At 45.4% G+C, this 72089-nt stretch overlaps 1 protein-coding gene and 1 pseudogene across 1 annotated transcript; both read right to left on the bottom strand.

Annotated features, from left to right (window-relative positions):
• Positions 1 to 18948: 18948 nt before the first annotated feature.
• Positions 18949 to 53845, bottom strand: LOC139259617 (5-hydroxytryptamine receptor 7). The gene is given in 2 exon segments (XM_070875102.1): positions 18949 to 19702; positions 53304 to 53845. Coding segments are annotated over 2 exon segments (1296 nt in total).
• LOC139260457 (U2 spliceosomal RNA) lies at positions 52634 to 52812 on the bottom strand (annotated as a pseudogene).
• Positions 53846 to 72089: the final 18244 nt, after the last annotated feature.

The following is a 72089-nucleotide window of genomic DNA, read 5'->3' as shown; positions in this document are numbered from 1 at the left end:
TTCAGGTGCATCTTCTGTCTCCTCCTGATGTGCAACATCTGCAAAACATAACAGGGGTGCTTGGTTAGCAGCAGGGCGGAAGGGGAAGCGTAGCCAGCACATACAGTACTTAACAGATAGCCAACCCAGACTGTGCAATTTTCAGGGCTTACCCTTGCTTGGTAAATTGAGCCCAGCTTCCACGTTGGTGGTTGATCTTCTCTTGCGAGATTTAATCATATCAGCGATACTCTGTTCCACGGCTGTTCGTTGCAGCCGACTTGCCGGACCTCCTCCAGTTTGTGACCGTTCTCGGTTGATCTGTGACACCATCTTCTGCAAAGATGAAAACAGATCTTTTTAAGAGAGGATCCTTCGACACACCCACACACACATGAATCACATGTACAGATGTTATTGCCGTGCATAAATATAAATATAAATGTAAATACATTTAAATAAAAATAATACTTACAGTCACGACTTGTCCGAGGTCCTGCCACTTTTTGAGCTGTGTGCCGCTTCTCAGGGTAATGGGCATTGCATTAAACTCTACTGCAACCTGGTCCCAAACTTTTGCGAGTACAGAGGTTGAAGTTTCTTTTTACTGAAGCTCCCTTTGTTTTCAAGAAATTCCCATCTACTCTCAATTATGTCAACCAGGGGCTTCATTTCTTCTGCTCGAAATCTTTTGGCCCTTACAGCTTCCTCTTCTCCATCTCCGTCTCTGACCCTTTCGCCTTCTCTGCCCCCTTCCCTTGCATCCATCTTTTGTTTGAAGCTGTATTTCCTATCTGCAAATCCACCTCTGCCACCAATGGGTTCTCACTGGTGATCCAGACCAGGCAGCCCCAACACGCGTTGAAATGTTTCTTTTTACAGTGCATGTACAGTTGTTTTTTTTAAAAGCGCGCACTATAAGCTCTGCCCCCCCCACCCCCCGCGCGCCCCCCGCGGCCCCAAAATGGACTCGGGTAGTGCAGCGCTAAAAATAGCTTTAAGTTCGGGAAAACTGCCGGGTTTTTTTGGGCGCTGACAGTGGGGAAAAATACATACATTAAGGTAAGTGGACACCAGAAATCTTTATTGAGGAAAATAGGGGCCTAGAAGTCTGGAGACATGCAGATGTAACCTAACTATAGTTGGAAAGTCCCATTAATCTTGGGGCTTTGGAGCCGATAGTTTGGGTTTTCCTACCTTTACTGCTTGACTTTTGGGTGGACATTTTGAAAGGCAGCGTCGGTAAATCTGTTTTGCTGGATCTCCACTCATTTTTCTGCCTGCGCAATGTTCTGACTTAATTGCCAGTCAATGGCAGAAGTGCCCACTCCATAATAGATGGGTGTATTTTAAATGAGGCAATAAAGACACGGTGATCTTATCCCTTCCATTTCCCATATCTAATACCGAGAATAGATCAGACCCATTGTAAAGCAAACACCCAGCAAAGCGGTAAGTAAAGTTCAAATGGATTTAAAGGGTCTAGCAGCAGTTGTGAAGGATTTTTTAAAAGCTTATTTCTTATCTGACTTTGATCATTTATTTTGTTTCTTTCATGGCTCACAACTGCTTCACCACCTACCTTTGTGGCTTCTGCTGCGGAGCTCTTTCTTCTCTCACCCCCATTCTAGTGAAGCTTTTCTGTTGGGGATGCACTTGTATTGTGCTTCTTTCAGTGTCAGCTGTGGCTCAGTGGGTAGCACGCGATATGTTACAGGAGACAAATTAAACTTCAGCTTTTCATGTTAATATGTGTTGGAGGAACAGCTGTGCAGAGTAGCGGAAAGGATCTGTACGATACAATGGAATGATCACGCTGTTTTTAACGTTGAATAAATAATTTTTTTTAAAAACGCGTAGCACACTCGTCTCTGAGTCAGAAGCTTATGGGCTCAAGTCCTACTCCAGGGACTTGAGCACATAAATCTAGGCTGACACTCCAGTGCAGTGCTGAGGGAGCGCTGCTGTGTTGGAGGTACCGTCTTTTGGGTGAGATGTTAAACTGAGGCCCCGTCTGCTCTCTCAGGTGGATGTAAAAGAGCCTATGACACTATTTCAAAGAAGAGCGGGGGAGTTCACCCTGGTGTCCTGGCCAATATGTATCCCTCAATCAACATCACCAAAACAGATTCTCTGATCATTATCACATTGCGGTTTGTGGGAGCTTGCTGTGCGCAAATTGCGTTTCCCACATTACAACAGTGACTACAATTCAAAAAATACTTCATTGGCTGTTTAGCACTTTGGGATGTCTGGTGGTCATGAAAGACACTATATAAATCTAAATGTTTTTTTCTTTCTTTGGAGGACGAGGAGGAGTAACAGAGAGGTGACAGGTTGGTCGGCCGGCAGACAGCACCAAACCCCTAGTGATGGGGTTCACAAGATGAGTCATCAGTGAGCTATGCCAAGTGTTGCAACTCAACCTACAGCCTAACTACACCATAGATGCTGCACAACCAGTGACTGTGAAAATCACAGCGACCTTGAAGCTTTATGGTATGGGGGGGTCACTCCAGGATATCAGCAACATTAACCAATTAACATGCTCACTGATGCATAAAGCAAGTGGTAGATCTATTGCTTTCTCTAGCAAGCAAGTTCGTTCACTTCCCGCGAGGACAACCAGTGGAGACTGGCATTTTACTGAGTGGCTGGAGTCATAGGTTTCACCATGTGACCATATTTGTTTAAGTGCTTCATCGATATCAACAGGAAAAGATTTCAAACTTTAATGTCCTGCTCCTTTATGACAGGAGCACCAAAATGCCTCAATGCCTTCATTTTAAGGCAATCAACTATGCAAGTACTCGTTGACTCAGAGAAGCAAATATCTGGAGCATCCTGGGAGATCGACTGCCCTTGTGGTATGTGGGCACGCACCATTGCTCACGGCTATCCTGAGAGACAGCAACATCATACAATTGCATTGCCACTAGCTCTGGCTCTGAAAGGTGATTGTTTGGCGGGCAAGCAGACTCAATAGTAATCTTAAGGGTGAGCTTGGAGCTTGCACTGTTGGAAGCTTGCTCTAAATAATTAAATGAGACTAACCTTGGAAACTTGAAGGGTGGGTGGGGGAGCTGGAGGCAGGGAGAGAGATCATCACTCGGGCAGTCGGAGAACAGGAAATCCCAACCTGTCACACATCCAGTGGAGATCACACTGAAGAGGGACATCTAGGCTGTACAAGTCTGTCTCCAGCTAGACCATGCGTTTATCAGCTGTTGTCCAAAAGTTTCCTCAGGTTCAGCATTTAGATGGTAAAGTGTTGCAAAACAGGGCCGATAAAGGCATTGGACTCTTTTTACAGTTCTGCCTTCGCAGACTTCAACCATCTGATTTTTCAGGTCTTCATTTCAAATACCAAAAATGTGCTGTCTTTTTAAGCATCTTAAATTTCAAACATGATGGAGTTTGAACCTTATCTTATGTTGTATTTGCTGCTAATAATGCATACAATGCTTATGGATTTAAGCATCTATCTCTATTTTCATTCCTCATTGTGCCTTTAGTAATTGATAAACCAGCAGGGGCATGACATATTTTGTGTAACTACCTCTCCCCAGCACTATTAACTGATATAAAACACTGCACACAAAGTTCCTTTATTAATGCAAATACAATATACGTGACCTTAAGAACAGGGTGATTCCACCAATGTTGCACTTGGTTGATGTGACCAGCTATTGCACACCTACTCTCATTCATCTTTATTCAAATTTTGAAAAAGAGAGGGAAACAAATACAATCCAAAAGGACACCAACCAATGAAACATTCAAACACATTCAGGCATGCAAATACCATTGAAAAAGCTTAAAAGTAAAAAAACTAAAGAATGAAAACAGTATATAACCACTTACTGACATACATAAATAAAAGGTGGGTCATCTGAAGTATCAAAGTAGTGTTGTTAAACTTCTAAACAAATTATTATGTTATCATATCAATAGAATATTGCACGAGCATGAAACCACATTTAAAATCAATGGTCCTGGCATTCTCATCTCATCTCCTGGCACTTATGTGTTATGTGGACAGGTTGGCTTATTGTTTACATTTGCTCTCATATGGGAACCCCTTAGTACCCTGTATCTATTCTACAATGTGCCTCTTGCTGTAACATGTTTTTGGATGACTACCCAATGACAATAACAAGGAACAGTTAAAATAAACCATATAAGTCAAGATTCAAAGTTTGCAGACCTGTCTAGATGCTCTAATCTGCACACTTTCTTCAATTTTACAATGGTCCATTGGCATCACTAACACTAGCCTCTTTCTGCAGCATACCTTTGGACAGCAATCAATATAACCAAACCATGTATAATTTGGATTAAACCAATTTCTTCTAATCCACTTTCAATCAAGGATTTTAAATGCTCTATGTATTTACAAAAAAATAAATATCACAAGACCAGCAACCAGAAATGGGAATTCAACCCACCCAGCTCATTCCCACCTGCAGACCCTGCTTCTGGACCCAGCATGGGAATCAGCTGGCATTGGCCAGAGTGGTTCCATAGATGCAGTGATTGTGTTGTGATTCGGGTCAGGACATCACATTCAACCACCTGGTTATCTAGAGCTGCAAGCATTTTTGTTCAATCCTAGAGGCAAATGAGTAGCTTAAGCTTCTGTGCAGAATGTTACCTGAATTCATCGTTGGCAATTTAAAAAGAAGCAGCTTTTGTTGCAATAGTTGGTTTAATGGATTATTACCAGGAACAGATACTTCACATAAACTGTAATTTCACACAACAACTACTCTTGTGTAAATACAATTAAGAGCAAATACAGCCATGAACAACAAGTAATTAGGTTTGCTGTAATTAAGCCTAATCTGAAGACACTCAAAAAATATGGAAAGATATTTGTTTGAAGTCTGCTGTAGCATGAAGTAATACTTTTTATGTACCTATCTATCACTTCCACAAACCATATCCAAAGTAAGGAGATTCTGGATGGGGATTGTGTGGAGGTCTTTTTGTGTTCATTCAGTCCCATTCAATACACTTTGCTATTGATGGCTATACAATCTGGCATCTAGAAGAATGCCTCCATCTATAAATTGCATTGCAGTATGTGATATATATTAAACATTGATCAGCGAAGATAAAATCCTACATATGCACATATTCTGTAATCATTGTAATGCTTACATTTCATACAACTTACATCACAGGAAGGACAGCAGAAAACAATTTAACTTAGTATATGGAAAGGTTGTCTGCTTTTACGAGATAGATTAGCTATCTTGCAGGGTTTCCATTCTTTGAGTGATAGGCATCCTTCACATATTGTAGAAGCTTGCACAAGCTTGATTGATTCTGAGGAATGGAGATACTTAAGAAAGCCCCTAAAATTTGTATCACAATGTCATTGGGACTATTATGCATGTGATCTCCTATTCCCTCATTGTGTAAAGCCCAAGCAACTGCACAATAGCACCAGTTTGTTTTGACATGGAATGAATATGCACTGACTATAATAATCATAAACAAGCCAAATCAACCCCATCAAGGGATGGAGGGGAGGGACCATAGTTTAGGAAGGATGGCTGTCATTTGATGAATGAAGGCGGCACTACAAGGAATGTAATCTATCTCCATTCCGGCACCGTCACACAGCAAAGGAGCCAAAGTAGTACCAGGGAACAGGAAGGCCTGAACTGGAAAACTCCAACCACCGCTGTCAAATCAAATTTGCCAAAATCATCATCTGTGCATTAGCCAGACTTTTAACAGTAGTATATGTGTGGACAGTATATTCCATGTAGCTTGCTTTACAGATACTGTCAATTGAATCCTGATTAAGCAATACCCAAGAATAGACCATAGAATGAGTGGAATCATTTTTAACTGGACTCCCAGGCTGCTTCTCAGTCAGACAGTAGCAGTGAATTATGTGCCTTACCAGTCACCTGCTGCCCATGTATCGAATTGTTTAGGGTTCCCTCACTATGGGGTATAACTAACTGTTTTCACAGTCACTGAACTCAGGTATTCAAGGCAGAAGCTATGTGAGCATCTGCACATCGGAACCTCAGTCCCCTATATAATTGAAGAATAAAATGAGGAGCAATTCTTTTGACTTAATTGAAATTGGGAACAGGCTTTGGGAGAAACCTAGGTGAGTCCTAAAAACTATGCTATCCTCATGTCAAATCAAGTGAGGATGATCCCTGACTCAGGTGGGCCTGTCATTAACTCTGCCAGCTGAAACTAATACAAATAACAGTTAGTAGCTCTTTCAGAGATGCAGCTAAGGTGATGAATGGTCCATTGTTGAATGGTCTTCTTCCATGCTAGAAAATTCTATGATACTAACAAGTAAGAAGCTTTAAATTGCATGTTCAAGTGGCTTGAATAGTACGCCCATTATCTTACAAGGAACTATGTAAAGATCCCAATTGAAAACAAGAGAAAGCCTGCTTAAATGTAAATTTCTGACAGCCCCAATGAAGTGTGACACCGAGGGATATCCTTTACCAGTCTCAAAGCTGAAGGCTATGATAGCAGTAACATGCAATTGAAAAGAATTTTATTTTATGCCCAGTTCAAATTAACATTGGATGTATTCTAATATAATGCAACTCACATGCGGTAAGGTTAGTTGACTGGGAAACATATCATTCTATGAATTATTGTCATTTAATATTCTAAGCTCTATTAGTAGAAGTGGTATGGGAATAAATCAATCTGTTAACTACAGCTGATTAAGAATTTGGTCCTAACAGTTATTAGCATTCAATTACCATACTATTAATTGAAAGTGTCCTTGTTTTGGGTATAGAATCTAACCCAGCAACTGGGAGAGCAGATCCTGCCTATAGGGCAAGATGATGTTGAGCTGCATTTTATCAAAATGTCCAAAATGTATAAGTGACAGTCAGTACAGTAGCTTTCACCTGTCCTGGATGTATTTTCTACCCTACCCTGCAAACCAGCTGAAATGAGGGAAATAGATACAGAAATGTCAGTGTTCATGCAAAACAGAGGCCATCCAACTTCCAAGCATATCCACTTTATCCTATTGCAGAAACAAGAGAGATGAGGGTTGTTTGTAGATGTAAATAATTGTATCTCTGGCTAATCCCATAGCGTGAAGATCCCCTGAATTACCTCAGGGCTGGCTGTAAAGTGACTGATGGTCTCTTAATCTGTTAAGCATTTTAGTTGCAAGATGAGCCAACCAAGATCATCTGTACTGAAGCAGAGGTGGTTGAAGGTGAACTCCTTGCAGGACATTATTTCCCTAAGCCCACCATAGGAGATCCTCGGTTGATGCTTTTTCTGTCTGAAGCAGATGGGCTTAGGGAAGCTCCCATGGTGAACACTCTTTGTTTAACTGAAAGGTTCTCATTAACAATTGCATACTTGGACTACGAAGATGGCTGCTATCTTCAGCCCTAGTACCTGCATATAAGTCTTCAATGGAAATCAAAATCAGGGGTGATGTAAAATGGGCTGCCGACTCGCTATCACCCATTTTACACTATCGCACAAAGTCAAGGTCTACCCCTAGGAGTCTATAAAACACAAAAATAGAGCAGTTGATAGCTCATGTCTTGGAAATAGAACCTGAGAATCTTGTGATGGCAATGTGAAATGGTTATATGAAATTATGTACTTTAGATCCATAGCTGATGGATGGTATGAGGAAAGGTGACTATCTTGAACTTTTAATGACTATTGGAGAAGGTTCAGCTTTCTCAAGTCTAATATGGAACAGAATCATCCCAATTTCCTGGGCACAAGAAAATAATGTGAATAAAAAACCCTATTTATTGCTTAGTGTGATGATGGTCAATAGATCCCAAATTCATATATTTGCTTATTTTAGATAATAACATTGGTTCCCAGTCCGCCAGCACGTCAGTTCTGAAGTTCTTGTCCGTATCTTTAATTCCATCCTTGGTATCACACTTGGGGTTTCTGACTATGTTTCCACAGAAGGACCTTGGTATAATTTACATAATAACATTACCATTCAATTAAATTGAACTTAATTCCTGAGGGATTAAACTCACTGAACAACCAAGGACTGGGGGATGTGGATTAAAGCTAGCTGTGTAATGATGCCTTTCACAACCACTTCAGTTTAAGAGAATGGAAGTCAGTTAGACTTTTCTGAGGACCATCCAGCCTCATTATGTCACCATGGTCCATTAATTTGAGGATTGCAGGAGGCTGTTTCTAGGAACCCCAACACAGAGGCCAGTATTCGGTTTAATGGGAAGCATTACTGGCCAATCCCCTGAAATGGAGAGCTGGGAGAGGGTCAGATGTCAAGCTTCTAGCTTCCTTTTCAGCTCAGCAATTAGGAACAGGGAATCTATTGGGATAGAAATTGGTCCTCATTTCTCCTGTTATCTGGGCAAAAATTGGGGCAAAAGTTACTAACTTTATAGAGCTGGCCTGTTCAGAGCATATTAGCCTCAGACTATTTTCATGCATCCAGCCAACTTAAACAGGCATTAGGCCTCTTGCATATGCTAACAAGGGGCCTAATACCTGTTTCAGGACCCCCTCAGCAACATTGGTCAACACTGGGTGTCGGGCCTGCTTCACTCCAGTTTTACCAGGACTGCTGCGGCCCAAAGCGACAGCACCAAAACGTATTTTCTTTGTTTACTGACCTTACTGCAGAGCTGGGAGGACCAGCTGTGCTTCTCTAAACTACACAGCACTCTTGAAGGCCATTGCTGGCCTGTGATTGACTCCCTCACATTCTTCCCGCTCCCCGCCCGCCACTCCCGCCCCCGCAGAACTGACCTGAGGACCATTGCCTCCGAGGCAGCAGGCTCCTATTTCATCTCTGACTTCGCGCAAGTGACTTCTGGAGATTCGACAGGCACCAGCAGCTCATCTATATTAAAACAAGGCACGAGAGCCAATTTTGGGTGAGCCTCGGGCCTCTGGTTTCTGTTGCAAGGTTGCATCATGCCGCGTAGCCTATTTTGAGCTCAACAACGGCTTGAAACCAATTTCCACCTGATGATCTAAGGAAGTTAGAAAAATCTGTTGAAGGGGTCAGATACGGTGGAAACCGATTCTCAAGATAGAATCGAACAAGGTCACAGGGAGCACTAGCCAGAAAAATTGTATTTAACTGAAGCATATTGATAATGTGGTGTGTTGTTATTTTTCTATATTTTGAGATATATTGACTAATTAAGTTAGAGTTACATATAAGTTATTGTATATGTTATCCTGTTTGTTCATTTATGGGGACCCAAAACTTGTGTCACATGGCATTGCATCTCATTTTCTCTGTAATCTCCTCCCGGCCCTCCTGAACTCTTTATTCCAACATTTTGCCCCACCATTGCCGCAGCAGCCTATTCTCTAGAATTTGCTCACTAAACCTCCATCTTACCACATTCCTCATCTTCTTTGAGACCCTTCTTATGACCCACCTCTATTGAACATACTTTTGTGAAGCACCTCATGATGTTTTTTTCTACGATAAAGGAGCTGTATAAAGTGGTTGTTGATGATAAAGTAACTTTCACGAGAGGATTCTGCAAGTGATCTGAGCACAGCATGCCTTGAAATAATGGGAGTCTGTTTTATAACTGTTTGTGGAACATTATTTGTGGAACAGATTCACTGCTGCATTTCTTGCCTTCTTACATTATAACAGTGAGTACACTTTAAAAAAAATACTTCATTAGTTGTAAAGTGCTTTGGGACGTACTGATATCATGAAAGGTGTAATATAAAGGCAAATCCTTCTTTGTTTCTTTCCTCCATAATACCTGAGATTAGTGAAAGGTTTCCACTGAGATTATCTGTGGAGCCTCTGCTGCAGGCCCTTGCCTGACTCACAGCATGGGAAGCGGGGAGCTTGGCAATGGAGTCAGCAACAGTCTGACGAACAGAATTAATTCTCGAATCTACAGACTGCTGCCAAGCACTGATGCCACCATCTGCAGAGCTTGCCAATATCCTCTCCCTCCCCTCCCCCCGGGTTGGCTATTCATATTCAGTCCCACTCAGCACCTACAGAGAGTGGGCTGATGGAGAATAAGGGAAAGTAGAGCATGAACGACAGAATATTACAGTACAGGATGAGCCAATTCGGCATACTGGGGTAGGTTTTAACTTGGCGTGAGTGGGGCATTAAAATAGCAGGACGTGACTTCCTGCCCAATTTATGCCGATGGTTCTCATGTCTCCACAAAAATAATCTGGGCTTCTGCTGCCCCAGGCTCCTGCCAGTGATCTCAACCATCCCTCATAACCCGCCATCTACCACTGCTTCAAATGTTTAGCTATGCTTCCCTTTAAATATGCAAAGATCTCCTCCTCCTCCTCCTTCTATGCATTCCAAGTGTCAACAACTTCCTGTGTTAAAAAAAAATTCTCCTAACATCTCTCCTCACTCTCTTAGAAATAACTTGTTCTTTGGAACAGGGGAGGCTGAGAGGAGGCTTATTGAGGTGTATGAGAGGGATAGAGTGGATAGGAAGCACCTATTTACTTCAGCAATAACCTGCATAGATTTAAAGTAATTGGTAGAAGATTAGAGGGGAGTTGAGGAGAATTATTTTCACCCAAAGGGTGGTTGGGGTCTGGAACTCACTGCCTGAAAGGATGAAAGGATGGTAGAGGCAGAAACCCTCATTACATTTAAAAAGTACTTGGATCTTCACTTGAAGTGTCGTAACCTACAGGGCTACAGACCAATAGCTGGAACTCTGTTTTTCCCTCCACAGATGCTGCCTGACCTGCTGAGATTTCCAGCGTTTTCTGTTTTTGTTATACTTAGCTGGAAAGTGGGATTAGGCTGGAGAGCTCTTTTTTGACCGGCGCAGACATGATGGGCCAAATGATCTCCTTCTGTGCCATAAACCTCTCTGATTCAGAGGAAATAGCCCTTCCCTATCACTCTATTAAATACAGTCTTAGTTTTAAAAACCTCAATTAAATCTCCTGTTGGCCTTCTCTACACAAGTGGAAATAGCCCCAGTATCTCAAATCTGTCCTTATAACCATCTCATTCAAGGTATTATCCTGGTAAATGGGCACTGTACGCTCTGTATGGTTTTAATGCCCTTTCTATAGTCGAGTATTTAAAATTGTGCAGTGTTCTAACTGGAGACCAACCACTATATCTCTTTGCTCTTGTACACTGTGGCCTATTTATAAAATCTAGAACGCTACTGGCCTTTTTATGACATTATCTGCCTGCTCGCACAGTTTCTGGAAATGTTTACTCCACTCCTCTGTCTCTCTATTCCTCCACACCCTATCGGCTCTTCCCCATACATGCAAGGTGATCAAACCTAATGTGTACCATTTACTGTTTTCCACAGGAAGGAGTTTACCGAATCTTAAAATGAGGGCAGACCTACACTAAATGAAACTGATAGATACCACCTTAGCTGAGATTATTCGAGGGTATGTGCAATAAAGAACCCGGATTGTAAAAGCTAGGATGACTAAAGATGTCAGCACTCATTGAAAAAGCTATTCCTCAATTTCTGGTTAAAATTTTCACCCACATACTAATCCTTAGTCACCCAATGGCAATGTGCAGGGTGAGCAGATCAGAAGATCTCCTAGGCATTTCTGTTCTGGGCCTAGCCAAAGCCACACTCTGTAGCTTAAAGATGTGTTGGATCGACGAGAGCTGTCTCGATGCCTGTTTCCCCATGTTCAGAGCTCCAGCACACACCCAGGTGAGTATACAGTGGCCACCAGTTTGCACAAAGCCTTCCACAACCACTGGACACTACAAGATATCTATTGCGTAATCGATCCAACCTGAAACTTGTGGGTGTTACCTGGGGAACCATTTTAGTTTGGATGGGTTGTATGGAACTTTATTCCTGCTATTCTCCAAGGAGTGTGTCTGAAACATAGAAACATAGAAAATAGGTGCAGGAGTAGGCCATTCGGCCCTTCTAGCCTGCACCACCATTCAATGAGTTCATGGCTGAACATGCAACTTCAGTACCCCATTCCTGCTTTCTCGCCATACCCCTTGATCCCCCGAGTAGTAAGGACTACATCTAACTCCTTTTTGAATATATTTAGTGAATTGGCCTCAACAACTTTCTGTGGTAGAGAATTCCACAGGTTCACCACTCTCTGGGTGAAGAAGTTTCTCCTCATCTCGGTCCTAAATGGCTTACCCCTTATCCTTAGACTGTGACCCCTGGTTCTGGGCTTCCCCAACATTAATAAGAACATGAGAACATAATAATTAGGAACAGGAGTAGGCCATCTAGCCCCTCGAGCCTGCTCCGCCACCCAACAAGATCACGGCTGATGAATGTTCAGTAGCATTCGGTATGCAGATAACACCTTCATGAGCCCAATTAAAATAGGGCATCTCCCTGTGGAGCGAAGTTTAGTTGAATAGATCAAGCCTGAGGTAAATTAGACACTAGTTGGCCTTGTGCAGGGGTGCTTGTTGATAATAGGCCTGAGGCAGCTATTCTATCCCCTCCTCCTGGATTTGGCCAAAGGGATGGTTCCCTAGACTAACAATTACCTGCAACTACTCAGCTCCCCCCTTTGAGGGGAGACCAGATGCTTCTGGTTAAGAAGAATTCTACAGTGAATGATTGTTTTTTTTAAGACTGTTTCTTAAAGATATTGCTTTGTTTCATCCGAAGACAGTGGCGGTAATTTTGACTTTGGGGTGATTCAGCCGCCCATTATACATCTCTGCTCATTTCCATTGATATTGCAATCCCAGAACCAATTTAACAAGTAATGGATCATGTATTAGAGAATCACAATTTGAGCAATTCTCCTGCTCATTTGCGTAGAGCACCTTCTGCAAAATCATTTTACAGTAATAAAGCCATTGGTAGCACAGGAAGGAGCAAATTATTTCCTCTTCTTTCCTCAATCATTCGCAATCACAGGTCTGAATATTGTTTCAGGTTGCTCAGCGGGGAATTAGCAGAAGGCACTAGTTTCGCTCTTTTTTGTACAACTAATTGCAACCAGAGAGTGGCTAGGTGTTTGATTTGCTCCTCTCTTTGCAAGCTATACATCTATCTTTATTGCTGTGTTCTTAGGTCTGGTTTAGCACAGGTATACTGGCGATCACACCCCGAGTGCATATTAATCTTGTAGTATTTTCTCACTTTCTTTGTCAGAGTCTAAGGGACAGAACTAAGGTACCAAGATATTTCTATCCACAGGTAGGCATTTCTGCATCACACTCCCAACCTCCCCCCACCCACGCCAATTTTGCACCGAGTTGTAAAGTGTTAGGAAAATTGATGGGATTGAAGGCCGATAAGTCCCCAGGGCCTGATAGTCTGCATCCCAGAGTACTTAAGGAAGTGGCCCTAGAAATAGTGGATGCATTGGTGGTCATTTTCCAACATTCCATGGACTCTGGATCAGTTCCTATGGACTGGACAGTAGCGAATGTAACCCCATTTTTAAAAAAAGTAGGGAGAGAAAACAGGTAATTATAGACTGGTTAGCCTGACATCAGTAGTGGGGAAAATGTTGGAATCAATTATTAAAGATGTAATAGCAGCGCATTTGGAAAGCAGTGACAGGATCGGTCTAAGTCAGCATGGATTTATGAAAGGGAAATCATGCTTGACAAATCTTCTAGAATTTTTTGAGGATGTAACTAGGAGAGTGGACAAGGGACAACCAGTGGATGTAGTATATTTAGACTTTCAAAAAGCTTTTGACAAGGTCCCACACAAGAGATTGGTGTGCAAAATTAAAGCACATGGTATAGGGGGTAATGTACTAATGTGGATAGAGAACTGATTGTCAGAAAGGAAACAAAGAGTTGGGAATAAATGGGTCCTTTTCCGAATGGCAGGCAGTCATTGGGGTACTGCAAGGTTCAGTGCTGGGACCCCAGCTATTTACAATATACATTAATGATTTAGACGAAGGAATTGAATGTAATATCTCCAAGTTTGCAGATGACACTAAGCTGGGTGGTAGTGTGAGCAGTGAGGAGGATGCTAAGAGGCTGCAGGGTGACTTGGACAGGTTAGGTGCGTGGGAAAATACATGGCAGATGCAGTATAATGTGGATAAATGTGAGGTTATCCACTTTGGTGTTAAAAACAGGAAGGCAGATTATTATCTGAATGGTGACAGATAAGTAAAAGGGGGGTGCAGCGAGACCTGGGTGTCATGGTGCATCAATCACTGAAAGTTGGCATACGGGTACAGCAGGCGGTGAAGAAGGCAAATGGCATGTTGGCCTTCATAGTGAGAGGATTTGAGTAAGGAGCAGGGCGGTCTTACTACAGTTGTACAGGGCCTTGGTGAGGCCACACCTTGAATATTAGGTACAGTTTTGGTCTCCTAATCTGAGGAAGGACATTCTTGCTATTGAGGGAGTGCAGCGAAGGTTCACCAGACTGATGCCCGGGATGACAGAACTGACATATGAAGAAAGATTGGATCGACTAGGCTTATATTCGATGGAACTTAGAAGAATGAGAGGGGATCTCATAGAAACATATAAAATTCTGATGGGATTGGACAGGTTAGATGCAGGAAGAATGTTCCCGATGTTGGGGAAGTTCAGAACAAAGGGTAACAGTCTAAAGATAAGGGGTAAGCCATTTATGACCGAGATGAGGAGAAACTTCTTCAATCAGAGAGTTATGGACCTGTGGAATTCTCTACCACAGAAAGTTGTTGAAGCCAGTTCGTTAGGAAGTTAGATGTGGCCCTAAAGGGATCAAGGGGTATGGAGAGAAGGCAGGAGTGGGATACTGAAGTGCATGATCAGCCATGATCATATTGAATGGTGGTGCAAGCTCGAAGGGCCGAATGGCCGACTCCTGCACCTATTTTCTATGTTTCTATGGGCCCAAATTTCCGCCATCTGGAAAAATGGCACACCTCAATAAGGTGCGCCGACTTTCTGGAATAAAAAGGGCACCAAAAACTTACCTTGTGATTCTCCGGTCTCCTCAGGACATCTTCGTGCTTGGCGTGGTGCAACACAAGGGGTCGCGGGTGGATTCAGGGCCCGGCGCTGAAAACAGTGCCGGTACCTCTGTACATGCGCGCTAGAGTGCGCGCATATGTGCAGTAGCTCCAGGCCCCCGAGGCTGCGTGGGAGGGGCCCGACCCGAGCACTGGCCGAATCAGCTCACAGGGTGAAGATCGGGACTCGGACCTCCCTCTCAATCAGCCTTCCCCCACTCTCCCTCCCCCCTCTTCTCCCCCCTCCCTTTTCTCTTCCATCCCCCTTCTCTTCCCCCTCCTCTTCCCCCTCCCCTCTTCTTCTCCCCCCGTCGTCAGCGGGGCCCGCCCGACATCTCACTGGGGGTCGGGCCCCTCCCGAAGTGTCAGCGGCGGCCCAGCCCATTCAGCCTCTTTCCTCCCCTCCCCCTTCTCCCCCTCTCCCTCCCGTTCAGCCTCTTCCCCCCCCCACCTTCTCTCTCCCCCATTTGCCCCCCTCTTCTTCCTCCCTCCCTCCCTCCATGTAATCGTTGGGGCCCGCCCAACATCTCGCTGGGGGCAGGCCCCGTCCAAAGTGTCGGCAGCGGCATGGCCCGGCCCGTTCAGCCTCTCCCTCCCTCCTCTCTCTCTCTCTCCCTCCCTCTCTCCCTACCTCCCTCCCTCCTCTCCCTCCCTCACCCCTCCTCTCCCTCCCCCTCCCTCTCTCCCTACCTCCCTCCCTCCTCTCCTTCCCTCACCCCTCCCCTCCCCTCCCTCCATCCTCCTCTCCCTCCCTCCCCCCTTCTTTCCCTCTCCCTCCCCCCACCCCCCCTCCCCTCTCTCCCCCCACCCCTCACTGTCAGAAACACAGAGACACTGACAGAGACAGAGAGCGAGACACTGTGGAGGCCCTGTCCCAGCACGCTGTTGGAGGGCTCCCGGTGCTGCAGTAGGTGAGTAGAAATAATTTTTTATTTATTGATTGATTTTTTATTTTTTTATATTTCATTTTTAAATTTTTTTTGATTGATTTATTGGTTGATTTATTGATTTATTTATCATTTATTATTAATGATGGTTCTTTATTTGTAAAAGTGAAGTGTTTAATGTTTGTAAACCCCCCTTCCCCCCCCATCTCTCATTCCCTACGCCTGATTTATAAGTGTAGGCAAGGTTTTTCTGTGCATACAAAAATCTATACTTACTCCATTCTAAGTTAGTTTGGAGTAAGTTTTCGCTGCCTAAACTTGCAAAACAGGCGTAAGTGGCTGGACACGCCCCCTTTTGAAAAAAAACTGTTCTAAAATGAAACTATTCTAACCGACTAGAACTGGAGCAAACTAAATGCCGAGAATTGCAATTTCTAAGATGTTCCATTCTAAACTAGTTGCTCCAAAAAAATAGGAGCAACTCAGGCCGAAACTTGAGCCCTATGTTTTTATGTAAGGATCAATGGGTCTACTGAAGCTTATCGCAAATTAATTTCAGCCCATGTTGTGTCCTGAGTTTCCAGTCAAGGGTCCAGGGGCTTAAAGGAAACATTAAGGAAATGATTAAAACAGATAAAAGACACAAATGCTATACTTGTCAGCCATAGTCAGTGGTAGCACTCTTGCCTCTGAGTCAGAAGGTTGTGGATTCAAGTCCCACTCCAGAGATTTGAGCACAAAATCTCTGAGGACTGTTCAGTGCAATACTGATGGGGTGCTGCACTATTGGAGGTGCCATCTTTCAGGTGACATGTTAAAGAGAAGCCTTATCAGCCCTCTTAGGTGAAGGTAAAAGATCCCACGGCACTGTTTAGAAGAGCAAAGGACTTCTCCCTAGTGTCCTGGCCAATATTTATTCCTCAACCAACGCCTGAAATCAAATGACCTAGTCATTATTACTTTGCTGTTTGTGGGACCTTGCTGTGTGCAAATTGTTTGCCGCGTTTCTATCAATATAACGGTAGCTACACTTTTAAAAAAGTACTTAATTGGCTGTAAAAATTGGGATGTCCTAAGGTTGTGACAGGCACTATAGAAATGCAAGCTCTTACTTTGTTCTTTACACCTTAGAAAATACAGTAAAGGTTGTAAAGAATAGCACAAGAAGTTGGGGGATTGCATTGCTCAACACAGAGGGGCCAAAATTTACCAGTGCAAGAAAACTGGTGCACCTATGATGTTTTATTGGCATTTACCACTGGGATCCTTGATGAGGTTGGAAGAGCCATTTTCAGGACTCAAAGTCCCAGAGGAAATGAGTCATAATGGGGACGGGCCATAGACTGAAAGCCAGGCTGAATATAGGTTAGACAGAGATTCCACCGCTGTCAATCAGCGGTGGAGCAGTGGTGATGTCACAGCGCCTGTGCGTCACCACGCTCTCTCCCCTCCGTTAAAGGGGAGAGATTCTGTCATGATTAAACTTCAGCCACTGGGCCACCAGGGAGGGTTTCGGCCGGGTCAGCAGATGCCATGGTGTCCATTGGCGGCCTGGCCGAACCCGGGGGCACTATTTTGCCGGCCGATCAGGAAGTCGGCCGGCAAAAGTTTTTTGCATGATGGCCACGGCAGTGGGCCCCTCCCCTTTAAGGGCGGGCGCGCATTCGATTCAGGGACAGTGCACCGGCAGAAAAAACCTGTCATGGGCGCCACGCGACAGGGGATTAACAATTGGAGCTGAAAATCGCTGGTCAGTAATTTTTTTATTGCTTTAAATTGGCGGTGCAACTACTTAGGCAGAACGGGGTGCAGGCGGAAAAATCCCTGGGCCGCTCTCATTCTTCAGATAGTGCACCGACAGAAAAACCTGTCAGGGGCACTGCGCGGCGGGGGATCAATGAGTTCAGCTGAATTGAGGGAGGTAAGCATCTTTCTTTATTAAAACCGGCAGTGCAATAACTGATGATTCGCTTTTAGCGGTCATCAGAATTGGGTACTATTGGGTACAGGTCGAAAAATCCCTGACCTGAATTTCGGTCGGGTTGGCCAGTTACCCCCAAAGCGGCGGCCATTCGATTTTGACGAATGATCACCGCAAACGGACAGTAATGGGTCTCTCTGAGACCCTGAATTTCAGTCCCAGAGCATTTTCCAAAAAGACGGGGTGGGGGGGTGAAATAGCTGGCATAATTCTGGAGATCCTGGAACTTTACATGACACAGGAATAGGAGATCCTATAAAATACAGCTCTGAAAAAGTGTTGCCGATTTTAGGGGCTTGTTTAGTCACATGGTGATGTTGATTTTGAAGTGACCACCATCTTTGGGTGGGTGGCCAATGGAAGGGTTCGGGGGACTGAACCATTTTCTGGGCATTTGGAGCAGCTTGTGATTGGGTACAACCGGAAATTTGGTGTCTCCTCTGCAGACCCACCTGGTCCAAGTAAGTTAAACATGATGGGGAGGGGGGTGGCGATCATAAGGGAGGGTTGCAGAGGTTCACACATCAGGGGGAAGTGGATTTTGTGGGCCCAGGAGGAGCATTATTGCAGCGGCTCCTTTACGAATCACTGGTTAGGCCAATCTATGCCAAGTACCATTAAGGAGAGTGTGCTCCACCCATTGCTACTTCAAAATTGCATCATGGTCCCATTACATAAGAACATATGAAATAGGAGCATAAGTAGGCCATTTGGCCCCTCGAACCTGCTCCGCCATTCAATAAGATCATGGTTGATCTGATCATGGACTCAGCTCCACTTCCCTGCCAGCTCCCCATAACCCTTTACTCCTTCCTTGCCGTCCTAAGAGCCCAATTTGCATGGGCTAACGAAGCTCCCGCCTGTTTCTGGTGGGAAACTGGGTGGCCCCTTTCACAGCACCCACCAAGAAGCCGGTGACCTGAACGTCAGTGGGAACGGGCCGGTATGTCACACTCCCACCCTACTCCCACCTGACCCAGTATCTGTAGAACCTGTTCAGCTCAGGCAACCTCTTTGATGCATGAAGGATGCCTGACAAATAAAACAATTTCGAAGTTTTTCTGTTTAAGAGTCCCAGATACAGCAACAACAGCTTACAGACTTAGAGAATTCTTCTCTCCCTGAGGTATTTCTGTTTCAAAGAACGTGCCCCTCTTACAGTATTAGTTCTGGCCTCTCTGCCAGTTTCAGGGCCTCATGCATTCCTGCAGCAGAGAGCTTCCGGTTAATATTCCTGTACCTGCACTTCAACAGGTTGTGATAGGTTGTCCGCAGATCTCTGTTGAACAATGCATAAATAAATGGGTTTAGCAGAGAATTTGCGTAGCCAAACCACAAGATCGTTCTTTCCAACCAAAAGGGTATACAGCTGCACTCGGTGCCGCAGATAAACGGTCTTGCAGTAGAAAGTATGAAAAATGGCAACCAGCACACCGTGAATGCCCCGACTACAATGCCAAGGGTGGTTGCAGCTTTCTGCTCCCTTTTGAAGATTGACATGTTCTTCCTGTCACTTTTCAAAAGCCGGGCAAAGTTGGTACATTCCTCCGACTCTTTTCGTGGCTTCACCTCTCTTTTAGCGGCCTCACCCATGCATATGTCACCTGGCCGAGGGAATCCTGCAAATGTATGTTTGGCAGCGCTCTTCTTGGCAGCCTTGAAAATCTGATGGTACATGAGGAGCATGACTGACATCGGGATATAGAATGCCACTGCAGTGGAATAAATAGTGTAGCCAATGTCTTGGCTGATCATGCAGACCTTGCCATCGTTGATATTCTTGGCCCAGCCAAACAGAGGTGGTAGTGTAATGGATGCAGCCAGAAGCCACACACACAGGATCATTTTGGCCATGCCTTTCCCATTCTGCCTGACTGGATATGTCAATGGTCTTGTTATTCCTAAATACCTGCAACAAAAAAGAAGTGGTAATTGATGATCTCCATTTTCAATGTGAAAACTTTATTCCGTTGAGAGTTAAAAAAGATCGTTTATCCGAATAAAACTGGCACCACATAAGAAAGAAAACTCTGCACTCTACAATTTCTCCCATGTACACAGTTGGGTCCGATAAAACAGCAACAACTTTCAGTTATGTAGCACTCTTAACATAGTAAAATGTCCCAAGGCACTTCACAGGAGCGATTATCAAATCAAATTTGACACTGAGCCGCATAAGGTGATATTAGGAGAGATGACCAAAAGCTTTGTTCAAAGAGGTAGGTTTTTAGGAGTGTCTTAAAGAAAGAGAATGAGGTAGAGAGGTACGGAGAGGGTTAGGGAGGAATTCCAGAGCTTAAAGCCTAGGCAGTTGAGGCACGGCTGTCAAAAGTGGAGCAATTAAAATATAGGCTGTCCAAGAGGCCAGAATTGGAGGAGCGCAGAGATCTTGGAGGGTTGTAGGTCTTGAGGAATTTACTTTTATAGAGAGGGCGTGGCCATGGAGGGATTTGAAAACAAGGATGAGAATTTTAAAATCATTGCCAATGTAGAGGGGTGATGGCTGTACGGGACTTGGTGTGAGTTAGGATATGGGCAGTAGAGTATTAGGTGAGCCCAAGTTTATGAAGGATGGAAGATGGGAGGCCAGCCAGGAGAGCATTGGAATAGTCAAGTCCAGAGGTAACAAAGGCATGGATAAGGTTTTCAGCGGCAGATGAGCTGAGGCAGGGCCGGAGTCAGGCGATGTTATGGAGTTGGAAATAGGTAGTCTTGGTGATGGAGCAGATATGTGGTCGGAAGCTCAACTTGGGGTCAAATATGACACCAAGGTTGTGAATGGTCTGGTTCAGCCTCAGTTTTAAGGGAGAGGGATGGAACGGAGTTTGTGCCAGGGACTGATGGCTTCGGTTGTCCCAATATTTCTTTGGAGAAAATTTCTGCTCATCCAGTACTGGATGTCAGACAAGCAGTGTGACAAATCAGAGACAGTGGAGGGATCAAGAGAGGTAGTGGTGAGGTAGAACTGGGTGTCACCAGTGTACATGTGGACCTTACGCTGGGTTTTTGGATGATTTCGCCAAGGGGCAGCATGTAGATGTAAAATAGGAGGGGGGGCCAAGGACAGATCCTTGACGGACTTGAGGTAATGCTGCGGGAGCGGGAAGTGAAACCATTGCAGGCGATTCTCTGGCTACGACTGGATAGATAAGAAGGGAAACAGACGAGTGCAGTCCCACCCAGCTGAATGACAGAGGAAGATGGTGTGGTTAACTGGGTCAAAGGCTGCAAACAGGCTGAGAAGGATGATGAGGGATAGTTTACCATGGTAACAGACACATATGATGTGGTTTGTGACTTTGATAGGGCCGTTTCGGTACTGTGGCAGGGCGCAAACCTGATTGGAAGGATTCAAATATGGAGTTGCGGGAAAGGCGGGCCTCGATTTGGGAGGTGACAACACATTCAAGGACTTTGGAGAGGAAAGGAGGTTGGAGGTGTGGTAGTAATTTACATGGACAGTAGCGTCAAATGTGTTTTTTTTGGGGAGAGGTGTAATGACAGCAGAATTGAGGGGGAGGGATACAGTACCTGAGAAGAGGGAACCATTAACAAGATCAGCTCACATGTGGGCCATGAAGGGTAATTGGATGGTCAGCAGTTTAGTGGGAATAGACTCGAGGGAGCAGAAGGTGGGTTTCATGGACAAAGTAAGCCCAGAGAGGGCATGATGAGAAAAAGGAGAGAAACTAGATAAAAATGCGAGTTCCGGGCTTGGGCAGAGAGGAACCTTAGGGGAAGTTTGTTCTGGTGTGCTAGGGAACTGGAGGGAAGCAACAGAGGCAGCTGAATGAATGGTCTCAATCCGAGTAACAAAGAAGTCCATGAACTCCTCACACTTGTTGGAGGCGATGGTGGAGAAGGCAAGGGAGAGGGATTTAAGAGAGTTTGAAGTGGAGAATTGAAGCAGGGGTTATCTTTTCATTCCAGGATGATCCTGGAATAGTGAGCAGTTTTGGCAGAGGAGAGCAGGAGCCGATTGTGCTTTATCTAGGTCCATCTAGATCTGGCGGATAATGGCTAAACCAGCTGTCCGCCATAAATGTTCCAGTCTGCATCCCTTGGACTTAAGGGAGCAGAGATGGGAGCCATACCAGGGGGATGACTAGGGTGAGAGAGAGAGTAATGGTTTTAATAGGGACAAGGGTGTCAAAGGCGCAGGTGAGGGTTTGATTGAACAGATCTATAGCTGCAGAATGGTGAATGAAGTGCCAAAGGCTAGAGAGTTGGGAATTTGAAAGTGAAGTTGTAAGTAGCTTGGGGGGAAGAGTTTTATCCAAGGGCAGACACATAAGGAAGAAGGGTTGGAAGGGAGAAAGGGGGCTGTAGGTAGAGAGGGATACAAGGACGTGATCAGAAATGGTCTTATCTGTCATGGGTCTGTGACCCTTCGTCAGAACTGGAAAAGTTCACGATGTAACAGATTCTTAAGCAAGTGCGGGGGCAGTGAAAAGGCCTGTTACATCGTGAACTTTTCCGGTTCTGACGAAAGGTTACAGATCCAAAACATTAACTCTGTCTCTCTCTGCAGATGCTGCCTGACCCGCTGAGATTTCCAGCAGTTACTCTTTTTGATTTTGTATTACGGTCTTATCTGGGATTGACATGAAGGGAATAACAAAGCCACATGAGATGGGCAAGATCGAAGGGATGGCCGTGAATATGGGTAGGGGAGTTTATATGGAGGGAGAGATTAAGGAAGTTTAGGAGGGCAGTGAACTCAGAGGAGAGAGAGCATGATAAATGAAACAGACTTAAGACAGCGAATGTATGTAGGTTGTCTTTGAAAATGTATTATAAATTTAAGTGCTGAATGTTAAACATTGAATTGTCAACCAGTGAAAAGCATGGATCAGAAAGGTACTGGATGAGTGTAATCAGATGGGTTTAAAATCAAACAATCTGCCAAATATTACAGACATAAGTGTTATTAATGTAAGTTTAAGTAACAAGTGACTTCTAGAAGTGCAATTTAATAAAGGCAAAAGGATTGTGATTCAACATTCAAGGTCATCTAGCAGATTAAGTGGTATTAAACACGCACCATCTTCACAATTTTCCAATTGGCTTTTAAACGTTGCGTTGTTAGAAATCTTATTCCAATTTCAGATATAAAATCAAGAACTTTTATGTGAAGTTGATGAGTAGATCCATCGAACAAGTCTTCATCACAATTGTACATTCCTTTCAATTAATTAAATGTTGGTCTAAATTGAGCCAAGGTTTGTTCTTGCATACATAATTGGTTACTATGACAAATCTGGGTTGTTGCTAATGACAGAATAAAGCTAAGAACCGGAAAATGCTCTGTGATAAATAATCAGTTGAAAGACAAGTTGCATATTGCTTTCAAGATTACAAAAGCCATTGTAATTGCTTCATTACCCTATGTGTAATATATAACAATGGCCAGCTTCAGATTCCAGCTGACAAATCTTCAGTTATACCAGCAGATTGGAAATCGGCACGGCTGGATGGAATTGTTTCATGAAGGATAAAGCATGCATATAAAAAACACATTGTTGCATTGTAACAGTCATGTATGTGGGATGCAGCAGTTATATGAGCAAAAAATAAGATTTGGAATATTACTCAATGGTGAGACGTCTGTAATTATGTTTTGCGATTGATTTATATTGAGCAGGATGCTACCATTACTAAGCCTTTGAAACTACCAGAGTAGCCTGCTATATAAGTCAGTACTGACAGAAGGTGAGTTTAAGAACATAAGAACGTAATAAATAGGAGCAAGAGTAGGCCATATGGCCCCTCGAGCCTGCTCCGCCATTTAATACGATCATGGCTGATCCGATCATGGACTCCCTGCCCGCTCCCCATATAACCCCTTATTCCCTTATCGTTTAAGAAACTGTCTATTTCTGTCTTAAATTTATTCAATGTCCCAGCTTCCACAGCTCTCTGAGGCAGCGAATTCCACAGATTTACAACCCTCTGAGAGAAGAAATTTCTCCTCATCTCAGTTTTAAATGGGCGGCCCCTTATTCTAAGATTATGCCCTGTAGTTCGAGTCTCCCCATCAGTGGAAACATCCTCCCTGCATCCACCTTGTCAAGCCCCCTCATAACCTTATATGGTTCGATAAGATCGCCTCTAATTCTTCTGAATTCCAATGAGTAGAGACCCAACCTGCTCAACCTATCCTCATAAGTCAACCCCCTCAGCCCCGGAATCAACCTAGTGAACCTTCTCTGAACTGCCTCCAAAGCAAGTACAGTAAACTCTTGTTTATCCGGATCACTCAGGGATTTGGCAACTCCGGGTAAACGAATTTTCCGTTAGGGCGAATTTACATTTTAAAGCTGATATTTGAAGGTGATAGAGCCACGCACGAAGATTTATTTTGTGTTATCTGAACGTGAGTGTAATAAAAATACATGAAAATTGATTCATAACGTCTCGAAATTAAAAATTATTTTATTCTGTTAAAACAGATTGATTTTTAAAATAGCGATCTTATATCTGCTTGTTTAAATTAATTCACTTTCTTCTTAATTAAAATGTTATGGATGATATGAGTTTGCAGAACCTCGTGAGAAGTAAAATGAGAATTTTCCTCAAAAAAAACCAACGACATATTTCATTGCTTCTTCAGCACGTGTCCAAGTCTTTTTTTCTTTTTCTTCAATTTCATTGTCTTAATCGCTCATCTCTTCGTCAAATTTGTCTTTATTGGTGACTATGCCGATGGGTTCCTCGTCAGTCTAAGCTTGTGTTACATCTGTGTTGATGTCAACATCTATCCACTTAGCAATGTCATTTTCTGCGAGGGATTTAAGTGGGTTTGTTTCGTGTGCACCGCTGACAATCTCCACGATTTCTGTGACAGCCTGTTCTTTATTAGCCCATACATAAAAACCTTTGAATTCTTCATCATCAGAAGCACTGTCTTCGAATATGACATTGGGCCACAACTTGCGCCAACACCTCTTCAATGTAACATTTTTACTTCTCTCCCGGCCAGAGAGCATGCATAGATGGCATCTTTAGTATTGTATGCTCTCTGGAAATCAGAGATTGATTGATCGCTATTAACCAATTTGCGCATGAAGTTATTCCTATAGTGGCACTTGAAGTTTTGTATGACACCCTGATCCATAGGTTGAATGAGCGAGGTCACATTGGGGGTCAGATAGCATGCGAAGATGTTGCCATAACTGGACACTAATTTTGACTCGTGTGGGTGTGCTCTGCAATTGTCCAGAAGCAGCACACACTTTCCAGTAGGTTTGCTTATTTTCTTCATGTTTTCTCAAACTTGGGGGACGAATTAGAAACAAAGAAACACAGAAAAATAGGTGCGGGAGTAGGCCATTCGGCCCTTCGAGCCTGCACCACCAGTCAATAAGATCATGGCTGATCATTCACTCAGTACCCCTTTCCTGCTTTCTCTCCATACCCCTTGAGCCCTTAAGCTGTAAGGGCCACATCTAACTCCCTCTTGAATATATCCAGTTAACTGGCCTCAACAATTCTCTGCGGCAGGGAATTCCACAGGTTAACAACTCTCTGAGTGAAGAAGTTTCTCCTCATCTCAGTCCTAAATGGCCTACCCCTTATCCTAAGACTATATCCCCTGGTTCTGGACTTCCCCAACATCGGGAACATTCTTCCTGCATCTAACTTGTCCAGTCCCATCAGAATCTTATATGTTTCCATGAGATCCCCTCTCATCCTTCTAAACTCCAGTGAATAAAGGCCCAGTTGATCCAGTCTCTCCTCATATGACAGCCCTGGAATCAGTCTGTTGAACCTTCGCTGCACTCCCTCAATAGCAAAAACGGTACCTTCCTCAGACGAGGAGACCAAAACTGAACACAATATTCCAGGTGAAGCCTCACTAAGGCCCTGTACAACTGCAGTAAAACCTCCCTGCTTCCATATTCAAATCCCCTAGCTATGAAGGCCAACATACCATTTGCCTTCTTTACCGCTTGCTGTACCTGCTTGCCCACTTTCAGTGACTGATGAACCATGATACCCAGGTCTCGTTGCACCTCCCCTTTTCCTAGTCTGATGCCATTCAGATAATATTCTGCCTTTGTGTTTTTGCCCCAAAAATGGATAACCTCACATTTATCCACATTATACTGCATCTGCCATGCATTTGCCCACTCACCTAACCTGTCCAAATCACCCTGCAGCCTCTTAGCATCCTCCTCACAGCTCATGCCGCCACCCAGTTTAGTGTCATCTGCAAACTTGGAGATATTACACTCTATTCCTTCATCCAAATCGTTAATGTATATTGTAAAGAGCTGGGGTCTCAGCACTGAGCCCTGCGGCACTCCACTAGTCACTGCCTGCCATTCTGAAAAGGACCCGTTTATCCCGACTCTCTGCTTCCTGTCTGCCAACCAGTTCCATATCCACGTCCGTATGTTATCTCCAATACCATGCGCTTTGATTTTGCACAACAATCTCTTGTGCAGGACCTTGTCAAAAGCCTTCTGAAAGTCCAAATACACCACATCCACTGGTTCTCCCTTGTCCACTCTGCTAGTTACAGCCTCAAAAAATTCCAGAAGATTCGTCAAGCATGATTTCCATTTCATAAATCCATGCTGACTTAATCCGATACTGTCACTGCTTTCCAAATGCGCTGCTAATTCATCCTTCATGATTGATTACAACATTTTCCCCACTACTGATGTCAGGCTAACCAGTCTATAATTCCCGGTTTTCTCTCTCTCTCCTTTTTTAAAAAGTGGTGTTACATTAGCTACCCTCCAGTCCATGGGAACTGATCCAGAGTCGATCGACTGTTGGAAAATCATCACCAATGCATCCACTATTTCTGGGGCCACTTCCTTAATTACTCTGGGATGCAGACAATCAGGCCCCGGGGATTTATCGGCCTTCAATCCCATCAATTTCCCTAACACAATTTCCCGCCTAATAAGGATATCCTTCAGTTCCTTCTTCTCACTAGACCCACTGTCCCTTAGTACCTTCGGAAGGTTATTTGTATCTTCCTTTGTGAAGACAGAACCGAAGTATTGGTTCAATTGGTCTGCCATTTCTTTGTTCCCCATTATAATTTCACCTAAATCCGACTGCAAGGGACCTACGTTTGTCTTTACTAATCTTTTTCTCTTCACATATTTATGGAAGCTTTTGCAGTCAGTTTTTATATTCCGTGCAAGCTTCCTCTCGTACTCTATTTTCCCCCTCTTAATTAAACCTTTCGTCCTCCTCTGTTGAATTCTAAATTTCTCCCTGTCCTCAGGTTTGTTGCTTTTTCTAGCCAATTTATATGCCTCTTCCTTGGCTTTAACAATACCCTTAATTTCCTTTGTTAGCCATGGTTGAGCCACCTTCCCAGTTTTATTTTTACTCCAGAAATGGAAGTACATTTGCTGAAGTTCATCCATGTGATCTTTAAATGTTTGCCATTGCTTATCCACTGTCAACCCTTTTAGTATCGTTTGCCAGTCTATTCTAGCCAATTCACGCCTCATACCGTCAAAGTTACCTTTCCTTAAGTTCAGGACCCTAGTTTCCGAATTAACTTTGTCACTCTCCATCTTAATAAGGAATTCTACCATATTATGGTCACTTTTCCCCAAGGGGCCTCGCACAACAAGATTGTTAATTAGTCCTTTCTCATTACACAATCCCCAGTCTAGGATGGCCAGCTCCCTGGTTGGTTCCTCGACATATTGGTCTAGAAATCCATCCCTAATACACTCCAGGAAATCCTCCTCCGCCGCATTGCTACCAGTTAGGTTAGCCCAATCAGTGTGTAGATTAAAGTCGGCCATGATTACTGCTGTACCTTTATTGCACTCATCCCTTATTTCTTATTTGATGCTGTCCCCAACCTCACTACTACTATTTGGTGATCTCTACACAACACCCACTAGCGTTTTCTGCCCTTTGGAATTCCGCAGCTCCACCCATACCGATTCCACATTATCCAGGCTAATATCCTTCCCTACAATTGCATTGATTTCATCTTTAACCAGTAACGCCACTCCGCCTCCTTTTGCTTTCTGTCTATCCTTCCTAAATGCTGAATACCCCTGGATGTTGAGTTCCCAGCCTTGGTCCCCGTGGAGCCATGTCTCCGTGATGCCAATCACATCGTATCCGTTAACTGCTATCTGCGCAGTTAATTCATCCACCTTACTCTGTTGAAAACCATTCCATGAATATGTCCTTGTCCATCCATGCACTTTTCTGAGCCTTACAGCTAACTGGTAAATGAGCAATTCCTTTTAAAGCACAGGTTACCTTGATTTGCCAATCACTAAAAGTGGAAGTCTATGTTCTCCAGAGGCATTAGCACAATTCAAGATTGTTAACCTCTCCTTATTCATTTTAAAGCCTGCAGCTTCCCTCTCCCCTGCTGCAGCCAATGTAGAAGTTGGCAAATACCTCCATAGTAAGCCAGTCTCATCAGCGTTCAATTGATCTGCGGTCAATTTCATTTCCTGCACCATTTCCACGCCTGCATCAATTTATGTGTAATTGATAGTTGAAGTGAGCGAGATATTCACGTGTGTGACAGTTATTTTAACTTCCGTTACAGCGGGTTTTCCGTTAGATCCGTATGCGGATAAACGAGAGTTGCGTGTCCATCCTTTCGTAAATATGGAAACCAAAACTACACGCAGTGTTCCAGGTGTGGCCTCACCAATACCCTGTATAGCTGTAGCAAGACTTCCCTGCTTTTATACTCCATCCCCTTTGCAATAAAGGCCAAGATTCCATTGGCCTTCCTGATCACTTGCTGTACCTGCATACTATTATTTTGTGTTTTATGCTGTACTACAGCACTTTCCAATCTTTCTCCATTTAAATAATAACTTACTCTTTGGTTTTTTTCTGCCAAAGTGCATGACCTCACACTTTCCAACATTATACTCCATCTGCCAAATTTTTGCCCACTCACTTAGCCTGTTTATGTCCTTTTCAGATTTTTTGTGTCCTCCTCACACATTGCTTTTCCTCCCATCTTTGTACCATCAGCAAACTTGGCTACGTTACACTCAGTCCCTTCTTCCAAGTCGTTAATATAGATTGTAAATAGTTGGGGTCCCAGCATTGATCCCTGCGGCACCCCACTAGTTATTGTTTGCCAACCAGAGAATGAACCATTTATCCCGACTCTCGGTTTTCTGTTAGTTAGTCAATCCTCTATCCATGCTAATATATTACCCCCAACCCCGTGAACTTTTACCTTGTGCAGTAACCTTTTATGTGGCACCTTGTCAAATGCCTTCTGGAAGTCCAAATACACCACATCCACTGGCTCCCCTTTATCCACCCTGTCAATTACATCCTCAAAGAATTCCAGCAAGTTTGTTAAACATGACTTCCCCTTCATAATTCCATGTTGACTCTGCCTGACCGAATTTTGCTTTTCCAAATGTCCTGCTACTGCTTCTTTAATAATGGACTCCAACATTTTCCCAACCACAGATGTTAGGCTAACTGGTTTATAGTTTCCTGCTTTTTTTTCTGCTTCCTTTTTTAAATAGGGATGTTACATTTGCTGTTTTCCATTCTGCTGGGACCACCCTAGAATCCAGGGAATTTTGGTAATCCTGTAGCTAGTACTTACTACAGCCATGCTGTACTGGTGGTAGAGTGGGTGGTGAGTCTAGTAGCAGGAGCATTGATCAGGAAAATTACTCTATTATGCATAGTGTAGCCACATAAAAACTCAAGAGAAGGACTTTGGCATAATTTACCACCATGCAATGATGTAGTATCTTGATCTCACTACCCTTCGATCCCTGCTCTATACATGTCTGGCTCAATTACATGGCTTGCAGCAGTGTGACAACTGAAGACTTGAGATCAACACATGTGCCTTATTAATTCTTGTTTGGACAGTGGATCCACATTCTTGATAAATCCACAAATGCCCCATCTAAATGAAAAGCTGTTTCAACGGATGGAATGTGCGGCAACTATCAGGTCCCTGTAGGTAGGAGAAACCTAAACAGAGAATAAAAGAAGAAAAATACTGTGCATAGGCAAATCCAATACACATGAGTCATCCACACATCATGTTTGCATATAGACAGTACCAGTTTCCATTTATTAATTTTAGATTTGATTATCACAATTTCTCCTGCAGTTCCCACACAGTAGTTGGGCTCTGTGTCAGAAGATGAATTGCACAGAGGAGTGCACAACATAATGGAGGCTCAGCGAGGAAGCAACCGAAGTTTGGGAGTTGGTACTCAGAAGATGGAAGGCCAGGAATCAGCAGATTTGGAGGGGAGAGGCCAGATGGGAGGGCAGTTGTCAGCAGATTGGGATGCAGGATTCAGGTGGTAGCAAATGAAGAGTCGGAAATAGAATACATAGAATTACATAGAACTTATAGTACAGAAAATGCCCATTTAGCCCAACTGGTCTGTCCCAGTGTTTATGCTCCACACGAGCCTCCTCCCACCCTGCTTCATGTAACCCTCTCAACACATCCTTCTATTTCTTTCTCCCTTATGTGCTTATCTAGCCTCCCTTTAAATGCATCCATGCTATTCACCTCAACTACTCCATGTGGTAGCGTGTTCCACATTCTAAACATCGTAATCCACAACCTGAACAGTCGATGTTGGCAGTCAATATATGTTTGTACTGCATCAATGCATCAGACCTTGCATCTGCTGCACCATACGGTTCTACAATAGCCAATGAAGGTTCTGTGCTTGGAGACTTTAAAAAAAAAGAAAGTATCATCACCACCACTGAGAAGTACTATTGGAACAATTCAGTGGTTTGCACTGTAGATCGAATCATAGAATTTTACAGCACAGTAGGGGACTATTTGTCCTATTGCATCTGTGCTGGCTCTCTGACAGAGCTACCCACTTAGGTTCATTCTCCTGTGCCTTCCCTGTACATGTTAAAAATATTATTTTTCAAATACGTATCCACTTCCCTTTCAAAGGTTATTAAGGATTCTGCTTCAATTCACAGAAGGTAATTTTCACCTTCAGCACTTGGAGTTCTCGCCTGTTATAAAACCCGCAAGGTTTTTCTTTAATGAAAATCAGGCGGATTCTACAATGGGCTGATGATCCACCCCATTGGATTACTGCCTAAGCTTTGAAGGTGAAAATGATTGCCACTGTACCTGATGGGACATTCTGTGTCCAAACAATCTTCTGCATGAGAAATTTTGCTAGTCTCTTCCTTTGTTTTTTGGGATGGTAATCTTAAATTTAAGCCCTGTAGTTACGGATTCAGCGGCCAATGGAATATTTTTTCCTGATTTACTTCATCTAAACCATTCATCATTTTAATTACCTCTATTAGATCTCGTCTTAACCTTCTTTATTCTAATGAAAGTTGCTGAAATTGGAAAGCAGAAAGATAGAAAGTGAATTTGGAAGACAGAGCAAGCAAGGGTGAGAAAATAGACAACAAGGGAGTTTGGCAGTGCTAAATGGTATATACTTCAATGCAAGGAGTTTAGGGAATAAGGCAGATGAGCTGAGAGCACAGATAGACACTTGGGTGCATGATATTATAGCTAATACTGAGACATGGCTGAAAGCAGGGCAGGTATGACAGCTCAACATTGCTGGTTACAGGGTTTTCAGACGGGATAGAGAGGGGGGTAAAAAAGGAGGGGGGGTCTCAGTATTGATTAAAGAAACAATTACAGCTGTGAGGCAGGATGATATGTTAGAGGGGTCATCAAATGAAGCCATATGGGTTGAATTGTAGAACAAAAAAGGGGTGATCACACTGCTGATCGTGTACTACAGACCCCCAACAGTCAGAGGGAGATAGAAGAGCAAATATGTCGGCACATTTCTGAAAAGTGCAAAAACTATAGGGCGGCAATAGGGCAGGGGATTTCAACTACCCGAATATAAACTGAGATAAAATTAGTGTGAAAGGTATAGCGGGTGCGGAATTCCTAAAATGCATTCAGGAGAACTTTTATTAGCCAGTATGTAACAAGCCCAACAAGGGAGGGGTTCCAGACTTCGTTTGAGGGAATAAAGCTGGGCAGGTGGAAGGTGATTATAATTCAGTTAGATTTAGGGTAATTATGGAAAAGGACAAGGATAGACCAGGAATAAATCAGTTCTCAATTGGGGAAAAGCCAATTTTGCGAAGCTGAAATGCGATTTAGCCAAAATGGACTGGAAACAGCTACTTGAAGGTAAATCAGTGTCAGAGCAGTGGGAGACATTCAAGGATGACATCCTGAGGGTTCAGAGCGAGTATGTTCCCTTAAATAACATGGGCCCGAAATTGTTGAACATACCGTCCACGGACCGTCGACATACAGCCCAAAATCGCCAAATTGATCGAAAAATACCTACATACCACCCACATATCGCCTGGCGGAAAATTCATCGGCGATATACCACCGGGCGGTATGCATAACCGTCCACCCATGCACACTGCCGATATACCACCCAAAATTGCCAAATTGATTTCTTACCACCGACCCTGCAGTCCGCCCTGGAAAAGGTAGTGTTAAGTCGATCTTCAGTCGGCGGTATGCATTTTTACCTGTCATTTTTTTAAATCTCTCACACCCCCCTGTCTCTGCCACCCCCCAGTCTCTTCCTCTCCCCCCCACCCACAGCAATCTCCCCCCAAGTAGTGATCTTCCCCCCCCCCAAACAGCGATCTCTTCCCAAGAAGCGATCTCCCACCCCCACCCCCCCCAAAGAAGTGATCTCCCCCCCCCCCCAAAGAAGCAATCTCCTCCCCCAAGAAGCGATCGCCCCACAAGCAGCGATCTCCCCTTCACAGGTGTCTCACCCCACATACCTGCACATCGCTCACAGGCCGGCAGTCTCTGTGGATTCTCATCTGTGCCTCTCGGCTCGTGAGCACAACTTGGGACCCGAAGATATCCGAGTGAAAATGACTGACCGCCCGCGACACTCCGCTCAGCATACCGCCAAGAAAAAAAGTGACGAAAATCGCGCACAATCCGCCCCGGCGGTATGAAACGACATACCACCGGCATACCGCTGAGAATTGGGAGGATAACCAATTTTGCCCCCAAAGGTTGGGACTAACAAATCTAGAGCCCCCTGGATGTCAAAGGATATACAGGGGTAAGATTTTTTAAAAAGGGAGGCTTATGACAGGTACCGAAGGCTCAATACTGCAAAAAACTCTGGAGGAGTATATAGAAAGTGTAGGGGTGTAATTAAAAAGGAAATTAGGAAAGCAGAGAGCATGAAAAAAGGTTGCCAAGTAAAATCAAGGAAAACCCAAGGATGTTTTATAAATATATTAAGAGCAAGAGGAGAACTAAAGAAAGAGAAGGGCCTATTAGAGACCATGAGGGTAATGTGTGTGTGGAGGCGGAAGATGTGGGTATGGTTCTTAATGAATACTTTGCGTCTGTTTTCACAAAAGAGAGGGGCAATGCAGACGCTGCTATCGAGAAGGAGGAGTGTGAAATATTAGAAGAAATAAACATAGTGAGAGAGGAAGTATGAAGGGGTTTAGCAGCTTTGAAAGTGGATAAATCCCCAGGCCCAGATGAAAAGTATCCCAGGCCATTAAGAGATGCAAAAGAGGAAATAGCAGAGGCTCTGACCATTATTTTCCAATCCTCTGGCTACAGGTGTGGTGCTGGGGGACTGGAGGACTGCTAATGTTGTACCTTTGTTTAAAATGGGAGAACGGGATATACTGAGTAATTACAGACCAGTCAGCCTAATCTTGGTGGTGGGAAAATTATTGGAATAAATTCTGAGGGACAGGATAAATCTTAATTTTGAAAGACACGGATTAATCAAGGACAGTCAGCATGGATTTGTTAGTCGTGTCTGACTAACTTGATTGAATTTTTTGAGGAGGTAACCAGGAGGGTCGATGAGGGTAGTGTGTATGATGTAGTGTATATGGATTTTAGCAAAGATTTTGATAAGGTCCCACATGGCCGACTGGTCACGAAAGTAAAAGCCCATGGGATCCAGGGCAAAGTGGCAAGTTGGATCCAAAATTGGCTCAGAGGCAGGAAGCAAAGGGTAATGGTTGATGGGTGTTTTTGTGACTGGAAGGCTGTTTCCAGTGGGGTTCCTCAGGGCTCAGTACTAGATCCCTTGCTTTTTGTGGTATATTTCAATGATTTAGACCTGAGTGTGACTGTCGGGGTATAATTAAGAAGTTTGCAGATGATACTAAAATCAGCTGTGTGGTTGATAATGAAGAAGAAAGCTGTAGACTGCAGGAAGATATCAATGAACTGGTCAGGTGGGCAAAACAGTGGCAAATGGAATTTAATCCAGAGAAGTGTGAGGTAATGCATTTGGGGAGAGCTAACAAGGAAAGGGAATACACATTAAATGGTAGGACACTGAGAAGTGTAGAGGAACAAAGGGACCTTGGAGTGCATGTCCACAGATTCCTGAAGGTAGTAGGCCAGGTCGATAAGGTGGTTAAGAAGGCGTACAAAATACTTGCCTTTATTAGCTGAGGCATTGAACAGAGGAACAGGGAGATTATGCTTGAATTGTATACAACACTAGTTAGGCCACAGCTCGAGTACTGTGTGCAGTTCGAGTCACCACATTACAGGTGATTGCACTAAAGAGGGTACAGAGGAAATTTATGAGGATATTGCCTGGACTAAAGAATTTTAGCTGCGAGGTAAGATTGGATAGGCTGGGTTTGTTTTCTTTGGAACAGAGGAGGCTGAGGGGAGACCTTATTTGAGGTGTGTAAAATTATGAGAGGCCTAGATAGAGTGGATAGGAAGGACCTATTTCCCTTAGCAAAGGGGTCTACAATCAGGGGGCATAGATTTAAAGTAATTGGTAGGAGGTTTAGAGGGGATTTGTGGGGAAATTTCTTCAACCAGAGGGTGATGGGGGTCTGGAACTCACTGCCTGAAAAGGTGTTGGAGGCAGAAACCCTCACCACATTTAAAAAGTACTTGGATGTGCACTTGAAGTGCTGTAACCTGCAGGGCTATGGACAAAGAGCTGGAAAGTGGGATTAAGCTGGATAGCTCTTTGTTGGCCGGCACGGACACGATGGGTCAAAATGGCCTCCTTCCATGCTGTAAATTTTTATGATTCTATGATTCTATTTATATAACGCCTTTTATGGCCTCAGGCTATCCCAAAGTGCTTTACAGCCAATTAAGTGCTATTTTGAAATGTAGTCACTGTTGTAATGTAGGAAACCAGAATGAAACGTAAGCTTTTCTCGTATGCTTAAAATCCTAAGGCTATTATAAAATCCCTAAACGTGTATCGTCTCTGGTTTACTTTTATCAACAAATTCAAAAATCATAGACTGTCAGAGCATAGAAATGACTACTTGGCCAATCAGACCTGAGTTGGTGTTTTTCTCCCCACGAGCCATTTATTCGAATCTCACTCTCCTGCTCACCTAGTCATGACATCTTCGAAAGCGAAGGGTCACTCGTAACGGCCCGCCAGATCAGGACCTGGACCAACCAGGACCCCGTGTTATCTCTTGTAAAACGTTGCATCCTCAATGGGGGCTGGTCAGTGGTCCCAAGAGAAATGCAAGATGAGATAAAGCCATTTCACCGTCGTAAAGACGAAATGTCCATCCAATCGGATTGCCTCTTATGGGGCAACTGCATCGTCCTGACAAAAAAAGGCAGGTCAACCTTCATACACGACCTACACAGTGCCCAACCAGGCATAGTCATGATGAAGGCTATCGCCAGGTGCCACGTCTGGTGACCCGGCATTGACTAGGACTTGGGGTCGTGCGTGCGCCAGTGTAACACATGCTCACAATTGAGCAATGCCCCCAGGGAGGCTCCACTTAGTCTGTGGTCCTGGCCCTCAAAACTACTGTCCAGGATCCACGTAGATTATGCGGGTCCCTTTCTCGGAAAAATGTTCTTCGTTGTAGTGGACGCCTATTCTAAGTGGATTGAATGTGTAATAATGGCATCTAGCATGACCACCACCACCATTGAAAGCCTCAGGGCCATGTTCGCCACCCATGGTTTGATCAACATTCTGGTCAGCGACAATGGTCCGTGTTTCACCAGCTCGGAATTCAATGAATTCATGACCTGCAATGACATGAAGCATGTCAGGTCTGCCCGTTCATGTCCGCATCCAACGGGCAAGCGGAGCGGGCGGTCCAAACCATAAAGTAGAGCTTGAAATGCGTCACGCAATGCACCTTACAAACCCGCCTATCCTGGGTGCTGATGAATTACAGGACACGACCCCACTCGCTTATTGGGGTTCCCCCTGTGGAGTTACTAATGAAATGTGCACTCAATCCAGGCTCTCCTTGGTCCACCCTGATCTCAATGATCAGGTGGAAACCAGGCGTTTTCGGCAAAACATGTACCATGATCGCGCGGCTGAATCATGCGCCATCACTGTAAACGACCCGGTGTTTGTGCTGAATCATGGTCATGGCCCCAAATGGGTCGCTGGCACTGTTTTAGCCAAGGAGGGGAATAGAATGTTTTTTGTCAAACTGCTTAATGGACAAACATGCAGAAAGCATTTGGACCAGACCAAATTGCGATTTACAGGTAACCAGGAACTACCGGGAGAGGACCTTACCTTCAGCGATCCACCTACACACACCCAATCAGCAACAGACCTCGCTGCCAACCACGAGGATGATCCCACCATCTCCAGCAATCCAGTCAGACTAAGAGCGCTGCAAGACAGCAGTGGCCTGACCAACTCACCCATGCCAAAAGTGACACTCAGACGATCAACCAGGGAGCGCAGAGTTCCAGATCGCCTCAACCTGTAACTAACTTGCATCAAAGACTTTGGGGGAGGAAATGTTGTCATATATGTATACTCTGTACATACTATGCTGGTACCACTAGAGGGTGCAACTGTGGGAGGCCCAGGCAGGAGTTGTATCAAAGGCTGGTCACCACATTATCGTAACCCAGAGTGAGGCAGCAAAGAGACTAAGGTCACAACAGTTCAAGCACAGCACAAGGCCTCATGGAGTTATTTTACAGCTAAGCAGAGACATATTACTGTCTGCCCCCTTTAAAGGTTTATTATTTAATGCCTTTTCCTTAGTCATCCTCCCAAAATGTATCAGTGATGTGAATTACATTAATTACATCATCTGAGATCTAATAATGCTTTGCATCTGAGTGTCTGTGGTCTCCTGAAAAGTTTTTTTTAATGTTCCATAAAAACTAAAACACCACTATAAAAAATAAAATGTTAACAAATGCAAAGTTTCCCAGTAGCCATTATAACAGGGTTTCAGAATAAGCAATTCCTGGCTGCTGTAAGATTTACACAACCATACAGCAACTTGTATTTATATAGTGCCTTTAACGTGGTAAAATGTCCCAATATGCTTCACAGGAGCATTATCAAACATAATTTGACATAGAGCTGCATAAGGAGATATTATGATGGGTGGCCATAAGCTTGGTTAAAGGGGTAGATTGCAAGGAATGTCTTAAAGGATGAGAGAGAGGTAGAGGCACAGAGAGGTTTAGGGTGAGAATTCCAGAGCTTGCGGCCTAGGCAGCTGAAGGCATGGCTGCAAATGGTGAAGCGATGAAATTTGGGGATGCGCAAGAGGCCAGAATTAGAGGAGCAGAGAGATCTTGGAGTGTTGTAGGGCTGGAAGAGGTTACAGACATAGGGACGGATGAGCCATGGAGAGATTTGAAAACAATCAAATCCCGGACCGGCAGCCAATGTAGGTCAGCGAGCACAAGGGCGATGGGTGAATAGGACTTGATGTGAGTTAGGATTCGGGCACCAGGGTTTTGGACGAGCTCAAGTTTAAGGAGGGTGTAACGTGGGAGGCCAGCTAGAAGAATATTGGAATAGTCGAGTACCACTCAAATAACCCCCAAAACTGAAATCTTAGCCATTTATGCACTTGCTGGGCCGATGAAATTCACACCATGATTATCTCTTGAGCACAGCTGTTTGCAAACTCTAGTGAAGTGATTTACCCAACAGTGAAGTATCTTTAAAAACTTTCGGAACACTGAGGGAAATACCAGGAAACTTCCGAAAGAATTGTTCTGTAATAAAATTAACAGCATTTTAGAAGAGGAATACAGGGGGGCAAAGCAATAAATCGCTCAAAAAGGTGGAGCTGAAAGAAAAAATCATGAATACTAAAAAAACATAGAAACATAGAAAATAGGTGCAGGAGTAGGCCATTCGGCCCTTCGAGCCTGCACCACCATTTAAAAAGATCATGGCTGATCATTCACCTCAGTACCCCTTTCCTGCTTTCTCTCCATACCCCAAAAGGGATAAAATCCCAAAAGTGCTGGAAATACACAGCAGGCACAGCAGCATCTGAAGGTGTGTTTCCCTTCTCCTTCACATGCTGAGTGCTGTACTGTTGTACTTCCAGCATCTTCAAAAGGTGTGCAAGTAGTGGACACAAACCTTCACTTAGCGACAGCTCCAACTGAACATTAATCACTGTAAAGTTGACTAGCTCCAAACGAAACCTTTGATGGACTTGGTTTCAAGACAAATGAAACAGATAGCACTGCTTTTTGTATGTTATCTCAACCCAGTAAAATTTCTATCCCAACCTCTGGAAAAGGAAAGTCCGTGTACCATTACATTATACTGCTACAGTGTCACTGAACTGCGATAGTTACCAATTACTGACAGCCAAGTCTTCCAACTTGTGCAAGAAGCAAAATAAAATGAAATTGCTAATAATACTGAGTTCCCTTTACTGCTATCTGACAATATATAACCCATAAAGCAAGGCATCCTTAATAAATCCAAATTGTTTAGCTAAGTTGCCTGTTGAAACCGAAATCGTTATATATGGTAACTTGTATTCACTCTGTACAGCCACCAGAGGGCTCATCCCCTGGAGTCCCAAGGGATCCCATAATCCCAAACTCAGCAGCTCCACACTCACAGGTGTATACATTGCAGTGTGCATGTTGGAAATTGTTCAATTATCCATGCATTGTATTCTTAAATGTTAAGTTTAAAATATGTGAGATTTGAAAATAATTCTGCATTTAAAGAAAAAACTGAAGCCTACCGGCCTTAACACTGAGTTTAACAACTGTCATGTATGGGATCACTAGCCACTAGATGGCGTCACTGTTGGAGGCCATTGGGCTGCACGCACGTGTGTGCAGCCCAAGTATAAAAGGCCAGCCATTTTGTATATTAGTCACTTTGGGCCTTAATAAAGCAGAGCCAAGGTCATACCTCTTGGAGTTAAAGAGTACTCAGTCTAACAGTTATTGCACACTTATCAACAACTTTAAATCTAACCACCGTTCCCGTTTTCTCTCAGACAGTAGGTACTGGTAATGGGGGATGGTTGCACCAGAGCCACTGGGAGTGGAAGAGGTGAGGGCTCGTGCTTGGGGTGGGGATTCCCGATCGGTACCTGCCTGGTGGGGTGGTCCACAACCCTGGGGTCTCCCCACCTTTCCTCCACCTCATTCCCGGGAACCTTCTCCGCTTTGCCAGATTTTCCATGCTTCCCTTCCCCTCTGCTACTTTGCTGTAACCATTTACAGCTCCTCTGGGCCAATCTTTTGTTTCTATACTTGCCCAATGCTCACCCCCTTTTGCCTTGCATCATCGACCCTTTTGCCATTTCATCATTCCTGCCCTCCATCATCACAGACCTCTCCCTTTTGTTCATTTCCTGCCGATCCCCTTTTCCCTGGTTCTGTAATTGCTTAAAAGCTGTTCATCTCTAACATCCTTCAGTTCTGACAAAAGCCATCGACCTGAAACGTTAAATCTGCTTCTCTCTCCACAGGTGCTGTCTGACCTGCTGAGTGTTTCCAGAAATTTCTGTTTTTATTTTAAATTTACAGCATCCGCAATATTTTGCTACTGATAGAATAATTATTCTTTCTCTAAGTGCAACGTGATCCTTTGTGCAACTGCTGGCTTTGTGTATTTTAGAATTATGGCCCACTGACTCTTTTATGAGTGTAATGAAGTTTGAATTACTAGCAAAAGATCAACGCAGTTATTTCTTTTATTTAATTCATGCTATAAATGATCGAGTTTGAAACAGGCCAAATTTACTTCTGAATTTTGGACCTGATTGACTGAGAGGCTTCATTTCAATAACAAAACACTATGGATGCTAGAATCTGAAATAAAAACATAAAATGCTAGAAATACGCAGCAGGTCAGGCAGCATCTGTGGAGAGAGAAACAGAGTTAACGTTTCAGGTCGATGTCCCTTTGTCAGAATGTTCTGACCTGAAATGTTAACTCTGTTTCTCTCTCCACAGATGCTGCCTGACCTGCTGCGTATTCCCAACATTTTATGCTTGGCTTCATTTCAATCCCTGATTGAGAGTTACGAAACACGATGCACTGGTACAAAAAGGTCTACAGAAGATCCCAAGAATCTTTTTTACAAAAGGCATTCTAGATGTTTTCATTGTATATATTGGCCCAGAAATTCCGACGTCCTGGGCCCGTACGGAGTTTATATGGACCCGGGAAGGCATCGGAAAAGGGGTTTTTCAGTGCGCAATGCGCGTGCGCTGAAAACCGGCTTTTCCAATCTGTCAAGCGCTTGACAGATCTCGCGCACATCAAGACCGAGAACATTGGAGAAGATTGCGGTATTTACCCATATCTTGCCCAGCAAATGTCCTCAAAAATCTTGCGCCTGGTAAAAGCAGGTGCATAGGCTACTTTTGCAGGCGCAAGTGTTCTAAAACATACAAAAACATGTTCAAATAAAATTATAACCACATATTTTATTGTTAAAAACCCTCCCCACTATGGTAAGCTTATTGTTAACCATAATTTTTAAAACTTTTTAAAAATCGGGAAAATATTTTATTTTTATAAGACATATTGGGCTAGATTTTCCATTATTTCTGCATGCATAACGCCCACTTAACATCCATTTTAACGCTGAAATGACGTGTAACACCCAGATATCGCCCATTTAGCCACAAAATGGAAACTGATGGGAATTTTTCAGAAACTTATTGCCGAGTGTTACTTTCCGAATGTGTGTAACGCCGGAAAAAAATAATACCACCCGCCCACTTTTTTGGGGCGCAAGAATGGGTGAAACCAACGCCCATAATATCGCCCAGTGTTACTTTCCGCATGGAATTACCGCCGAGATTCAATAATACCGACCGCCCATTTTTTTTTTGTCGTAAAGGTCACATTTGCCGAAATTAACGCCCAGGAAATCACTTTCACCACCTCACACACATATCTCCCACATTATCGTTCACCCAAAAAACGCCGGGAAAATGTGGAACTAACCGGAACTAATCACAGCATTATGGACGCCATGTTCTCAATCACATGTCACATCATTTAAAAGGCTGCTCTGCTTCAGCCTCGGGGGAGTTCGGATATACTCTGGAGGTCTTTGGAGGTGATGTGAACATCTGTGCAAACATCTTTATCATACTATGAACGATTGGAATTTAATAGATGTCTTCATTGGGACATTCATTCTTTGTGACCAATCGGTGGAAAACAGCTATTGGAATGGGGCCGGTCCTTTCTCACCCTCTCTTAATGACCAATTACATGCTGCAGACTCGAGATGACAGAAGGTATGCACCACAGCATTATGTGCCCAATGTAAGACATGACAGACTGATGAGGAAGACCCGATGTTACACCCCCGCAAGTAAAGGGAGAGGCATTCTTACCTCGACTTGCCCGACACCACCTGCCTTCGGAGACTGCGCTTCCACAAAGAGGTGATCACTGAGGTATGCCAGCTCATAAAGGGAGATCTGCAGCCTGCCAGCACCATCAGTACTGCACTGTCCGTCGAGGTCAAGGTCACTGCGGCACTGTCGTTTTGTGCATTGGGTTCTTTGCAGGCCTCAGCTGGCGACATTTGCGGTCTGTCTCAACATGCCACACATTGCTGCATTAGACATGTCACTGAAGCCCTGTATGCACGCAGGAGGGACTTTATCAGATTCACTATGACCAGGGAGGCTCAGACTGAGAGGGCTTTAGGATTCTACTGAATTGCTAACTTCCCCAAGGTGCAGTAAGCAATAGACTGTACGCACATCGCGAAGCGGGCACCTTTTCAGGATGCACAGTAAGGGATTCCACTCCCTGAATGTGCAACTCGTTGTCGACCACCAGCAAATTATTATGGCAGTGAATGCTAAATTTCTGGGCAGCATCCATGATGCTCACATCCTGCGTGAGAGCATTGTATCTGACATGTTTAACAATCAGCCACAAGGTCAATGCTGGATGCTTGGTGACAAAGGATATGGCCTCGACACCTAGCTGATGACCCCTGACACCCACACCGAAGCCGAGAGGTGATACAATGAGAGCCACAGAGCCACTCGCAATATTGTGGAGAAAACCATTGGAGTGCTTAAGCAGCGCTTTAGGTGCCTGGACCACTCAGAGGCGAGCTCCAATACCACCCTGAGCAGGTAGCTCAATTCGTGGTGGTGTGCTCCATGTTGCACAACAGGAGGGGACAAGAATTGCCTCAGAGTCTGACAGTCCATCTCACTAGAGAGAGGAAGAAGAGGACGAGGAGGCGGACGCTGACATTGGGCCAATCAGGCTGAAGCTGAAGCCATGCCCCCACCCCCCTGTAGACCACATGAAAGGGCCCATGGTGGCATGATAGCTGCAAGAGCCTTACGTCAGGAGCTCATCAATGATCGCTTTGAAAGAACGTTGGTGTTATTTACAAGGCTGACACACTGCTGGGTGTGCAGGTCATACGTCAGTGGTGGGCATCGCCTTGGTGACAGATAAAGTTTAAGTTGATTGAAGTTAAGTGTCATTATACCCTTTGATGTTAAGGAATCACCAGCGTGTAATGGTGCAGCTATCTGAGCCAATGCGCAACAAGGTTTTGTTAAATAAAAAACATTTAAACTGAACATTTGTCTGAAATCATAAATATTTCTGTAAAAACCAACCCTTCCCACCACCACCGCCCCTCCTGCCGCCCCCCCCCCTTGCTTTTCCTCCCCACCTCTACCCCTTCCCCTCCTGAGTCGAAGCCGAGGGGGGAACGTGCTCCGAGCCAGAAGCAATATGTTGCTCCTGGCTCTCATGTGGTTGGCAATGGGGGTGCGGCACCTTGGGGTGCAGTGCCAGGCTCCGGGGCCACTGGGAGCCCTCTGCCACCAGTGTTCCTGGCTAACGGCTCCAGGATCTCCTCCATCCCTTCCACGTTATATATTATTTGTTGGACAAAAACTCGGTGCCAACTATGTTCTTGGTGCTTAGTAAGCTTTTTGCTGCTGGTGAATCTCCCTCGTGCCTCCCACAACAGCCAAACAAGCCCACACCACACCCACACACGCTTTCAATCCCTCTCTGCTCCCTCTCTCTCTGTCTCCTCTTCTGCGCATGTAATGATGACCCCTGACGTCCTGAATCATTGGAAACAAGCGTTGTCATGCCGTTGCTAAGGACGGCGACACTTTACGGCAGAAGGTCAGCGAGATTTAACACTACCGTCCATTTCATATCGCTCGTGGTCATGCCCAATTTCAAAAATGGAGACTAGGGGCTTTGAGAATGGGCGACAAGCCGGCGATCTGAAAACCCAAAACCGCCCACGCTGGAAATAATGTCCATTTTGGGTGATCTGCGCAGAAGTGTAAAATCTAGCTCAATAACTTTAATTTCAATAAATTTTAAATATGTGTGGTCTGTTTTTTATTTTTTATTATTTTGTGTGTTCGGTTTTGCTCCCATTAATAGCACTAAGAACTCGTAGATCCGCGAGCCTCAATGCTATTAATGGGAACCTGTGAAATACTTACCTGATTGGCTGAGCAGTCACACGTGACTGTATCTTCTGCGTCAGAACCCTCCGGACGGGAGCGCGCTTTGCAGCGCGGGAAGAGAAGGCCTTCCCACTGCAATCCAGGGTGCCGAGACCACCAGGTACTTTCGTAAAAGTTCTCCGGTCGGGAGGCAATTGCCCACGGGAAGGATTTTCTGGGCCATTATATAGGTGTGCTGTTCTTAATATTTGCTTATGTTTTGCTTCATAGCACTAATTAATTGCAAATAAATTTACTTGATGTTTTAGTCTATAAACCTCTGGGGCTAAAAATTGCATAGTGCCCCATTTGGGTCGATAACTTTTGAATTCTCGGAAAAGTATTGCCAGACGATAATCATTTTCTGCACCCAGAAATTCAGCTTTAGCACGCCAAGAGGGATGTGCAGCACTAAATCAAGTGCTAACCCCTTCTTTTAGGGTGCTAAAGTCTGAGAGCGGGAGGGCAGCGGCAGAGCACTGATCAAGATGGAGTGCAAAGATACCGGAATCAAAGGCTGCTTCCCTCGCTTGAAGGGAAGAGCCAATTGATGGTGCACAAGATACTCCTGCTCAGTTCTGCACGGCTGCCATTACAGACCCAAACACTCAGAGTAGTGAGCTTGGACATCTCGCATTAATAACACATCAAAACCTTTCAGCAGCTACCAGACTGGTGCAAATAATAAAGATTGGCCGACCTGAAAACCAGTGCCTTTAATTAGTACTCCCCCAAGCGGCCAGCCGAGGTGACAACACCTCCACTTCCTGCCATTGCTGACACTCAGCATTACAGCAGGGGGCAGGAGGCAATTTCACATCAGGGGCGGTAATGGGGCGCTGTACACTTTATGATGTCACGATCTGCAAGGTGCTAGAGGCCGAGGCATTAAGTGTTAGCGCCAGCGTTAACAGGCAGGGAGGTTCACGGGCCTCGCTGAATTCGCCGCACCCAGTCGGTAACCCTTAGCGCCCCATTACCGCCTCCCCCCCCCCTCCCCCCCCAGGCGCTAATAGGAGGCGCAAAGCAGCCGAATTTCTCCCCCCTGGTCTTTAGTCTATAAGCCTTTTGGTAATATTCACCACTTGATAAAAAGTTTGGCAGTACAGGATAGCAGAAAACTAAAAATCACCTAAATCGATTACAGCAAGTGAAGTGATTGTTAATCTTCAGAATGAAGAAAAGGTGCAGCTTCTGGATCATAAGCGACAAAGTTTGATTACAGGACATATGGTTAGATTATTGAGAGGAAAGACAATGTTACAATACCCCCAAAATGCCTTAAAGTTCAAATACAACTCAGCCACCTAAATTGAGTCAAGGCTCAGCTTAGTAATGTGCTCTTATGTTAGCCTGGGTGTACACGTGTACTCATGCCATGTGACTGCAGTGAAATATATAACATGTCAAAACTCTATCGCCCATTTAGAAATATGTATGTTCATATTCGTATTTGTGGATATATCTCAGTTTTGATGTTCAGTTAAGTTCAGAGCTAAGAGGCAGAGTAAAACTCAATTTGTACAGTTTTTAAAAACGCAAGTGAAAACTTTACTTGTTTCTTGGATATTTTTCGTGGGTTTCAGTTAGATTGGAATTTAACTCTCAATTGGAGACTCCTAAAGATACCCTTTTCTAATAAAGAACTGGATACCTTATGCACTGTGCTTCTCGGAATTACTTCCATTAGGGATATTTTTGAGGCTATTGAAAGCTGGCAACATTCCTCGAGCAATGCTACCCAATCTGAAGTTATCATGGGAAGTCCTTCTCTCTATCACTAAATGCTGAGTGTAATGTCTATCTAGATATTATATTGAAATGTAGAAAAATATATCAGTCAGAAAGTGTCACAGTACAGAAATGAAACAAACATTCCCATTGTTTCTGAAGCGGGGTAATTCAGGATTGTTAATTAAGTATTTTATGTTTTACTTTTGGGAATACTTAAACACTTTTGCTTTATTGTCTGGAGCATTAAAAGTGAATTACTGTGACAAACTAACAAATCAACAGCAATTAGAAAAGAAATAAATAGACAAACATTGAGCATTATTTCAAATTTAGATACTATCACTTAAAGAAAGGAACTTAACATTGACCTGATGTTGACATGTCAGATTGAACTGATGTGATCAACGTAAAGACAGTCAGGAATAACAAGGAAATTAAATGTAATTAAAGAAGTGATTCAGATTGCCATGATAATTTATATATTCATTATGGAGGTGCTTATGAAACACAGTTAATTCATTACAAAATTATGTTTATAAATAACTAAATGTACAATATGGGATCTTCCACATCTTCTATAACTGACTTTACTTTCTTATAGTTATATCTGCTTCCATAAGTATAGATTCATGTTAAAATAAAAACTCAAATTTGAAAGGTTTAATCTGTTACTTTTCTGACATTTTTGCTGAAGTACAGAAAAACATTTACACATTGTTGTTATGAAATTATATTCTAAATGATTCTCAAACTTGCCTCCTTTATCATTAAGAAGTTTGTGCAATTATATATATGTATATATATATATATATATATATATACACACATACATACATACAAGAGATAAAGGGTTCTTAACTGCATCAATTTCTTAAAAGTGTGAATGTATTTTCCACAGTAATCAATTATAAAGACAATAAAGGAATTTCTCCAAGTTTTTGGCAAGTCCCTAACAATGAACTGTCTGAGGGAAAAGTGATTAGAGTGTCACTTGCTCGAATCCTAAGGAGCACATCACACTTTAGCATGAAACCTTTCTTCCTTTTTAAAAAAAATGATCTCCAATCTTTCTCTGTTCACTTTCTCTGCTTCTCTACCCCCCTCTCCTGAAGCCACTAATATCTTTCGATGATTCTAAGGATATCCAGTAGTCGCATGATTACTGGATTATTGTTCCAAGGTTTTATGGTGGTCCTCCAATACCTTGCCCAATGCTGTGCTGGAATATTATTCCAAGGATATCTGCTGGTCCTCTGATACTTTGCCTGGTATCTTGCAAGAATATGGTTCCAACGCTGCCGATGGACCTCTGATAACTTGTCAAGTGCCTATTATTTGTGCGAACCATGACAATTTAACATGCATTAAATCCTGAACTTGTGATCTGTCAAGTTTCACACTAAAATGAGTTCTAAAGTGACTGATGAGACCAATGCAGGATCTACAGTCTCTGTCACAGGTGGGGCAGATGGTGGTTGGAGGGACGGGTGTGTGAGGTGCTTGGGTTGACGTATGCTCCTTCCGCTGTTTGTACTTGCTCCCGGCAAAGATACTCGAAGTGTTTGGCGCCTTCTTGGATGCTTCTCCTCCACTTTGAACGGTCTTGGGGCAGGGATTCCCAAGAATCGGTGGGGTGTCACATTTTTTCAAGGAGGCTTTGAGGGTGTCCTAGAAGTGTTTTCTCTGCCCTCCTGGAGCTCGCCTGTCGTCAGTAGCTCAGAGTAGAGTGCTTGTTTCGGGGGTCTAGTATCAGGCATACGGACAAAGTTGCCCATCCATCGGAGCTGATGGAGCGTGGTCAATGCCTCGATGCTGGGGATGTCGGCCTGAGAGAGAACACTGACGTTGGTGTGCCGGAGGTTGAACAATTTCCCACTTGTCCTGTAGATTAACTCTACTCCATCAGGGAGCTTGTTCATCATCATAGACAATCCCTCGAAATCGAGGAAGAATTGCTTCCACTCTAAAAATGTGAGTTCTCAGGTTGCTGTCCAGTCCAATGCAGGAATTACAGTCTCTGTCACAGGTGGGGCAGACAGTGGTTGAAGGAAAGGGTGGGTGGGGAGTCTGGTTTGCCGCACGCTCCTTCTGCTGTCTGCGCTTGATTTCTGTATGCTCTTGGCGACAAGACTCAAGGTGCTCAGCACCCTCCCGGATGCTCTTCCTCCACTTCGGGCGGTCTTGGGTCAGGGATTCCTAGGTGTCGGTGGGGATATTACACTTTATCAAGGAGGCTTTGAGGGTATCCTTGAATCATTTCCTCTGCCCACCTCGGGCTCGCTTGCCGTGTAGGAGTTCCGAGTAGAGCACTTGCTGAGGGAGTCTCGTGTCGGGCAGGCAGACGACGTGGCCCGCCCAACGGAGCTGGTAGAGTGTGGTCAGTACTTCGATGCTGGGGATGTTGGCCTGGGCGAGAACACTGATGTTGGTGCGTCTATCCCCCCAGTGGATTTGCAGGATCTTGCGAAGGCATCGCTGGTGGTACTTCTCCAACACTTTGAGATGCCTGCGGTATATAGTCGACGTCTCTGAGCCATATAGGAGGGCAGGTATCACTACTGCCCTGCAGATCATATGCTTGCTGCCAGATTTGAGGTCCTGGTCTTCAAACATTTTCTTCCTCAGGCGACCGAATGCTGTGTTGGCGCACTGGAGGCAGTGTTGCACCTCGTCATCGATGTCTGCCCTTGCTGATAGTAGGCTCCTGAGATATGGAAAATGGTCCACATTGTCCAGGGCCGCACCGTAGACCGGAACGAGGAGTGCTGTGTGGCAGGGTCAGGTTGGTGGAGGATCTTTATCTTACGGATATTTAGTGTAAGGCCCATGCTTTCGTATGCCTTGGTGAAGGTATTGATGATAACTTGGAGTTCGGCCTCTGAGTGTGCGCAGACGCAAGTGTCGTCCGCGGACTGTAGTTCGATGACAGAGAATGGGACGACCTTGGATCTTGCCTGGAGGCGGCAAAGGTTGAACAGGTTCCCACTGGTTCTATAGTTTAGATCCACTCCAGCGGGGAGTTTGTTGAGCGTGAGATGGAGCATTGCAGCAAGGAAGATCGAGAAGAGGGTTGGTGCAATGTGGCAGCCCTGCTTGACCCCGGTCCGAACGTGGATTGGGTCAGTGGTGAATCCATTGGCCAGGATAACAGCTTGCATGTCATCATGGAGCAGGCAGAGGATTGTGACAAACTTTTGGGGGGCAGCCGAAACGGAGGAGTATGCTCCATAGTCCCTCATGGTTGACAGAGTCGAAGGCCTTTGTGAGGTCAAAGAAAGCCATGCACAGAGGTTGATGCTGTTCCCGATATTTATCCTGGATTTGTCGCCTGGTGAACATCATGTCCATTGTGCCCCTTAGTGGGTGGAATCCGCATTGCGACTCTGGGAGGAACTCTTCAGCTACTGGGAGGAGAGGATTGAGGAGGGTTCTTGTGATGACTTTCCCTGTGGCAGACAGCAGGGAAAATCCTCTGTAATTACTGCAGTCGGACTTGTAACCATTTTGGAAGATGGTCACAATTACAGCATCTCTGAGATCCCCTGGCATGGTCTCCTCCTTCCAGATAAAAGAGACGAAGTCATAGATTTGCGAGAAGAGTACTTCTCCGCCATGCTTTAGTACTTCGGCGGGAATTCCATCTGTACCTGAGGCCTTGTTGTTTTTCAGGTATTGGATGGTTATTTCAACCTCATGCCGGGCTGGGATTGTGCCAAGGTGGTGACGGGTAGCATGCTGTGGGGTGGAATCAAAGACACTCACGTCAAAGGTAGAGTCTTGGTTGAGGAGATCCTCGAAGTGTTCCTTCCAGCGGACAATGACTGCCTCTCTGTCCTTGATGAGCACCTCTTCATTCTTGGCCCTCAGTGGACCGTGAGTGCTTGGGCCGTAGGTGGTCTTGACTGCGCACGCACGTTGTGATTGTCGGCTAGTTGCTGGATCTCCTGCGCTTTTTACACCCACCATCTATTCTTTAGGTCACGTGATTTTTGTTGGACCTCAGCCTTCAGTTGTCTGTAGATCTGCTTTCTTTCATGAGAACATAATAGGAGCAGGAGTAGGACATTTGGCCCCTTGAGCCTGCTCCGCTATTCAATAAGATCATGGCTGATCTGATCTTGGGCTCAGCTCCACTTCCCTGCCCGCTCCTCATAACCCATCGCTCAAAAATCGTTTGTGTTGTGGTGTTGTTTCCAGTTCAAACATGAACAGTGTAGGAGGCCGAGGACGGAGCGGTCAAAGTGGGAATGGAGTGGAGAATTAAAGTGACAGGCGACTGGAAACTCAGGGTCACACTTGCGGACTGAATGGAGGTGTTCCGCGAAGCGGTCAATGTAGAGGATCTCTGACTGTACATTGATGACTGTATCGGTGCCATTTCCTGCTCTCGTTTTGAACTCAAAAATTTAATTCACTTTGTATCTAATTTCCACCCTTCCCTCGCCTTCACATGGTCCATCTCCGACTCTTCCCTTCCTTTCCTCGACTTCTCCCTCTCCATCTCTGGGGATAGGCTTTCGACCAGTATCCACTATAAGCCCACTGACTCCCACAGCTACCTGGACTACACTTCCTCCCACCCCATATCCTGTAAAGACTCCATTCCATTCTCCCAGATTCTCCATCTCTGTCACATCTGCTCTGAACACGCCACCATTCACAGTAGTGTCTCTGACATTTCTTCCTTTTTCCTCAACCGAGGATTCCCTTCCGCCGTGGTTAACATGGCCCTCGACCGTGTCAGTTCCATTTCCTTCACCTCTGCTCTCACCCCTTCCCCTCCCTCCCAGAACCATGACAGGGTTCCCCTTGTCCTCACCTTTCACCCCTCCAGCCTCCACATTCAACGGATCATCCTCTGCCATTTCCGCCACCTCCAGCGTGATCCCACCACCAATCACATCTTCCCCTCCCCTCCCCTCGCAGCATTCCGAAGGGACCGTTCCCTCCGCGACACCCTGGTCCATTCCACAGTCACCCCCAGCACCCCCTCCCCTTCCCACAGTACCTTCTTGTGCCAGCGCAGGAGATGCAATGCCCGCCCTTTAACCTGCTCCCTTCCCACTATCCAGGGACCAAATACTCCTTCCAGGTGAAACAGCGATTTACTTGTACTTCTTTCAATGTAGTATACTGTATTCACTGCTCACAATGTGATCTCCTCTACATTGGGGAGACCAAGCTGTAGATTGGGTGGCCGCTTCGCGGAACACCTCCGTTCAGTCCGTAAGTGTGACCCCGAGCTTCCTGTCGCCTGTCACTTCAATTCCCCGCTCCATTCCCACGCTGACCTCTCTGTCCTCAGCCTCCTATATTGTTCCAAAAAAGCTCAACCCAAGCTCGAGGAACAGCACCTCATCTTTCGTTTAGGCATTTTACAGCCTTCTGGACTCAACATCAAGTTCAACAATTTCAGAGCGTAACTGCTGCCCATCTTTGGCTCCCCTTCCTCCTCTCGGCCTATGTTTTTTTTTCTTTTTGTCTCCAACGGCAGCAGGTCAGTATCCCACCATTTACACCCTATCTTGACTAACCTTTTTCTAACTCCAGCCGTTACCATTTCAATTCGTCCCGTCATCCCTTTTGTCTCTCTAATCTCACCTGCCTTCCACCCTATCACAGACCTTCCCTTTTGTTCTTTCTTCCCCTCCCCCTTTTCAGTGCTTCTTTAGAATGTGTACTTTCCAAACACGAGCCAGTTCTGACGAAGGGTGGTTTGCCCGAAACGTTAACTCTGCTTTTCCCTCCACGGATGCTGCCTGACCCGTTGAGATTTCCAGCATTTTCTGTTTTTATTGCCGATCAGATTTGTTTACCTTAAAGGAGATGCCGTGGGCATTCATTACAAAACGGCTTCATGTGATCCATTAAAAATGGTGGAAGTCTCAATTTTTAATTAAATCCAATGGTTCCAAATCAGCTGGGTTGTTCAGTACTGGTGGTTTTATGTCAGCGTTGCAAAAACTGTGCAATCGTTTTTTTTTTATTTAAAAGCAATTTTTTTCACTTCACGCACATGCTCTTTGAATGACTGTATATAAAGATTACCTAAAGGGAACTGGCATATTCCATGTGTTTATTAATGTCCCGGCTGTGTGCTCAAAGTTCTATTTAAGAGATTTGTTTGTTATGACATGTTTGTAACATAAAATGTGGATTCTCTACACAATCTTGTGGCTCTGGGAGGTTTGTCTGCGGAAGCACTCATCTAATCCCACAAGATATCACATCGGATTATCAACTGGTCTGAAAGGGATATTTTCCTTGTGTGGCTCGGTCACACAGACGTAGGTAACCAGGCATGCTATTATCAGTGAGATCGCCACAGCAGGGGGTCGCAGCTGACAACAGGACTTCCTGCTAAACACGTCAGTTACGGACACACTCTGCTCTCTGCAATTACAGGCGGTGGAAAAATGAGTGTGCTTCTAATATGAAGATTCAAACATCATCATCATCATAGGCGGTCCCTCGAAACGAGGATGACTTGCTTCCACGCCAAAAAAAAGGATGAGTTCACAGGTGTTTCGAATGAAGAACCCGAACTACATCCTCAAGGGTGGAAGATGCCTGTGCGTGGATTTTTTTAACGTGTGGTGGCCGTTGCACACCAGCCATCACACGGGTTTGACAGAGCTAGGTCTTGGTCCAGTGGCAAGGGTTACCCAAGACGACTGGAGACCAGCTCTGCTGCACGGACCCAGTGCGCGCACATATCGCAGTGTGGGCTGGGCCCGTGCTGCCCCTCGGCCCCTGGGCCCCGAACTCACGCCTCCCCTGGGCCCCGATCACATCCCTCCGCAGTTTCTCACAGCTCGTTCGCCCCGACCTCGCTGCTCCTGCTGCATCTGCCCATGCGCCAATCACCGACCTGGAACTTCAAACCAGATTCAAACAAGGGCACTGCACACCCACACAAACAACTACAAAGGACACCTGCGGCAGGGCAAACATTGTGACTGGGAAGATGTGTCAAAGACAGACGTGGTCAGTACCGATCGATGAAGCCCTTCCCTATTCCCAACCATCAACCTTCAACTATCTCTTTGTTTTTGTTCATTCTTGTCAGATCAGCTCCAGCGCCAAAGATCACTTTGCGCCACTACATTTGATGTTAGCCAAAAGGCCGAGAGGGGAAGCTGCACCGTTCCTGGAAACACTGCAGGTCGGTGCGTGGAGAGGAGGGAGCAAGCCCCTGTTCCATCTCCCTGTTCCAAAAATCAATTTAATATTTGGTCCCCAGATAGGGGATATTAAACTGATAAGAACAGATCTTTTTATTTTTTTTAATGTCCAATTTCTTTCCAGATCAACTCTAACGCCAAAGATCACTTTGCGCCAATATATTTGATCTTAGGCCAAAAGGCCGAGAGGCGAAGTTGCACCATTCCTGGAAATATTGCAATGCCAGGTCGGTGCATGGAGTGGACGGGGCAAGCCCCTGTTCCAGCTCCCTGTCCAAAAAACAATTTAATATCAGGTCCCCATAGGGGATATTAAACTGATAAGAACAGATACTACACTTGATCTTAGCCAAAAGGCCGAGAAGCGAGAACCTTCAGCTATCTCGACCTTCAACAACCACTTCAATGAGAATTTGAAGTGGGATGTTGAGCAGAGCTGAAAACTAAAGTGCAGGACCATACTCTCCGTACACTTTATTGGTGCTGACCTAATTATCTTTGCTGAGTGCATCTTTTGACGAGAGTGCGGGTTGACTCTATTTACAGTTACTTTCTACAAGAGGATTCACCCCAAACTGCCTGAACACAACGAAATAGTTGGGGAAGTATTTCACCATCATTTTAAAAGTGGATAAATTCACACGAGTCGTGTTTTTAAATTCAGGTTCCACTTAATTCCTGATAATGGGGCCAATGAATGTTTAGATTGTTCATTTCGCAGCAAACGGCGTTTAGAGAGTCGCTTATGCAGCCGGCCAGCTCACCGAGTTGTCGGACTCGGGTTAGTTCTGTGGGAGATACCCCAAGAGCCGGAGGGCTGACAGGTACCGGGGGAGCAGCCAGCTACTCCGAGAGCTCACCTGTCGATACTGATCACGCACAGGGTCATGATCGAAGCGGTGCAGCACATCACATCCATGGCGATGAAGACGTTGCAAAAGACTTGGCCAAATATCCAGCGGCCGCCGATCAGGTCGGTCACGATGACGAAGGGCATCACCGCCAGGGCCACCGACAGGTCGGCGAGGGCGAGCGACACGATCAGGTAGTTGGAGGGCTGCCGCAGCTTTTTCACGAAACAGACCGAGATCATAACCAGGCAGTTGCCGGAGACGGTGAGCAAGGTGATGACGGACAGGACGGCCCCGATGATCACCTTGTCCGTGTCGCCGTAGGGCAGCATCTGTTGCCCGCAGTCGGTGCCGTTGCGCCGCAAAGAGGCGGCCGGAGTTGGCCGAGCGCTTGGGGTGGGATAGTGGACAACCTGAAGCAGCTGGGCCCCCAGAGAGCCAGCTAGAGGGGTGCTGAGCCCTGCTCGGGTTCCCTGCAAGGTGTGCCAGCCGATATTGCTTACATAGCTGCCGTTAACGTCCATAATCAAGTCTCAAACTGCCCAGAGCATTTGGTCTGCGGAGAGCCTCTGAAGTCTGTCCTGCCGCTTCAACACAGCGCGCAGGCTGGGCACTCGTTGTCCGTGCTCCCCAAGGCAATCACTCGCTCAGACTCGCCTTGCTTTGGAGCCCTTGTTTGCAGGTCGTTGGACTAGTTGAGAAGCCCTAGCAAGCGGACCGGGTCTGCACCTCCCTCTGCCTGGGGCTCTGAGAGGCAAATGCGCCCGGCGCCGGTCGCTTCTTCGGACTGTGCAAATTCTCTCCAAAGGTGAGCGGTCGTTGGTGACCAAACCAAGCCTCCAGCCTCAGAGCCGACGTGACGTGCAGTCCGAGATGGATCAACATGTTCGCTCAGGGCTGGGGGAAATGACAGAAGCTAAACGAAATGCTCTTCAAGGCAGTGAAGTTCGATTTAAAACTCACGGTGTATCCCTTGCTGCTAAATATCACCGGCAGTTCCCCTTTGTTGGATCACCTTCCACATGGTGCATCTTCACATTTCTCCAATTCCATCACACTGAGCTCGGCTCCCACTTTCCCTGAACCCCGTTCCCGTTCTCTTCACACCGGTGCCGCAGCCTGTTGGAGAGAACCTCGTACTGAATGTCTAAAACCATTCATTCAGTCCCATTTCTTCCCCCGCCCCCTCCGGTGAAAGTTTTTTCATCCTGCATCCTGTTTTTGAAAGCAGCTCTCAGCTGGTTCACACACTCAGGGCTTTTAGACGCGAGTGTGAAATGATACACCACTACCCTGACGTGGCAAAGCTGAACAATTGTAGAAATGTCGGTGGTCTATGTCTCTGGCTGATCACTATAGTGATTCGGCTGGATAATAAACCCACAGCTCGGGCTGCATGTGCGTTGCTGTTCCATGGCAACTGTGGGCTCAGAACAGTCTCCACAAACTGGCGACACGCAGATCAAAATGGCTATTTTCAAAATTATTTGATGCATTATTTTTGAAGGGCAGTTCCATTGGTTTTGATGTATCTGACATGGTCATTTGCCTTTTCATTCTGGGACTGCTTTTTTTTTGCTTATTTAGGTGCAGAGAACGCCGTGGTTTGTTGCTCACACATTGTTTTATAGGTGGGAAAGTATAGAAAAATAGAACTTGCATTTATACAGTGCTTTTCAGGACATCCCAAAGTAATTTTGAAGTGCAGTCACTTTTGTAATGTAGGAAAGGCAGCAGTCAATCTGCGCACAGCAAGGTCCCACAGACAATGAGATAACGACCAGATAATCTGTTTTAGTGATATCGATTGAGGCAGTTTCTTCAAAATGGTGCCGGTGGGATATTTTATGTCCACCTGACGGGGTAGACGGGGCCAGCACTCGTTCAGTACTGCACTGGAGTATCAGCCTAGATTTGGTGCTCAATTTTCCAGAGTGGGACTTGAACCAACAACCTTTTGACTCTGAGGCAAGAGTGCTACCAACGAGCCATGGCTGACACAGTCGAAATAGTATAGGACCAGGGATGGCCATTGTGGATCACCAGCGAGTACCACATCCATAGATGCTTAAAATAATAAAACATATTTTTTATTTGATTTTTAAAGTTTGTTTATGATATTTTAGCTTCTATCATAATCCCATGTGCATGTCCCAATCTTTAATTTGCTTTCAGTAAAATTATAAAAAGTGAATGATGAAAGATGCGTGTTACTTCCTGGTTTGCTGGCTGTGAGAATTCTTCAAAGTGATTGGCTGCTTAGCCTGCTCGATGAAAATACTTTTGTTGGAAACCAGCAGTAGATGGTGCCGGAATGAAATTAATGCCGGATAAGGTGAAATCCACACCCAAGAGCAAATCCATGCCAAAGAATGTACTAGGGCAGCTTTATTCGAGTCAGCAGTGAGTGCTGTCACTTCGCTGCTGGCCGCAAAATACGGACCATTGTTTTAAATATTGAAATAAATGTTATTTGCAGCAGTTATTGAAATTAATGTTTTGTGTTACTCCTGTGAGGGGAGGCAGAGATTTCTGACTTGTTGTTTTGATATTCAACGGTCTCTCATTTGTGTACTATCTGCAGGTGTGCAGCCCAGAACAATTTTGTATTCAGTTCCTGGATATGCTTTCAACAATACTCTCAGAGTAATTTTAATCTGTGGGAATCATTTGCCCTGCCGATATAAATTTATAAATTGTCAGCTTGGGAAGTAAGCCTCATTATATTACTTATAATGCAACAGCTAAAGTGCCAAAAAACATATTGCTGGAATTTTAAAATTATTAAAAATAAATAGTTTTGGAGGTGTCCCCAGCAATGGCTTTTATTATTAATCACTGTTAATGCCATTTTCAAGATGGTCGACAACATTTTCCAGATAGAAGCAAAGGCCACTTAACATAAAGATGTAAAAGGGCTGAAACAAAATTGATATTCAAAAATATTATTTTCTGTTATTACCATATCATATTTTATACAATGCCAATGGCAACTGATGAAATGTGAAACCACATTGCAATGACATCTTTTCAATGAATTATCCTCAAATATCACTAATAAAACATTGCACCATTGATCAGATTTTACTTCGCAGAAGTCACTGTTCTGGTAAGACCCAAATAATTATTTAGATTAAATTTTAAAAGTGGAAAAAGCAGAGAAATAAACACAACAATTCTGTCACTGAAACAGTATACATGAATCTACTGTGCAAAAATACATTAGGTACGCCTGGAAATATGGAAAGTGATCCTAGAAGCACAACACTTTGAACCCCACTACCATTAAATCCCAGTATAACACATTATCATTCAAATTATTGTTTAACATCTTACTTCACAGCACACAAAATCCGTCAAAGCATGCTCCAGCAGTCTATTAGTACATTCGCCAGAGGAAGAGAGTGTTCAAAGACCAGGACCTGAAATCTGGCACCAAGCTTATGGTCTACAGGTCTGTAGTAATACCTGCCCTCCTGTATGGCTCAGAGACATGGACCATATACAGTAGACACCTCAAATCGCTGGAGAAATACCACCAACGCTGTCTCCACAAGATCTTGCAAATCCCCTGGGAGGATAGACGCACCAATGTCAGTGTTCTCGATCAGGCCAATATCCCCAGCATCGAAGCACTGACCACACTCGACCAGCTCCATTGGGCGGGCCACATCGTCTACATGCCCAACACAAGACTCCCAAAGCAAATGCTCTACTCGGAACTCCTACACAGTAAGCGAGCCCCAGGTGGGCAGAGGAAACATTTCAAGGACACTCTCAAAGCCTCCTTGATAAAGTGCAACATCTCCACCGACATCTGGGAATCCCTGGCCAAAGACCACCCTAAGTGGAGGAAGAGCATCTGGGAGGGCGCTGAGCACCTTGAGTATTCTCGCCGAGAGCATACAGAAACCAAGCGGAGGCAGCGGAAGGAGCGTGCGGCAAACCAGACTCCCCACCCACCCTTTCCTTCAACCACTGTCTGTCCCACCTGTGACAGAGACTGGAATTCCCGTATTGGACTGTACAGTCATCTGAGAACTCACTTTTAGAGTGGAAGCAAGTCTTCCTCGATTTCGAGGGACTACCTATGATGATGATACAAAGCAGGACAATATAAAGAGAACTGTTTGCTTAACAGCCAGCTCATCTGGTCCAATTATGGCTTGTCTCTGTGATTAAACATATTAGTATCAGGTAAGCAATCTATAATTCTTTACATAGTTTTCTATAGATATAATTTCTGATTTTGTTCAAATTCTATTAATAATCTATTGTTAACAAGTGCAAATGACTACATAACACTTGAGCAACAGTTACAAATGCATTGAGCACTGTTAACTTCATGAGACAGCTTAGGGTGCAATGATTCCTTAGCCACTGACTCCATCCGTCTCCCTGGCAACTGTCTGCGGCTTCTGACCACATATCCATGTTACCACTGAGACCGTCTATTTCCACCTTTGTAACATCGCCTGACTCCGTCCTTACTTCAGCTCATCTGTTGCTGAAACCCTCATCCATCTCTTCGTTATCTCTAGACTTGACTATTGCAACACACTCCTGGCTGGCCTCCCACATTCTACCCTCCATAAACATGAGGTCATCCAAAACTCTGCTGCCTGTGTCCTAACTCACACCAAGTCCCGTTCACTCATCACCCCTGTGCTTGCTGACCTAAATTGGCTCCCAGTTTTAAAATTCTCATCCTTGTATTCAAATTCCTGCATGGCCTTGCCCCTCCTTATCTCTGTAACCTCCACCAGCCCTACAACCCTCCAAGATATCTGCATTCCTTCAATTCTGCCCTCTTGAGTATCCCCAATTTTAATCGCTCCATCACTGGTGGCCGTGCCTTCGATTGCCAGGGCCCTAATCTGTAGAATTTCCTCCCTAAACCGCTCTGTCTCTATACCTCTATTTCCTCCTTTAAGATGCTCCTTAAAACCTACCTCTTTGATCAAGCTTTTGGTCATCATCTTATGAGGCTCAGTGTCAAATTTTGTTTGATAACATTCTTGTGAAACGATGGGACATTTTACTGTGTTAAAGGTACTATATAAATATAAGTTAAGAACATAAGAACATAAGAAATAGGAGCAGGAGTAAGCTATGTGGCCCCTCAAGCCAGTTCTGCCATTTAATACGATCATGGCTGATCATCGACCTGAACTCCAGTTTCCCGCCCGATCTCCATATCCCTTGATTCCCCTAGACCCCAAAATTCTATCTATCTCAGCCTTGAATATATTCAGAGACACAGCATCGACAGCACTCTGGGGCAGAGAATTCCAAAGATTCACAACTCTCTGAGTGAAGAAATTCCTCCTCATCTCTGTCTTAAATGGCCTACCCCATATCCTGACGAGAATATCCCTAGTTCTAAACACTCCAGCTAGGGGAAACAACCTCTCAGCATCTACCCTGTAAATCCCCTTCAGAATCTTGTATGTTTCAATGAGATCACCTCTTATTCTTCTAAACTCCAGAAAGTACAGGCCCACTCTACGCAATCTCTCATCCCAGGAATCAATCTAATGAACCTCTGTTGCACTGCCTCCAAGGCAAGTATATCCTTCCTTAGATGGGGAGACCAAAACTGTGCACATATTCCAGGTGTGGTCTCACCAAGGCCTTGTAGCAAGACTTCCTTCCTCTTATACTCCAACCCCCTTGCAATTAAGGACAACATGCCATTTGCCTTCCTTATTGCTTGCTGTACCTGCATGCTCGCTTTCTGTGTTTCTTACACAAGGACACCCAAATCTCTCTGAACACCAATGTTTAAAAATTTCTCTCCATTTAAAAAACATTCTGTTTGTTTATTCTTCCTACGAAAGTGACTAACCTCACATTTCCCTACATTATACTCCATCTGCCACCTCACTGCCCACTCACTTAGTCTATCTATATCCCTTTGCAGACAATTCAGGCTGGATTTTTGGCTTTTTGAGTTTTTGCCCGTTTCTGGGGGCAATTCGCGGCGGATTCAAAGATTTAGCTCCAGATTAACATTCGTACCAGAGCGAGCAACTTTCCCCAAATGAAAGCTCACGAGGAGCGTTAGCGTTAACTCCGGCATTGCCCCGCACAATTTGTGTACCGGAGCTGAAAGTTCCGGCACTAAAATAATTGGCCCGTGTGCATGCGCAAATTTCTTTTTTAAATTCCCGCGCTTCTGGTCCACTGTCCGGTCGCAAACGCTAATGCAGGGCACGGCCGCGCGCATGCACAGTACACCCTCGGCTGGATCAGCCATTTTACATTGGGGATTTTGATGATGGAGGACGACGATTCCAGACAGTGTGCCAGGCGATTCAACCACGAGGCTAATGATACTCTAGTGGGGGCTGTGGAGAGAAGATGGCAGGAGTTGCATTGTAGGGATGGATCGAGACCACTGCCATCCATTTTCAAGCGGATTTGGAGGGAACTCGCTGAGGAGGTCTCTGCCTCAGACATTGTGGTCAAGACTGGCACACAGTGCCGAAAGAAGTTTAATGATGTATCAAGGGCCGTTACAGTGAATACAATTTAAATTCATGCACTCCTTCATTACTCCAATGATAAATCTGACACACTATTTGTTCTCATGCTGTTGATGCCTGTCAGCCTCCTAAATGCCTGACACATAGGTAGGCTTAGTTCAGCACCCTATTTTCCATGAATGATCTTCACACATTATTATGATTGCTTTCTGAGATCCCAGAAGATGTTTCCGCACTCCGATGTCCTCCTGATGAACCACATGCAACTTCCAAGGCCATTAAACAGAGGACTGTGTTACATTCAGACAGTATGGTATAAGTGTTTTGGTGGCTATCTGTGCCACAAGAGCAGATGGACCCTCTTGTAACCACTCCCATTTTCATCTTTGCAGGCCAAGAAGACTCATAATCACCGCGAGCAGGTGTGGACAGGTGGCGTTCCGCCTCAAACCCTGCCACTCACTGACATTGAAGGAGTGGCAGCCCTCATCGGCGTCTCAGTTCGGGCAGCTGCCAGTGGGGGCACATACCCCAGCTCGGAAACGGAGGGTAAGTCCTGCACACACCCTGGGCTGGCTTGAGGCAATGTCCTACAGTGTCTGTGGACTAGTGTTGGGGCAATGTCATGCACACTCCCTGGGCTGGGTTGGGGCAATATTCTGCAGTGTCTCTGGACTAGATATAATGGAGTAGCAGCGGTCCTTCAAATGAGCCTGTGCTATGCGACCTTCCTCATGTCACCCTGCCCCCTCTCCTGCTGCTAACCACTCGTCTGGTGCTTTCTACTTCCAGATGAACAGTCACCGGCACCACAACCGTCAAGGGAACACACCACATCAGACCATCATCTGGAGGAGGAAGAGGAGGATATCGATGAGCCAACTCCGGCGCAGCTACAATCTCTCCCTGGTTTACCATCGGCACTCAGTACCTTGGAGGACGACGTGACGTTCTCGCGGTTTGACAATTCCGAAGCTCTTGGGACTAGTGGCACGCAGCAACGCAGTTCTGGGTTCGAATCCATCTCTCCGGAGGGTGAATCGGCAAAGTCGGCCTGGTGACAAACAGGCAGATGTGGAACTGAACATGGTGGGAATGTCCAAGGAGAGCATCCAGGTCAGCCGTTTGCTCCTTGATTTCCTGGGTAGGATTCCCGCGAGCATCAGCAGTCTCAAAGTGACTATTACGGAGGTGGGGTCGCAGATGGTCAGTGCGAGCCATGATACCTGCGAGGCCATCAGTGCTCACACGAGGCTGGTGGCCTCCAGCAGTGGGAATGGAGTTCCGGAGAGTGTGGCACGAACCCTTGCGGAATATGGCGCAACACGGGCACAAGCTCTGCTTCAACTTGGGCAGGTGATGCAGTTCATAAACCCTCCCGCCATACTCTCTGCATTCCCCAGTGTCACACCCAAATCAAAACCACCTGTGAGTGGCGACGTCGATGAAAGGACGAGCCAGTCAGAAGCCGGGCCTTCCATGCCACTTGCTGCTCCAGTGTGTCCTGAGGCGGCGCCTCCATTGTCTCACCACCCAACACAGCAGCGCTCTGGCAACCTTGCTGCACCCCATCTTGGTGCCACTTTGGTTAGGAGCAGTAAGGAAGGAAGGGTGATAAGGGGAAGGGGGGGCAAAAGCCGGTGGTTAAAAATAGTGGGGCAGGGGTTGCTGCATTATGTTGTTGATGCTGGATGCATCATATGTTTAATGACACACTGTTATTATGTTCTGGATTATGTTGTTGATAATGTTGTTACATGATCACACTGCTGGATGCAGCTAAATATTTAATTTTATTTTATTAAAGTTTCACAATTAAGTTTACAAAGTTTACAATGCTTAATACATTTTTTGTTCATCTTAACCAGTCCTGTGTAGTGTCTCATTTCCAGAATAAGAGGAAGAATAGTCAACATGGTGGGATAGAGAGGCCAGGCGACATTTAAACCTGCCGTTCACTCTTCAAGCAAAGCTTTCAATTATCAGTTGCCGACGTAAGGCTTTTGCAGAGACAAAATCTCCACGATGCCTCCCCTGTGGTTGTGGTGGGGGTGGTGGTAATGGTAGCATGGGTTCCTCGCCAGGCTCCTCTTCCTCCTTCTCCTCTCTCTCTCCTGAGGTGATCCTGCAATACCATTGGCAATCCATGTCCCCTCATGATGGCTGAGTTGTGTAGCATGCAGCGCACCACAATGAACTCAGTGACCTGCTGAGGGGAGTATTGCAGGCAGCCTCCAGAGTGGTCTAGGCATCGAAAGCGCTGCTTCAGCACTCCAATTGTCTGTTCGACGATGTTACGTGTGGCTGCATGGCTCTCATTATAGCAACGCTCAGCTTCTGTCTGAGGGTTCCCGAGGGGGGTCATGAGCCAGGTGGTGAGACACTGCTCTCACGCAAGATGAAAGCATCATGGATGCGCCCTGGATATTGGGCATTGACTGCCATGATGCGCTGAGTATGGCCGCAGACAATCTGTTGGTTCATGGAGTGGCATCCCTTTCGGTTTCGGAAAATCTCTGCATTCTGTAAAGGTGCTCACAGGGCGATGTGTGTACAGTCGAGGGCACCCTGAACCTTGGGGAAGCCAGCAAATCGTCCAAAACCTACAGCCCTCTGATTTTGGGCCTCCTTGGTCATTGGGAAGTTTATGAAGTCCATTCTGCATGCATACAGTGCATTAGTCACTTGGCGAATGCAGCAATGTGTAGCATGCTGTGAGATGGAGCATATGCCCCCGCTGATGCCTGAAAGGAGCCGGAGGCATAGAAGGCAAGTGCCGTAGTCACCTTCACCTCGACGGGCAGTGCAGTCCTGTTGCCGCTGGTAGGTTGTAGGTCCGCCTGTATGAGCTTTTCTTTTCAGAAGCACAGCCTTCTAACGCACTGCACCTCAGAGAGCTGGAGGTATGAGCGATGTTCCCTGTAAACTTGTGCGTCTGCGACCTCTTCGATTATGTTGCAAATGATCAACAATACGCCTTCGTCCAGCTTGAAGCCATATGGCAACAACAGCCAGGATTACTGGCTCCCAACGTAGCATGGCCCCCATCTTTTAAAATGTCCTTAAATGTCCTTTCAAACAAACTAGAAACTCACATAAAACTTCTCAATCAAAAGTATTCAGTAACGCAGCTTTCTGCTCCCAATCCTTTTAATCTCTCAGAACTGTGACTTTCTCCTCCATTGTCAAGATGGCGCCATTAGTGCCTGGTGCACCCTGGTCCGACAGTTTTATCTTGGTGGTTCTCGGGTGGGCGCTAAATCGGGCAAAATGCTCGAAAGTTCTGCCCAGGGCGCAAGTGCAGCGATGCACGATACTTTACGTCATCCAAATGGTCAAAACAACGGCGGGCTGCTCAGTTTTAGTGCCGCCGTAAAACCATTGGCAAAAGTTCTGCCCAGGCGCAAAACCTTCTGCTCCTCGTTTCACGCCCAAAAAATCATTTCTGTGCCCTGCCTAGCTTTGTATTGTCAGCAAACTTAGATACATTGCACTCTGTCCCTTCATCAAGGTCATTAATATAGATTGTAAATAGCTGAGGCCCCAGCACTGATCCTTGCGGCTCCCCACTAGTTACAGCCTGCCAACCTGAAAATGACCTGTTTATCCCTACTCTCTGTTTTCTGTCCATTAACCAATCCTCTATCCATGCTAATACATTGACTCCAATCCCATGAGCCCTTATCTTGTGTAATAATCTTTCATGTGGCACCTTATCGAATGCCTTTTGGACATCTAAATATATGACATCCAATGGTTCCCCTTTATCCACCCTGTGAGCTACTTTCTTAAAAAACTATTAAAAAATTTGTTAAACACGATTTCCCTTTCATAAAACCACGTTGACTCTGCCTAATCATGTTCTGATTATCTAAGTGCCCTAATACCACTTCCTTAACAATAGATTCCAGCATTTTCCCGATGACTGATGTCAGGCTATCTGGCCGGTAGTCCCCTATTTTCTCTCTCCCTCCTTTCTTGAATAGCGGTGTTGCATTTGCTACCTTCCAATCCGTTGGGACCGTTCTAGAATCTATGGAATTTTGAAAGATCAAAACCAATGCATCCACCACTTTTAGAACCATAGTATGTAGGCCGTCAGGTCCAGGGGGGTTGTTGGCTTTTACTCTCAAACGTAATGTGTAATTCTGTCATATTATGATCACTCTGCCCCAGATTACGATGAGATTGCTAATTAACCCTATCTCAAGATAAAGGTACGCGGAGTCAGAGGCAATGTATTAGCATGGATAGAGAATTGGCTGGCTAACAGAAAGCAGAGAGTCAGGATAAATAAGTCCTTTTTGGGTTGGAAATCGGTGGTTAGTGGTGTGCCACAGGGATCGGTGCTGGGACCACAACTGTTTACAATATATATAGATGACCTGGAAGAGGGGACAGAGTGTAGTGTAACAAAATTTGCAGATGACACAAAGATTAGTGGGAAAGCGGGTTGTGCAGAGGACACAGAGAGACTGCAAAGACATTTAGATAGGTTAAGCGAATGAGCTAAGGTTTGTCAGATGGAATACAAGGTCGGAAAATGTGAGGTCATCCACCTTGGGAAAAAAAACAGTAAAAGGGAATATTATTTGAATAGGGAGAAATTACAACATGCTGTGGTGCAGAGGGACCTGGGGGTCCTTGTGCATGAATCCCTAAAAGTTAGTTTGCAGGTACAGCAGGTAATCAGGAAGGCGAATGGAATGTTGGCCTTCATTGCAAGAGGGATGGAGTACAAAAGCAGGGAGGTCCTGCTGCAACTGTACAGGGTATTGGTGAGGCCGCACCTGGAATACTGCGTGCAGTTTTGGTCACCTGACTTAAGGAAGGATATACTGGCTTTGGAGGGGGTACAGAGAAGATTCACTAGGTTGATTCCGGAGATGAGGGGGTAACCTTATGATGATAGATTGAGTAGACTGGGTCTTTACTCGTTGGAGTTCAGAAGGATGAGGGGTGATCTTATAGAAACATTTAAAATCATGAAAGGGATAGACAAGATAGAGGCAGAGAGGTTGTTTCCACTGGTCGGGGAGACTAGAACTAGGGGGCACAGCCTCAAAATAAGGGGGAGCCAATTTAAAACCGAGTTGAGAAGGAATTTCTTCTCCCAGAGGGTTGTGAATCTGTGGAATTCTCTGCCCAAGGAAGCAGTTGAGGTTAGCTCATTGAATGTATTCAAATCACAGATAGATAGATTTTTAACCAATAAGGAAATTAAGGGTTACGGGGAGCGGGTGGGTAAGTGGAGCTGAGTCCACGGCCAGATCAGCCATGATCTTGTTGAATGGCGGAGCAGGGTCGAGGGGCTAGATGGCCTACTCCTGTTCCTAATTCTTATGTTATGTTGTAAGTTATGTAAATTTACACGTTTATAAGTGATCTTAAAGTTTTTAAGTGAACTTAAAGGGTGGTATTAAAGTAGATTTTGATACAAGAATAATTTTATTAAAGTTAAGATAAGTACATTGCAAACTTTTGAATACAATATATTTTACATTAACACTGAATCATGTTCTATTAACATGATACAACATTATGGAACAGCTCCAAACAGTAACCATGTCCATGTGGATTAGTTGTCACTGAGCCCTCAGGCATCAGTAAAGCATTTATGGATGAGCTGCTGGCGCAAGGCTCGAGCAATCGTTAAAGGAGCATGATGGCCCGTCCTCCGTCATCGTGCTCTGGCCTCAGGCACTTGCATGGCCTCCTCATACTCATCATCCTCCTCCTCCTCCTCCTCCTCCTCGTCATCCTCCTCCTCCACCTCCTCCTCCTCCTCCTCCTCCTCCTCCTCATCATCTGCATCTTCCAAATCATTATCATCAGCCACTCTCACCGCAGGTGGGTCTTCTTCCACTACCAGCTGCTGCCTCATGATGGCTAAGTTATGCAGCATGCAGCACACAACAGTGAACTGACCGACAATCTCAGGGGAATATTGCAAGTAGCCTCTGGAATGGTTTAGGCATCGGAAACACTGTTTCAATATGCCAATGGTCCTCTCAATGATGCTGCGCGTTGCAATGTACGACATGTTGTATTGACGGTCAGCTTCCGTCCGGGTTACGCGTAGCGGCGTCATGAGCCAGGTGACGAGGCTGTATCCTTTGCCTCCCAGTAGCCAGCTCTGCCCTTCTGGCTGCTGCTCAAACATGGCAGATATAACGCTGTCACGTAGGATGAACACATCATGGGTGCTGCCAAGGTATCTTGCATCGACTGACATGATGCAATGCATGTCGTCACACGCGAGCTGTACATTAATGGAATGGAAGCCTTTTCTATTCCTGTACAGCTCGGAATCCTGCAAAGGTGCTCGCAAGGTGATGTGGGTATAATCACTGCAGCCCTGTATCTTTGGGAAGCCAGCAATTGGAGAAGCCCACAGCCCTGTCATGGATTGCTTGGGTAGTCATGGGGAACTTGATGAAGTCATTCCTCCGCGTATACAGTGCAGCCGTGACTTGGTAAACACGTATTGCATGTTGAGAGATGGCGCACACATCCCCAATTGTAGCTTGAAACGATCCGGAGGCATAGAATGAAAGTGCAGCTGTAACCTTCACTTCAACTGACAAAGCAGTCCTTCTGACGTTTCTCGGCTACAGGTCTGCTTTCACCAACTCACAGATCTCACGGACAGCTTCTTTGCAGAAACGCAGCCTTCTGACACAGTCTGTATCACTCAGGTGCAGGTACGAATGCCTGCCTCGATATACCCAACGTGGGTAAGGCCTCCTTCCCAGCACCCTATGGGCTCTGATGTTTAAGATGCGATGAGCTCTAATCAATTGTCTCCTATGAAGCACCATGATGCAGAAGGCTCGCAGGAGGTATGGCATTGTCAGTATTGCCCCCATACTTAAAGTTAAACTTTCAAAGAAGCTCAAAACGGCATTAAAGCAGGCAGCACAGTTTGCAGTTCTTTCTCTCCACCCAAAGGTCTTGTGACCTCTCCTCTCTCTCCCCCCCCCCCCCGAGTCTTGTGACCTCCCCCTCCCTCCCCCTCCCTGGGCTACAGCCGTAAGATTAGCTATCTCTCCCCCTCCCCAGGCTACTAGCCGTAAGATCGGCTATCTCTCTCCCCACCTCTCCTCTCTCTCTCCCTCTCTCTCCCCCCCCCCCCCGAGTCTTGTGACCTCCCCCTCCCTCCCCCTCCCTGGGCTACAGCCGTAAGATTAGCTATCTCTCCCCCTCCCCAGGCTACTAGCCGTAAGATCGGCTATCTCTCTCCCCACCTCTTCACTCTCCACCCCCCACCCCCACAGCTTGTTTTGGAGCTGAACCTCGAGCCCCTTTGTCCGGGCGCCAGGCCGATTCTGCCGGCCAAACCTACGACCCTCCTGGCCTTCTTCAAGACATTCGCTGTTGGCGTGTGAGTGAGTAAAAAAATGAGAAAGCTTGTGAAATCCAACAAATTTACACTTCTACGTTGACAGGTTAAAAGAAAGTTGAACTTTATTATTGATTTTGACAGTGTTCTTGACTCCCTCCAAAATCTTTGATTTAAAAACAATGGCGTCTCTCAGCGCAGATTTGTAAATGTGCGTTGGTTTTCTTAACTCACCGGAAGGTTTTTCCGGAGTGGCCAGATACGCCGACGTAATAGAAAAAAATGTTGTCCAAACTGCGAACAATTGAAAAAACCGGCACAGACATGAGCAGACTGCGACGTCAAAAAAAAACTGGCCTAGAAACACCATAACTAACTCAGTTACACCGGCGCAGATCACAGGGGGGAAAGTTTGGAAAAAATAAATACGCCAAAAATTTGACTCAATATGCCAAAAAAAAGCAGCCTACTGCAAGAAAACGGTGCAAATCACCGGGGAAAATTGAGCCCAGGAACTCTCCCACTCAGAAATGGATTACAAAACGCTACAAGTCTGTATAAATGCAACAGCTGGCTGTCAATAGTCCCCAAGACTTTTTAATTTTAGTAATCAACTGTGGAGAAATGTAAAATTCATAATACTGTTGATCTTTGTTATTAAAATGAGATATTTGCAGTGGAAGTGATGTGGAGTTGCAGTGCACTGTGGTGATCAACAAAATAACATTGAATAAAATTGCATAGCTAGAAGAATACTGAATCTCGAACATGCATTACCCACTGGTTCTTTGTCTTTTTACACCAAAAGTCGGATAAAGTTCAAACCGGCAAAATTAGTCTTTATGTTAGAAATATCTTTGTGCAAAGAGCGATTAATACTTGGTGGGTGGGAGGTGGGGAGAAGGTTTATTATTTGTAGCAAAATTGTAAACATGGCTCCTAAATTTCTGAGGAACAAGGAGGTTATCACTCGTCGTGACTAATGTGCTCAACTATAAGTTCCAGTTTACTAATTGTCGTGTCATTGGCAAAATACGGCTCTGCTCTGTGTCAGTGATTTGATGCTGACTTTCTGCTAGTCAGAAAATAGAACCCTTGTCTTTCAAACTTGCTTTGATCATTTCATTGCCACAATGTCATTTCCATAATGGGCTTAACTTGGCAGTTAACAGTTATTGTGAGTGAAGTATATACAGCACCAATTGAGACAGTGATTAGGAAGCAGATCTAATGTTACGTAATATAATCTAATATAATATTATCTAATGAGATCTAATGTATTATAATCTAACCTGATGCAATGTTCATGTAAAGTTTCTGTTAATGTGCCATCAAACATTGAAACCTTTATTTTCAACACTTTGTGTTCTTGGACAGATTTGTGTGCTCCTTTGGAAGTGGCTCAGTGAGTTGCAGTGAATGGTGAGACATAACGGTACCCCCCGAATCCCCCCCCACCCCCAGGCTCAATGGTCATAAGTGTGAAAGGAATGGCTTGGGCATTGTAAGGATGCTTTATGGTGTTGTTGTGGGTGCTGCCAACCTGACGTACCATGTGGCACCCAAGGTGTACAGTGTCAAATGAAGTAAATTTGGCCATGGTGAGGCCATCCCTGGTGGCCTGGCCATTGTTGTACAACAGTTGCATTAATGTTTTAACTTCACTTATGTTATTCGAAGAAACTGCACAACAATTGCAAAAGTCAATACATTTTTTAAATAATTTAACAATTATATAAATTTTTCAACTGTAACAAGCCCCCCCACCCCCCCGACAAACACCCAACAATAAATGTAAAAAACGACAACACTAAGAAAATACAACAATAACAACAATAAAACACCCCACTCCCTACCTGCGGCCACGTTTCCCTCCAGATGCTGTACCCTCCCCGCATCTTAACCCCACCTCGTTTTGGTCCCCGGGTACCAGGATGAAGCAGGAGTGTAGCGGGCTACAGCAAGACTTCCTGCCGTGGTGGGGGTGATGGTGGCGCGATCGCCTGTGGGGAGGGAGGTGTTGGAAGGGAAGACAAAGCTGGGGCATCGCCTTCCGAGTCAGAAGGAAGTGCTTCCTCCTGACTCGCTGTTGCTGGTGGTGTGTGTGACGGTGGCACCTTGGGGTTCAGTGCCGTGTCCCACCAACAACGCATGCCGCGAGGCATCGATGGAGGCGGTCTGCGCACGCATCTCCAAGAGCGTCTGCTGCGGAATCTCCGCTTGCACAACACAACCCGGGACATGTCCCTTGTCAACACCACGAACGCCTGGAGATGCTCGCGACTGATTGCGACACTTTCCTCGCACAGGGCGATCAAACCCTCTATCCGATCGGCCAGAGGACGCGAGTGCTGACCTCACTGACCCGACTTCCGTGGGGTGGGCGTGTGCACGGTAAAACGCCTTGGCGTCACCGGCTGCGTGCCGCTTGGTCCCGCTACCTCTTCCATCGAAATCGACAAAGTGGTCGCAGGTTCCACTGTCAGAGGGATGAAAGGGGCATCCTGCTCCATTTCCATAAGATCTTCCTCCTCTGGGTCGGTAGTGTTATGTCTTTAGATGCTCTGATAATGACTCCATGAGACAATGTGTTGTACTTGAACTGTAGTGACCTTAGTCCTTTATTTATAACTCCAGAGTGAGGATCACACCTGGTGGCCTGCCTTTTATACTAGGCCAGGCACACCTGTACAGGTAACCTGCAAGTCTCCCACTGCGGTGCCCTCTGGTGGCACACCTTGTAATAGTACAAGCAGTAACCATGTAGGATACATGTCATCACTCTCCCCCAAGCCTTTAGTGCAAATCGCTTTTGCATTGACTGTGCTCTGGGCTTCGCTCTATCTGGTTGACCCTTGGTGGGTCGTTTCTATCTTGGGTGAGTGGTTGGTGTTTCATTGCCAGTAGAGTGCTGGTGGTTTCTATTTGTGTGTCCATGACCACTCCATTCTCTCCCCACCCACATCTAGATTATGCCGGAGACTCATTACATTCATGTACATTCAAGTCCAGAAAAAAAATTTGCATTAACAACATTACATTTGTGGTTCAGTTGTGAGGCAAGTACATTCGACTGGTGAGATACATTCTCGATACGTACTAGGAATCGGTGCAGGTTTCAGCACCGTTGCATGAGGACAAGCTAGTACCAGAACTGCTGGATGGTGTCCAGGTAGTCTGGTGGTGGCCCGGTGCCCAGTGCTGGCAGTGGGAACCTGGTTCGCTCAAGTTGCCTGCTCTTGGGGCTTTTGCCGTTGCTCCTAGTGTCGGGCAGGTTCACAGATGCCTGTGACCTCCCTGTCCTTTCTTTGCACCCTGGATCGCTGCTGCTCCCTGAGGAGCAGTCATCTAGCAGTGTACAGGGAACTGCTGAGTCGCTTGCCTGGGCGTTGTTTGGTTTGGGATCCTGGCTGGTCCTGGTCCCATTTGGGAGAACCGTTGCGGGTGACTCTTCGTTCCCGGGTGTGGCCTTGGTGGCGATAGGGTCTGGGGGCTGCACCTTAGCACAGTTTGCCCTTTCAGACTCGTGGTGGTTGGTGCCCTCGGGTGTCTGAGAGGTGGAGCCGATCAGGGGCAGGGTATCGATACCGGTGCCGTTGCCCTCCTGAGATCGCTTGCTCTGCATTGGCTGCTTGTGGCCACACTCCATGGTGCATAACTCTGGTCCCAGGGACGCAGGCTGCTAAATTGGGTAGCTCGCTGGACCTGTGTGCTCCCAAGGGGTGTCTGCCCGCTACATTGACTGAAGGCAGTTGAAATCCTACATCGAACAACATTTCATTACTCATTGTAAATAACCTGTAGCTCCGATCTCAATCGCGTTCCTTTTCTTTCCTTATTGCATGTACACAACACTGATCATCAATTACACATTTTACATCTAACTCATAGTTGCTATTACATTGATTGAGTGTGTGGAACTGTCCCTTTAAGTGTGCTGAGTTGCAGGCCTCCTTTAAGAGAGCCTTGCTATCTTTAACCCAATTCTCTTCTCCGTTTGGTGCCAGGTGTTGCTCCATCAGCGCTGCACCTCGTGGTCTGGCCGCCGCCATCTTTTTCTTCAGCGCATCACCTCGTGATTCAGGCGCCATCTTTCCTCCATCCACGATGTCGACTGCGATGATCCTCTTCTCCCTGGGTTCTGCCACCGAAGTTGGGAAGTCGCCTTTGGATCCGATTTTCTTCTTCCGGAGTCCTGCCACTTGAGCCTGGATAGTGCGCTCAGGTCGTCCCAGCTGGATCATCTCCACGCAGTCGTGCTGAGTGGTCTGTGCCTCGGGTGTTGTGCTGATCTGCTCTCTGGTGCCGGATCCAACCTGAGGTGAGGGCTTGCTTTGCCTCTGAGTGCGGAGGATGTCGATTGCTGGAGGGGTGAAGTCTTCCCAACTCCAATGGATCTTCTCCATCCACCTTCCTCCGAGTAGCGTTGGTCCATCACCTGCAACAATCCACAGGGGTAACTTGTGCACCGCACCATCATGAAGTACCTTTACATCCGCACTACCAACAACTGGGATAAGTTCATAGGTGTAGGTGCACAACTTTGCCTGAACCGGGACCAACTTGGGTCATTCAGCCTGATTGTCCCATAGCCTCTCAAAGGCTTTTTGATTCATTACTGACTGGCTCGCCCCCGTGTCCACTTCCATGAAGACTGGAACGCCATTTATCTCGAATTCCTTCCTCAACGGGGAACACTTGGTGGTGCAGGTAAACATGCTCTATACCTCATCATGGGGCTGAGCTGCCTCTCTCAGTATCGTTTCATAATCCGCGCTGGATTCATGGCCACCTGCAGACTCTTCATCAACACAGTGAGTCATATTTCTGTTACACATTTGCTGGAGGTGGCCCTTTGTGCTGCAGCCTTTACACACGGCACTGGTGAGCCCTGTGATTCCCTCCGCAACGCCAGCATGGAGCTACTCGATTAGCCCCCCTCGGCGGACTCTGAGTTAAGGGACT

Source organism: Pristiophorus japonicus, chromosome 3 (assembly GCF_044704955.1).
Source record: "Pristiophorus japonicus isolate sPriJap1 chromosome 3, sPriJap1.hap1, whole genome shotgun sequence".
In the NCBI taxonomy this organism is placed as follows: domain Eukaryota; kingdom Metazoa; phylum Chordata; class Chondrichthyes; family Pristiophoridae; genus Pristiophorus; species Pristiophorus japonicus.
The sequence above is the reverse complement of the archived record's forward strand: the minus strand, read 5'-3'. Positions and strand labels throughout refer to the sequence as shown.